The sequence below is a fragment of the Bidens hawaiensis genome, unplaced genomic scaffold (genome assembly GCF_021521415.1).
Source record: "Bidens hawaiensis isolate Kalapana, Puna unplaced genomic scaffold, B.hawaiensis_p1.1 tig00030762_1, whole genome shotgun sequence".
NCBI lineage: Eukaryota > Viridiplantae > Streptophyta > Magnoliopsida > Asterales > Asteraceae > Bidens > Bidens hawaiensis.
Window position 1 is genome coordinate 180,908 of NW_027495131.1, and position 72,089 is coordinate 252,996.

Sequence of the window (72,089 nt, forward strand, 5' to 3'; positions counted from 1 at the left end):
CAGTTAGTTGGTTGTTGTTTGTTGTTTATGTAGTGGAGTTCTAAGAAGTAGTGTTTGCACACTTTGTCTCCATAGTGTCGTTTGTATTATGATTTTTGTACTAAACATTCGTTACTTATTAAACCCGAAGACCGACCCATTTTAAATTTTTAGTTTTGGTATATATATATGTATATATATATATATATATCAAGTTCGTTTCATGTATTTCATGTACTTGTTTTTGTATTCGTTAGACCGACATATTTTATCGTTTTAATGTATTCTTGTTCATCGTTCATCATTAATATTCCTGATGATTTAAGTTTATCGAACGTTCATTTTCTATTCGTGTTGAACCCGAGGATTTACGGATATCTTTTGATCATTTTCAATATGTTTTGTTCAATTACGAAACTCCGAGATTTACAATTTAATTAAGTTTAATCAATTTCCAAACTACAATAAAATGAAAAGCATCCAAGTAACTAAAATTTATTTCATTTTTAACGTTTTCCCAAAGTTCAGGGTTTAATTGATAATTTTATTTTAAAATAGAACTTCAAATTGCAGGGACCATTTGTCTAAATTATTTAAATTATATTACCAAAACATTAACCCAGCCTGTACCCCTTGCGCTTTTCCGGCGGCCGAAATTTGACTCCGGCTACATCAAAGACCCTTTCAAACGTGCGTTTTGACTCAATTAAACTTCACACAAATCATATAACATAACGACAAAATACAAATCCAGTCAAATAACGCGTCATAACAACCAATATTATACGAATCAATCCGGATAATCGCCGGATAATAATCAAAATACTAATAAAGATCATTACACGATATACGCTCCAATTGGTACTATAAATAGGACGTAAATCATCATCTAAACCCGTCCACAGCATCAGTTTACACTAATATACTCTCTAAAATCCCGTTTTTGATTATCCAAGTTCGTCTCCGGCCACACCGCTGTTCACCATCAATCCGTAATCATTCCAGGTAATCCAATATATGTTATAACCCTTTAAAGACATAATTTTGAGTTCACTGTATCTTATGGGTCTTAAGAGCATATGCTATGAGTGAGTGATGTTTTTATAATATAAATAATAGTTTAGGGTATTGTGAGTGAAAGAGAGAGAAATACAATGATTTTTCTGTAAATTTAAGAATTATTGTTCACCCCTATAATATTTTAATATTTGTTGAAATATGTTATGAGTAAATTATAGAGAAAATGTAATGATAAAAGTATGAAAAAATATTATTTAATTAAAAAGAAGAGAAAAAATGTAGCATTTTTAATATAATTTTGGATTGAGAAAATGACTGTTTGCGTCCCTGTGGTTTCAAGGCGGAGGCACAATGAGTCCTCAAAAGAAAATTTGAACTGGTTGAGTCCATGTGGTTTCAAAAATGAACCATTTGAGTCTCTGCCATATCTAAAATTACTAGTTTACCCTTTTTTATTATTCATATGAATTTTTGTGGTTAAGTAATTGCTCAGTTTTAGTCACTTTTTAAAAATTACCTCCAAATTACATAATTAACCTCAAAACTATAACCAATCAAGACATAATCAACTAACCAAACCATAATCAACCAAAAATAAATGAATCAAACTTTTTTTAACACAAATAAAAAAAACTTATAAAAAACGAACTAAACTAATTTTTTTAACAAAATTAGACGAACCAGACTTTTTTTAGCAGAAATACGAACCGAACTATTTTTTAACAGAAATACGAACCGAACTACATTTTAATAAAAATAAACGAACCAAACTGCTTTTTCAACAAAAATAAACGATCGAAGTACCTTTTTAGCGAATATAAACGAACAATTTTTTTACTAATTCTTACTAAACTAAACGAACGTAACTACTTCTAAAATAAGCAATCAAATCACACTCCCACTCCACCTTAGCACAAGCTACGATGATATTTTTGTTAAAAGAAGTTCGGTTAGCTTATTTTTGTTTTAAAAATTTTTGGTTCATTTATTTTTGGTAAAAAAAGGTAATCTTTTTTTTTTATTTTTGTTAAAAATAAGTTTGGTTCGTTTTTTTAAAGTAATTCTATGTTTGTTTTTGTTTAAGAGAATTGTGCAGTTCGTATAGTTTAGTAAAACAAGTATTTCGGTGTTTTCTTTTTGTTAAAAAACGTTTCAGTTAGTTTATTTTTGTCAAAAAAAGTAGTTCGGTTAGTTTATTTTTGTTCAAAAATAAGTTGGATTCGATTTTTTTGTTTAGTTCAAATGTAGTTGGATTCGTTTATTTTTATTAAATGAAATGAACTAAACTGCTTGTTAAATAAAGTGGCTAGGTTCGTTTAGTTTAGTAGAAAATAAACTAGTTCGATTCGTTTATTTTTGTTAAAAGATAAGTTTGGTTTGTTTGTTTTTTTGGTTAAAAAAACAAGTTTGGTTCATTTATTTTTGTTAGAAATATAGTTTGATTCATTTATTTTTGTTAAAGAAAACAAGTTTGGGTCGCTTATTTTTGTTAAAGAATAAGTTTGATTCGTTTATTTTTGTTAAACGAAATGAACTACTTGTTAAAAAAATGATTTGATTCGTTTAGTTTGCTTAAAAAGTTAGTTTGATCCGTTTATTTATATTAAAAAGTAGTTCGGTTCGTTAATTTTAGTTGTAAAGGTGGTTCGAGTTTTTTATTTTTGTTAAAAAAATTGGTCAAGTTTATTTATTTTTGTTAAAAGGTGAAAGGGACTCAAAGTGGCCAATCATGAAAGTTCAAGAACTTAGAGTTAATATATATATATAGAAGCGAAATGTCGAATTTACCCTTGAGGCTAACATAGTTAATTAACATCAAGGATTCAAATAGTACATTTTTGAAACCACAGGGACTCAACCAGTTCAAATTTTCTTTTGGAGACACATTGTGCCTCCTCCCTAAAACTACAGGAACACAAACAATAATTTTCTCTTTTGAATTTAAAAGTGTGTACCAAACAGAGATTTTTCTTATTTAATTGATTTTAACTTAAAAAATAATAAAAATAAAGAAAGGCCACTCTCTCCACGTTCCGCTCTTTCAAAGCTTCGTTCCAAGCCCTTTTCCCAATCCACTGTTCCAATCGCAAGAGGTTTCATTGATTTCCAAATGCAGATTCAAGATATTTGATATTAGTGTGACAAAATAAAGCTACACCACATTTGAAGTTAGATGTGATTAACAGTTAAAACCCAATAATATACAAAAAAACAACTAAGTTATTCTCGAGCCTAAGGTTGATTGCATGAGGTCCCTTCTTGCGGTGAGCTCATGGTTGGTGCTTCTTAATAGGTCCGTTCAAAGCTATCAAGCCCATGAGCCGTCTTACTATTCCCTGATTGTAATTTGTTGTAGCAGCAACAATAATTTAGAGTCAGCAGTTATTAATCCATTGTTAGGCATTGGTAATGATGGAAGCTTGTTTGTCCTTGACCCATAAACAGCCCTACTTTGAGAAAGCAAAAAAAATTTTGGGCTGAAGGCAAAAAAAATTTTAGGCCTTAATTATAAAGAAGTATTTTGTTGGTTTTTATAATTAAATTTTTATATAGGTTTACTTGGTTTAGGGCTGTCACTTTTACCCGAAACCCGAAACCTAACCCGAAAAAACCCGTACCCGAACCCGAACTAACCCGACTCGAAGAACCTGAACCCGAGAAAAGACTAACCCGAACCCGAACCGAAGTAATTCGGGTTGTTTCTCGGGTTTGATTTAGAAGATTTGGGTCAACCTGAAAAACCCGAATAAACTTTTAGTTTTGAAATTAAATATATTTTTATGTATAATAGGCCAAGTCTTAGTCACTGAAGTTATCAAAATCTGGCTCTAATCGACTGTTATCATTCTAACTATTATGGATCGATTGCTTATTAATAATTTATGAATTCCGTTTATTACTAATAGCAACCATAATCGAACAACCAAATCACGCTCGATTGAATACGATTATGGTTCGAGTTAGTTTTACCCTTCTTTTGAATTGTTTTATCAAGTTAGGTTAATTTATTATTTGATTATATGTGTTACAAGCAAAGAAGAATATTTTGTTTTAATTCTAGCATTATCGTTTTAAAAACTTTTTTGGTTTTGTGTTTTTTTCTAGGATACACGAAACCCGATTAACCCAACCCGATTAACCCAACCCGAAAAAACCCGAACCCGAATTACCCGAACCCGAAAAACCCGTGAGAGATTTGGGTCGGGTTTCGGATCAAGATTTAAAACTTTGAAACCCGAATAACCCGACCCGAAAAACCCGAAACCCGAAAAACAAACCTTAAGAACACCCCTAACTTGGTTATAATTTGGGTTGTGTAAAATTTTTTTGTATAAAAATAAGAATGAATATGTCTCAAATGAGACTTGAACCCACAACCTTTTGGTTTAAAGTAATACCCCTTTACCACTAGACCAAGCTAGTTGGAATGTAAATAGGTTTAAATATTAAATATACATATTGTTTTTAATAAAAATAAATATAATTTTTTTTTAAAAAAAATTCCCGGCCTAACGGGGTGTCGGGCATGTGGCCGTCGACCACCCCGCCACCCCTATGGGCCGGCCCTGCCCACAAATTTAGTAGCGTTGCAAACAAACCGACGGGAAGTTGGTTTTGTTCATTTTTTAATAAATAAATGAACATGACAAAGGTTGTGTTTGTACGTTTGATAATATGTTCATATTTATGTTCATTCATTAAAAGGATTATATATTTACTCTGTTGATTTTAATATTAAAAATATGAAACCCTACTTATGATATGTTCGGATAATTATGTCAAGTACTTGTTTATTTTTGGTGGATTATGCATAATGTTTGTGATGAAAAACGTAGATTTTGTTCTAAAATAAATACATGATCGTTTGTACTGGTTTGTGTAAATGAATGTTTATTTGTGTTTGATGCTTGATTGAACCATATTTGTTGGACGGATTAGTATATGAACTACCATTTGCTTGATTCGATCGTTTTATCTTGAAATTTGACATAAGCAAACACATCTAGCTCGTAGGTAGCACTGGCAAGCAAGTCTTATCGTGTTCACCAGTAAGAGACGACGCGATTAACACAATTATCAAAACATAAATATGACTCGTTTAATGTACTACATTGTGTCTATAAAACAATTGTATGTTTCATGTACCAGTTAGAAGGATAAATGATGAACATGGCCTACTAATTTTAATTAATTAAAAATATATAATATTACATAAATGTATTTTTGTTAAACATGTTTATCGTGTTTTAAACACGTACCTATTTTGCTGGTTTAGACGTCCGTCTTCACTGTCCATTTAATTTCATTTTTTTACATCTAAGAAAATACGCATCGTATATATGTTTAGTTTATGTTACTTAATTATATAAATTATAAACCTTTCTAAATAAATCCAAGATTATGACATTTATTGAAAATTAAGTGATATTAATAAAATAAAATTAAAGCTAGTTTAATTTATTAGTATACACCATCATTACCATGTCGGGACCTACCCACAACCTACAATATTTTTGAAAGATGGCCTTTGATTATTGATTTTCTAGATGGTATATCTTGTTTGTGCATTTCACAGTTATTACATCAAATCGTCAACTTTACTTTTTGAAGTCTTTTTTTATTCGTTAATAACAATAGTCTTTTTATATAATTTTTAGCCATTACAAAAACCACCTATGTGACCCCTGTCCTTTTTTTATTATTAACTTAAGAAAAAAGAGTATAATTAACTGTGCTTTATAACAGTACTTTTTTATACAAAATTCAGCAAATAGAAAACCCATGCCACTATCACCACCACTTTCTTTTCTTTTTGTTAAAAAAATTTGTAGGGGTGTGTACGATTCGGTTCGGTTAATTTCGGTTAATAATCAATATCAAACTTGGGCTAAAATTTTGCTTAAAAATACATAAAATGAAGGTATAAATATATGAAATTAAGATATTAGTACATGAAATGGAGATATAAATACATGAAAATGATAGTATTAAACAATTAATACATATAATACATGAAATAAGCTTGAGAATATGAAAATAATGAAGAGTTGGTGCGGTTTGGTTAATTTCGGTTTTTCGGTTTTTTTGGTTCGGTTCGTCGATTTTCGGTACGGTTTCGGTTAACGATTCGGTTATTGCTCACCCATAATTGAGTGTGCTTTCTAAGAGTCCTTTCTTATACAAAATTAGTAGAGTTAATTGCAAATATTGTCCCTGTGATAAGACCCAAAGGCTTCCAACCCCATGGTGGCTATTTCGCATATACGGACCTTGTGGTGGTCATTTTTTTTGCAATTTTGGTCCATCGTCAAGTATTGGCGTTAACCAAAGTGTGCAATTACTATGTTGCCCCTGCTCGACGAATTTAATTGTTTTCAACCTAACAGTCGGTTCATTTCCCCGTCTACAATCCTCACAACGTCGTCGTTGTCGTCTTCGATCTTCACACTGGCGATGTCTCAGTCGTCTTCTTCTTCATCGAAATCGTACTCCAAGTATGATGTGTCGGATGTCATCTGATCATGTGGTGCTGCTACATGCTATCGATTTTCCAAGATTGAAGCTAACCCATGTCGTCGGTTCTTGTGTTGTGTAAGTGTTGCAATTAAGTTCGATTTTTGTTACTTTGATTAGGTTATTCTGGTCAATTATGTTAATTTGACCAATCTGGTTAGTACAAGGATAATCAAGTAACTAAACTTTGTATGTGAGGTAGGATTCTTGAATATGTAATCGAAGTAATAAGTAAATGTTGAACGTGACACAACAATTTAGCGAGGAAAAAGCCGTGATCTTGTTGGAAGTGCTTGATCGCTGCTATAAGTACAAAAAATTGTATACGGGTGTTTGTCAGTGTCTTATGCGATCTATACAACTTCTATATATAGTTACAATAAGGATAACATGTGACAATTGTCATATTTATTTGTATTCGTATTTGTATTCGTTAAACCGACCCATTTTGTCATTTCGATGTATTTGTATTTGTCATTAATCATTTAATATTAAATATGATGATTTAAAGTTATTATTCATTAATTTCTATTCGTTTCGTTCAAATAACGAATCTCCAGGATTTAAAGTTTATTAAAATAATCAAGTTCCAAGCTATGCGAGTATATTATGAAAATAATCCTAAGATACTAAATTATACCAAGTTTATATAACATTATAAGTTCAAGGTTCAGTGCGTAAATATATTCTAAATCAATATATATATATATATAAAGGTCAGGGGCCAAATAGTAACATATAATTTATATTATAATATTAAAAAATCCCAACCTAGCACCCCCTCCTCTCTTCCCGTTGTTTTTTCGGCGACGATACCCAGAGGCCGGAAAACGGCTCCGGTGAACCCCAAACACTTTCAAAATTCATTTATAACGCGATTGAATACTCTTAGTACCCGTAGACCATAACGTAAACCCATAATCAACAATAATAATACGTTATAACGGCTTGGAATCATCGAATTGAAACCGTAACCCGCCAGATAACAATCCAATAATGAGAATTAAACACCATACGCTCCAATTAAAACTATAAATAGAACCCTAACCATCATCTAAACTTGTTCACAACATCAATTTACACAAATAAATTCTCTAAAATACGTAATCAATCCTCAAAGTTCGTATTCCAGCCAAACTTTGTTCACCCTCTTTCCGGCATCGTTCGAGGTAATAGTTATATGGTTTTCAATTATTTTAAGCCATCTCACAAAACACCTAACATAAAATGATCAAATGTTGAACATATTAATCAACGTGAAATTCTAGGGTTTGGGGAAGAAGATGAATATGGAAATTATTATATATATACATATATATATATATATATATATATATATATATATATATATATATATATATATATATTCTTTTTCTAATCTTTTAATAAACAAATGAAGTGGTCCAGTGGCTAAGTCACACTAGTGTGGACCAAGGGACCCGGGTTACCTCATTTTTTATGTTATTAATTTTTAAAATAATTTTTCTTTTATTGTTTAAATACAAATAAATTATTAAAAATCAAATAAAATTATTTTAAGATAAATAAAAATTGTTATAAATTATTTTTAGCCTTTTCACCCAAAAACCAATCTTCCAAAACCCGACGACACACGTTAAAACTCGTAATTTATATATATATATATATATATATATATATATATATATATTCTCGTTGTAAACTTTAAAAATTCGTTAACCAATTCGTTGTTTCAAAATAAAATATACCGTTAACACCAAAATTCTGTAAACATCATAATATTCAAACTTAGTATTAGTCTCGTAATCAAAATAATATATAATAATAAACCATTGCATTTTCGTAAAGTTAAATACTAAAATATCATAAATTAATAAAAGTGTATATTTAAATAATAAAATATATAAACAATAAAACCAACATTATAATCTTGTTAATTAGTTAGTAATTCTAGTATTTCTTATTTTATCTCGCAAGATTCGATTGTTCGGATTTATTTAACGTGCTTTCGGTTTTTCTTTCTAAGTGTAACATCCCGAAATCTCAAAAAAAAAATATTTAATATATTATTTAATTATGATGGAAAAGTTTACTTAAGTTAGTATAAGGAATAATAAATTAATAAATATGGAAGGTTAACTAGGCTTAAATGGTGGAATTAAGTATGGACTAAAAAGAAAAGATTTGCCTAAGTTTCATGGGCTTAATTGAGTATAAATACCCCTTACACCCTAATTCTTTCCATTTCCATCAATCTCTACACCATAACATACACTTTTAAAAACACACACTTAAGCCAAACACTCTCTACACCACTCATCCATCTTCATAATTTCGGACCATATAAAAGAAAGATCAAGTTTGTTTATTATCTACAATAACAAGAGATCATCAAGTTTAACTCGAGCAAAATCTAAACCGAGATTCGGTTCGTTTAAGGTACGCGTCATTTTAAAAATCGTTCATTTGATTTTGGTTTTCTATGAAAATTTGTAGAACCTTAGATCGGGGTCAAAGGCTTAATAAAAATATAAACTTGACCTTAAAATATGAACTTATGGGTTGGATTCATTCGACTCGTTAGTTAAGTTGAGCTTGTTTAAGTATTCTAGATCTAGCTAAATCGAACTTTAAAATCGATAAAGGTTTGAACTTTATCATAAACGAGCTAGATCTTGAATAAGTGTTATGACGGAAATGGTAATACTTTGAATATAAGTAGTAGTAGTAGTAATAATAATAATAATAATAATAATAATAATAATAATAATAATAATAATCGTAAGCAGCAGCTTACATACTCATAACAATAATAGTATCAATAATAAATGATTGAAACTCATGTAATATCTATATAATGATGATTGAGATGAGTGGCAACACTTTCCGAACAATAATAACATGGGTGCACGGCAGCAGGGTGAATAAAAAGAATAATCATGAGGAAAGCAATGGGAATTGCAATATAAGAAATCAAAATGGAAATGGAAGCATACAACTAGTGCAGCGTAGTGGTTAACGGTCGTGGGTTCGAGTCCCGGCCCTTGCAATATATTTTTGATTTAAGGGAAAACCATTAGACCTGGTTCAACTCAATTTGGCATGGTTCGATTCGAATAGAGGGTTCATTCGAATCATTTGAATATAGGGTTCGATTCGAATAGAGGGTTCGATTCGAATACCCAGTTCAATGCAATTGGGCCTGGTTTAAGCAAGTTCTAAACTGATTGGGCCTAGTCCATAGTAACTAAGGCTAATCCAGTATGACAAATAAATCAAATAAATCAACCTCATCAACTCCGTTAAATGCAATTAAATTTTTATGGACAAGTTCGATAACAAATGGAATATATATATACACATAATATATATATATATATATATATATATATATATATATATATATATATATATATATATAAAATGTATTATAATAAAGATGAATATACTTAATAAATAAAAGAAGAGCATATTTTTGTTAAACAAAGTAACCTCGATAGATCCATTTAACTAAACAAGCGAGCATAGCTTAACAAAAACGTTAGTTAACAAAAATACCAACTTAATTAGTTACACGGTTAGTTAACAAATATATATGTTAATTAGTTAACCGTTCTCAACTAAGGAAAGAGATTACAGTTAACTCCGAACGTAACCGGATCCAGGTGAGTTTCTAGCCTCATTTACTTGTTTTGTTTTCGGGGCTGTGTGCATACTCAATGTGAAATGTTAATACACTTACCTTAAACGGTAAGTGTATGCCATAGATGATTTATGTTATAGATATTATATTGAGGTTATGGATGAATGATTGTCGGTGCGTGAACGATCTTCGGATATTGCACATATCGCCAAGGAAGGTGATTATAGTTGTATATGTGGTATGTGGAGGCAAATGTATGAACGGTATGTGGGGTCTACGTCTGATATTGTACGTTAAGATGGCAAATCCCTCTAACTTTATCGGACATAGACGTGGGAATTGATAGTGTAGATAAGGACTATGGGTCTTATTAGTGTTCCTTAAATGGATATTAAATAATAAAGTATATGTTCCTTCTATGGATAGTATAGTGTTCCTTCTATGAATAATACATAGATTGTTCATTCTATGGACAATATAGTGTTCCTTCTATGAATAATATATATATCGTTCCTTCTATGGATAATATAGTGTTCATTCTATGGATAATATATAGATGGTTCGTTATATGGAAAGTATATTGTGACACTCGTCAATTTCAGGTTAACTCCGTTAACTCAAACTCCGTCAATTCAAACTTAAGATCACTTGATCTATAACGCACATCTCATTACATTTAAACTAGGGTTTAAATGACGCTTGACAATTACTATATGTGTAGTCTTTCGGGATTGCACCGAAACGCAAACGAGTTGACGCAAACCATTGGTGAATAAACGAAAAACAACCAAACAATAATTATGTGATAATTATGTGTTAGGCTTATGTGCTATTTGATAATATTGTTTAAAACACTAACTCAAGATGCAAACAAGTTACTTTAGGCTAGAAAAGTAATACTTAAAAGTTGAGGGACCTATGTGTAACATGTTATTATTTAATAATAATACAAAACCCTAACTCTTTCTCTCCTCACTCTAACCTGATCGGCAGCCCCCTCTCCCCTCCTCTCTTTGCGACGGCAGCCACACCCACACCTATATCACACCCGTTTGATCTTGTTCTTCGTAATCGGAGCATCCCACACTCGTTTCTAAGCATCTCTCACCTTTCTCTTGGTTGTTTCTACGTTTTTAAGGTATAAACATGAAACCCTAATTATTGAATATCATGTATTAAGTGTTCTTATGCTTGATTTATGCTAGATGATGATTGTTTATGCGTTGGTTATTGATTTAGATGATCATATGTGATTTTGAACGGTGAAAGATTGTTAAATCATTGATTGTTTGTAAACCCTAGAGGGTTACTACTGATTTTGATGGATAATTATGTTTATTACATGTTTGGAGATAGGTCGTATGCTTAGGATGCATGTTAGACGATTGTTTGTGCTTGCTGAGTTTTGACAGCAGAGATTGTTAAACTTGAACGACATGTAACTTGTTAAATATAAAAGCAAACTAAGCTATTTATGAGTCTAAAAGGTAGTAATCTGAGTCTAGTTTCCAGAAAACCCAACCACGCCTAATTTGGAGGTGTTTTGGTTGTTCAAACGATTTAAATGTGATTAAAGGTCTAAACTGGTACTGGACAGATTGTAAGTTATGTTTAGACAACTGTAACTAAATGTTAATGTGGAAATTGGTCGAGGTTGTTAACACTGTAGGGTACTATGTTGAGTCTAGTTTCTATGAAGTCCAAAATTGTAATTTTTGGACGAGTAAAAGTTAACTTTTATTATTTTACAAAACTGAAGTGCAAATCTGAATTGTGAGACCTGCTGTTAGGTTGTTTTGTAATTATCATATCTCATAAACTACAAGACCAAATGGGTTGGTTCCACTTCTGGAAGTTAACTTGTTGAGTTAAGAACCTAACCCAATTGGTCTTGCATTAATTGGATTTGTCATTTAACAGGAATAACAAATAACATTCTGTTGCACATGATTTTGACTGCTGTGAGTTTGCAGTAATGTTTTGATCATTGTGAGAAATCTATGTGGAATAAAAATACAATAAAATATGTTCTGGAAACCTAACTCATGTATGCTTTTGTGAAGATTTTTGGTGAATTAATTGAGATGCTATGATCTGTTGAATAGAGTAATCTTTCAAGTAGAATTATGTCTTGATGAAACTAGCTGCTGAACTTTGTGAAAATACATGAAACGTGCTAATTGTTAAATAATTGTTATGTTTTGACCAAATTGCCCTTGCGGGGAATAATTGCTAGAAATGTACACTATTAATACTTGACACGTAAATAGTTGTTCACACATGTAACGTATCACCAATGTGCTTGTTGAGACACACACAATTCACAAACGAAACACGAAACGTATTTTATGCATAGGAATTATGTGCCGAGTCTAGAGACTCGATAATAGTTCCAACACTTAGAAAATCTCCTTGTTTTTTTAGAACGCTAGTGAGGGTTTTCTGTGACGCGCATCACTTGGGTGACTTGTTTTTGGAATTCTTCGCAAACAGTGAGTTTCACGTTCCCCTTTTAACTCTTTTAAACGCTTTTCACTTGGGGGAGAATACATACTCCGAAACGCTTTTAGATTTTGTTATTAGATTATATATCACTTGTAAAGGCTAAGTGGCAAACGAAACAACTGAAGTCCTACACATCGAACCGTTTAGTATTGGATAATAGCGAGTCACTGTTGAGTAGTACTACTGGGTTTGACAAACCCCACCCAACGCTAAGCTCGACTGGAGGTCGAGTGGGTGTAATTTTGGCTAACACATTACCATGGTCGGGATAGACCTGGTGGCAAGGCACATGATAAACAGTCAGCTTCGGTGTCGAACACTTAGTAATACTTGCTTTATAGGCTAGCTACCTATAGATATATAATTGATTTAACACTATCTGGTAACGCAAAACGCTAAACGCAAAACGCTAAACGCAAAATGCAAAACGCAAACGCTTTATTTTATATAAACTTGTGAACTCACCAACCCCGTGTTGACACTTTTAGTATGTTATTCTCAGGTAGCCGAGGCGGGCGCGCGGTATAGGATCATTCATTATTTTGAACGCTTTTGTTTATGCAAACTTGTTTTAAACTGTTATTATTAATTGGGTTTTTAAGTCGTCCTGCGTGACGCAACACTTGGTTTATGGTTTTACGCTTCCGCACTTATTTACACTTAAATGTTTTCGTGGTTTGAAAACTTTACTTATGGTTTGATTATAACTAATGATTCCGATCCTGTTAGTTCACACCCTCTGACGGTAAAACTCCGTTAGTGGATTTTGAGGGTGTGACATATATAGTGTTCCTCGTATGGACAATAGTAAATGTTCTCTTGATAGATATTATGTAACGTTCCTCTTATGGATAATTATAAAGATTGTTAAGTGCTAAGAAAGCCAGGACTCTGGTTAAGTATGAATATGTACGTACGTATGTATATATGAGGATGTATTGTATGTTATATGATTAACTAGAACTTACTCAGCGTAACTGACTTTTAGTATGCATGCAGATAAATAAATTGAGGCAGCTGGCTTGAGAGAGTGACACATGGCATGATTTGAAGGGACTGACATCCGAAGAAAATTGTTATGAACTTATGACAATTAAATACAATGTTTTATGTTATGTTTAAAGTTGAGAATTGAATGTTTTGTATTGATTCAATTGAAGCTATATTTTCCACGAAAGTTTTAAGAAACTCTGATTTGTAGAACTGTGTTTATGAGTAAATCCGACGCTAAAGTAGGAAACCGGGGACGGAGCCTTACACCAAGTTCGCTCCGATTTCAAAGGTGATTTTTTCACACCCCCTTTTAACGTGTTTACATATTTTGGGGATAATATATATATCGTATTCAAACTCATTTGCTTATTTATTCTTATTACAAACTACAATTTGCATCATGGACTTGTGAGTTTACTTGTTACTTGCTCAAAATTACGTGCATGGATTTATTCGATAATTATGATCCTACGCCCCCCTTTGCACTCAGGACCGTGTTTCGAGTGGAAAAAAGACCCCGATTCAAGTACGTTGGTTGTCACCAACTGGAAATGATCTTCAAGTATTCTTTACACTCATGACATTGATTCGAGTGTAAAGAACCCTTATTTGCTTTTCACAAGTTTTTATGGAATTGCATGGTTTTTATATAGTATTTAAACTGTGTGAACTAAATTGGTTTAATAAAAGAAGGTATATATGATTTCATTAAAGATATAAATATTTTTATTATACTGACAAAAATATATGTATATTTTGAATCTCTATAATTTATGAAATTTAGGTGATTAGTTATTTGATTAAATGATGGATTTATATGTTTTAATTACACTGAAATAAATAACTTTTCATTAAAAATAAGAAAATAATTTGAATGAGAAATTTTTGTTAAGAATAAATCTCTAAGTGACATGTGTTCACAATTATTTACTTTACTGGGATAGTACCCGTGTTACACAGGGTTGACATTAGATATGTAACACAATGTAGATAAACTACCATACAATATCATAAGATATAACCATATATAAACATTCATTGTCTTATCAAAACATCAAAAAAAAAAAACAGGAAATAACATTGTCTACATAATGACCTAATAGATACAAATACTTCATTGTCTTATCAAAAACATTAAACCACTAGATATTAACATGACTTTACCAGGATGACCTTGAAAATTTCCGTCCTAAAAGAAAATCATCAACCTTAACCACCTGAAAAATATAAATAAACCATGGAACATAGTTAAGTATTAAACCAAAAAGTTAACGTATATCATAATGAAGTGTGATAGTTAAATATATGTAGCTACTTATGTTGAAGTAAAAAGAAGATGACAAAATGTAACAATTAGCAATTGTTAGAGTGGCAATCATAACCTTTTACAAACAAACCTATCAAAAATAATAAAATACAACATAACTTTATAACCAGAGACAATACAAATTAATCAAATTGGTAATCAGAAATCAAAGTATACTGAAACTATCAAACCACTAATACCAAAAAATAAAAATTCTAATCCCGTTAATATAATCTTAATACTAACAAAAACTAAATATAAATATAAAATATATATTCTAAAAGAAGATATAAACATGTGGAAGTTAAGTTTACCAACAATCACCTTCAAGCACAATCCACCAAAAAAAGCAAACTGTCTTAACAACCTGAAAAAAGAAAAATAAACGATCGTACTTTTTTAGAAGCTCGTGTATATGAATTAAGCTAATAAGATACAACAACAAATAAAAAGTCAACAATAAAGTCAAAATTTATAGTTATCAAAAATTTAAGTAACATATTTCATTTGAGTTACCTTAAACTTCAGAATCATAACCAAAAGAGCTTTGTAGATCATCAAAATCGGATTCATAGTTTTGACACTCTAAAAGCCATTTAACCTTCTCAGCCACCTCATTCTCCAAATCAAAAAGTGCCCTTTCCTTAAACACGTTAGAAAGCTTCAAAAAATCCAAATCTCTTAAAAGATAAAGATTATTAGATTGCAAAATTGACTTAGGTTTAACAGTCTTTTAAAAGATAAAGATCTTAATATAAGCTTAATACTAAAAAAATCTAAATATAAACATAAAATTGAGATTTCAAAAGAAGATCTAAACATGTGAAAGTAAATTTAGCAACCATCACCTTCATCCATAATCCACCAAAAAACCAAACTTTTTTATAATGTGGAAGTAAATTTACCAACCATCCCCTCACTGATTCAAAAAATGAACTCTATCTAAGACATTTATTGCACATCAATAACTATAATGTTTATTACTCTAAGATAGTACCCATGTTATTTGCACATCAATTTAAACATTTATTACAAACAATGTTTAAATTAAATATTACCATCTTCAAAAACATTTATCACTAACTTTATTTTCCAAATCCAAATGTGCTCTTTCTTTTATAACATTAGCAAGCTTCAAATGATCCAAATCTCTTAAAAGAAACAGATAATTGGATTCCAATATTTATTTATGATAGTACCCGTGTTACACACGGTGGAACATATTTGTAACATCCTAAAAATTTTAATGATGAATAAAGGAAGTTATGTTTAGTGATTTCGCGTAATTAATTAATATCGGGTAGGGAGCGGGTCTTGGACGTGGATTAATTGAGATGGGTTAAATGAGAATGGGATTTCAGGGATATAAATACCCCCAAAATCCCAAAATATCTTCATTTTCACCAAACTCCCTAACACCCCAAAACACACACACACCACACGCATACCGCCGCCGGTCGGCCGAGCCAAGGGAAGAGTCGGGCAGGTCTGAGAGAGAGAGATTAGTGTACTAGCAAGTAAACGAGATCCAAACAAGCCCAAAAAGGTATGATTCTTGATCTTTGAAGTTTAAAGATCCAAGCTTTTTAGTGTATAAGCGACCGAAAATGGTCGGGAAGCGTAGTGGGTGATATTGAACCATAGCAAGGGTGTTAAAATCGCTCAAAATGCTGGAAAGAAACCGAACAGCGGCTGTCTGGGCAACTTCGCCTGTATCTGGGCAACTTCGCCTTCAAAGCGATGAACTTCGCCTGCAAGCTAAGTTCGCCTGATGAACTTCGCCTGCAAGCTAAGTTCGCCCGATGACAACTTCGCCTGAGGCCAAGTTCGCCTAATTGATAACTTCGCTTACGGCTAAGTTCGCCTAAGGTTTAACTTCGCCTAAAGCTAAGTTCGCCTAAGGTTTAACTTCGCCTAAAGCTAAGTTCGCCTAAGGTTTAACTTCGCCTAAAGCTAAGTTCGCCTAAGGTTTAACTTCGCCTAAAGCCAAGTTCGATTAGGAAGTAAACTAAAAATCTAATGAAAAATGTGTTAAGACAGTTAATGGAAATAAAATTTTTCCAAGCTGACCTGACAGCTCGACCCCAGCCAGGGGCTCTGCCCCTTGGACCCTGCTAGGGGCTTCCGCCCCTAGACCCTGCTGCCAGGGGCGCTGCCCCCGGACCCCCGTTCGTTGTGGGTCATATAAAGATAGAAATACATTATGAGAAGTGATAGTTAATTGATACGTATACTTGTTATACAGTCAGCCGTGCACAACTGAAGAAAGGAATTACGATTAACGGTGAACGTAACCGTGTTCAGGTGAGTTTCTAGCCCCATTCCTTGTTATGTTTTCGGGGCTGTGTGCATACTTGATGTGTTGTTAATACATTTATCCTAAGTGATAAGTGTATGCCCTATGTGATATATGTGTTATGTAAGAATGATTGCTTGATGGTACGTGAATGATGTTCGGATATTGCACGTACTGTCAGGTTGTAATGCTATGTATAAGGTAAGTATAATATGAATGCTTATGCGTATGAACGTGATAGAGATAATAAAAGAATGAAATAATGATGTATGGTTGTATGGTTACGAAAAGGGTACCGAGCCCTAATAATACTCGAGGTATGATGTATGGTTGTATGGTTACGAAAAGGGTACCGAGCCCTAATAATACTCGAGGTATGATGTATGGTTGTATGGTTACGAAAAGGGTACCGAGCCCTAAAAATACTCGGGGTATAATGTATGGTAACGAAGAGGGAATCGAACCCTACTAATATTCGAAAACTATGGACCAGACCCTTATAATATCTGTGATGTTAGGGACCAGACCCTTATAATATCTGTGATGTTAGGGAATCGAACCCTTCTAATATTCGAAACTAGGGACCAGACCCTTATAATATCTGTGATGGTAGGGACCAGACCCTTATAATATCGGTGATGTTAGGGAATCGAACCCTTCTAATATTCTAAAACTAGGGACCAGACCCTTATAATATCTGTGAGGTTATAGGGCGAAAGGCTCTTTAAAACGTATGATTATGTATGTAAAGAAAGTATGAAGGTAAAAATGAAAGTAAAAGCACTTAAGTGTGTATGAAAGAAAGTTAGGAGAAGTATGAAATGTAAAGAATGTATTGTATGATTATGTGATTAACTAGAACTCACTCAGCGTAACTGACTTTTAGTATGCACGCAGGTGAGTAGGATGAGACAGCTGGCTTGAGCGGGGACACATGGTAGAAGAATAAGAGCCTGGCATCTGAAGACTTACGATGTTTTAATTTTAATGTTTTAATGTGAAAGACAAAGGATGTTTTGAGACAAGTTATGAAATATTGTAATGTTTTATGAAAGTTTTATATTCCGCATAAATGTTTTAATTAACTCTGATATTTAGAACTGTGTTTATGAGTAAATCCAACACGAAAGTAGGGTTACCGGTAACGGGGCCTTACAATATTTAAAAACATAATATATATGTAACATCATATAAATTTAATAAAATGCAAATGTTGTATTTATAAATAAATGATACTTTTACATGAATTATTAGACATAACTTATTTGAATCAAATACAAAGACTAACAAAGATAAATGAAAAGTTAAAATATTATATAAATTATATCATTAGTACAATAATAAGCAAACAAAGGAAATTGGTCTACAAATCAATAAAACAATTCAACAATGTCGATTCAGCAAAACTTTTATCTCAATGTTGATTTAAAAGATGAACTATATTTAAGACATTTATTACACATCAATAACTGTAATATTTATTACTCTAAGATAGTACACGTGTTTATTTTCACATCAATTTAAAACATTTATTACAAAACATGTTTGAATTAAATATTACCATCTTGAAAACATTTATCACTAACTTCATTTTCCAAATCCAAATGTGTCATTTCTTTTATAACATTAGCAAGCTTCAAGTGATCCAAATCTCTTAAAAGAAACAGATCATTGGATTTCAATATTGATTTAGGATAGTACCAGTGTTACACACGGTGGAACATATTTAAAAACATAATATATATGTAAACATCATATAAATTTAATGAAATGCAAATGTTGTACTTATAAATAAATGATACTTTTACATGAATTATAAGACATTATAACTTATTTGAATCAAATACAGAGACTAACAAAGATAAATAAAAATTTAAAATATTTTATAACTTATATCTTTAGTACAATAATAAGCAAACAAAGGAAATTGGTCTCCAAATCAATAAAATAATTCTACAATGTTGATTCAACAAAAATTTTATCTCAAAGTTGATTCAAAAGATGAACTATATTTAAGACATTTATTACACATCAATAACTGTAATATTTATTACTCTAAGATAGTACCCGTGTTTATTTGCACATCAATTTAAAACATTTTTTACAAACCATGTTTGAATTAAATATTACAATCTTGAAAAATTTATAGTTAGTAACCTACCATCTTGAAAAAAATTTAACAAACCATGTTTGAATTAAAAGGTCTAACTTTTAATTTTAAAATGTCATATTTTGAATTCAAAATGTCAACATAATATGTATGCATTTTTTTTAAAATCCAGAATGTGTCAACTGTCTTTTCTTTTGCTTGAAGCAAAGTTAATAAAATTAATACAAATTAATTATTTGATTTCGGTTAAAACATAATTAAATTCCAAATTATTATTATTGATAAATACACAATTATATGTATAAACATGCATAAACTATACTTCACAAATTTTGTTTATATTAGACGATAATTATGTTATCTAATAAACAAGCATAAATTGTCGTCTAATAAACAATAAAACATTTAATTATTTGTCTTTAATTCATCTAATTATTTATCTTAATATGAAACTAAAAATATACCATTTTAAACTTTGACAATTAATTTATTGTTAATATAAAAACAATTACCTTATTTATTTTAATATTAACTTCAATAGTTTCTTAAATCAATTTAGTCAATATATACCAAAAATATATGGATGCTTTAATATTCAAACGACTTACCTTAATTCGTTTAATTATCTACTGATTTCCGTATTTAATTATTTACTTTAATATATTGTAATATTTATAGAAATCATATCGTTTTATAATCAAAAAATGGTAATAATTTTTTTTAAAAATTTTAGTCAACTTATTATTATGTAAAATATGGATAATTATTTTTAGATTAACTTGTATAAAAAATATAACAAATTAACTTATTTACCTGATGGTCAAAAAACATTCAAACTAAGTTTAATATTAACTTTAATATTTTCGAATACCAAACAAAATTATTGACTTTGACTATCAAGTAATTATTTTAAAATAATTCAAATTAACTTTAAAATCTGTTTGTTTATAAATTAAGGAAAGTCAAAGTATATCAAATGTGTTAATGAGATAATTAAACTATGTATATATTACAATATTAATGTTAATTAAGATATTTAAACAAATAAGGAAAGTCAAACTAAATAAATTGTATTAATTGGATAATTCATGTCTAATATAATATAATATGGAAATGATTTGAAATTAATGTAAATTATAATATGAAATATGGATGAAGATGTAAATTTATAATTATTACCTATTTATAAAATTTTATGGTTGTCTATAAAGATTATCTATTTATGTAAATTATGAAACTGTAGAAATAAAATGGATACTTATTAATAGAAATGATAAATAAATAGAAATGATAAATAAATGTGTAATTTCAAATCATTGTTATATGCAAAAAATATATGGATACTGATTACAAATTTGTAATTTTCACCACGAAGTATTGTTACATACAAAAAACATATGGATAGTTATTTTTCTAATTAACTTTAATATTCAAATGAATTACCTTAATTCGTCTAATGATTTACATATTTCCTTATTTACTTATTTACTTTAATATTAATGTTTAAACTTTAAAATTTGAACTAACAATATAACATTTTAATTAATTTATTGTTATTATAAAAATAATTAATTAATATTTACATTGACTATAAAATAATTAATTCAAATTAACTTTAAAATCGGTTTGTTTATAAATTAAGGAAAGTCAAAGAATATAAAATATTTTAATGGGATAATTAAATTACAATATTTATGTTAATGAAGTTATTTAAAACATTAAGGAAAGTCAAACAAAATAAATGGTATTAATGAGATAATTCATATCGAATAGATTAAAACACGCCGGAAAAAGATATAGATAAACTTATCTCGGATCTCCGATATACAATCGTATTTTATTTTTTATAAACACAAGAAGATGAATATACATGAATATTAACAAATTAACAAAATAAAATATACATCAACATTAAAATTAAAATCTATACATACTATAAACTCATAATCATTCCGTGAAATTAAATTATATAAGTCGGCAATTACCTGAAATAATAAAAAAGAATATTAATATTGATATTATGGATTATTTTAATTATAACTAATAACCGGAAAATTTTAAAGGTGTTAACGGAAAAACGAAATTTAAAGATGTTACCGGAAAAAAGATTGTATAAGCCGTGACACTCACCGGAAAATGTTACCTAAAATAATAAAAAATAATATTAATATTGATACACGAAAAATGTTACCGAAAAAACTTACCGGAAATACTTACCGAAAAAATGTAAAAATGGAATATAAGATCTTGATTAACAAACTAAAATGAAATCTTCAGCAAATTAAACAGGTAAACAACCTGAAATAATGTAAAGTAACCATTGTTATAGGTATAAAACATAGCCGGAAAAACCTTAACGGAAAATCTTACCGGAAATACTTACCGGAAATACTTACCGGAAAAACGTAAAACGTCCACATATCACATTCATGCCCGTTTATGATTTACAACCTAAACTGATTTTCATAAAATCAGTTAACAATGAGAATAAACATAAAAAGGTTAGAAGAAACAATAACTGGAGAAAATAATAAGGTTGCCGGAAATAAATAGATAAACAATAGAAAGTTTATTATAAAATACAAACTTACCGGAAAATTGATACAAATGTTGAATAATATTCGCCGGAATATATTAAGAGATGAAAGAGAGAAAATGTTGAATAGGGTAAAAAAATAAGAAATGTTATGGTTTAAATATAGGTTAGTGGATGAGTTGACATGATTAAGAAAGGTAATGGTTGACATGACAATGATGTGGCATCCTATGTGGACACCCTAGAGTGGTGACATGTGGAAATTGCTCCTTGCTTTAATAGTATGTATAGATTAGAATAAGTAGATTAGTTAATCCATTACTCTATTAATACACATGATGTATAACCAGTTAATCCATTATTAAGTAAACAAATAGAAATTGTCGACTTATATGAACATTTTTATATATCTATCTATGTTGCAAACAAAATTTTAATGTAATTTATTTTATTTTATCCTTGATTATCTTTTAGTAGAAAGAGTGTGTTTGTTTGTAGTTAATTGATAATCAATAAAATAAAGAAAATATCCATTGGGTATGTAGATATTCATAGGATTCTATTTTTCAGGAAAGCAGTCATGTGACAAATACTATAAAAATGTACCATGTATGTATATGCATGGTCTTTTTCTTCTTGCACAATAACGACAACTCTTGCAACAACTTATAGCCCTTTGTCATATTTCCATTTCAAATACATACAAACACATGTTATGGATTCACATAGCTACAGACTTTTAAAAATTGGCGTAACTCGAATAAGGGCATTCAAGCGCAAACATGTTCGGCGAACATTAACCCTGGAAGGCCGAAGGCCACCTAATCTCGACGAGGCTAATGTTACACAACATCCATCCTTTGAAACACGTGGTTGCTAATGCTATTCATCCTCTACCCTTTTAAGTGAAGTGAATGCATTTGGAGACATGCTAAATCGTCAAAACTCATCAAGAGACCTACTGAATCAAGTTTACCCGTAAAGGCGTATTAAACACATTTGGAACAAGCCTTATCGGTGCAAATGTGGTTTGATCGAATTATTAAAGCAGATCATTATGAGCCCCAAGCAATGAGAATGAGAGCATTGTCTCTAAGATTTAGTTACCATAGATTTATTGAATGAAGCAATGATGCATGTGAGAGACATCTATGATGTGGTAGAGTATACATATATATATAGGGTGCAGTTATTGTACGCTAATGCTTAACGTACGGTATGTACGCGAGATGCTCAAAGGCAAAAAACAAAGACAAAAACCTAAAATGCTCACAAAACTTAAACGCTCAGCAAACGCTCAACAAACGCTCAAAAACGGTATTCATGAAAAAAGTGAAAAATTGATCGATTAACCATCCAAAACTGTTTTTTCGGTAAACAAATGATTGATTGGATATGTATTGACGATTCCGAGATGTTTGGATGTGATTTCATGGATCGATTAGTGAAATAATGGATTCGCGTACGTAATGTACGTTAAGGCATTAGTGTATTGGATCTTTTCAATATATATATATATATATATATTATGTGTGTGTGTGTGTAAAGGGTGTCACAATGGCATCACCGAGTGAGTTGATGGCAAGCTTTGTGTAAATATGAATGTGCATTTTATAGTGAATATGATCTAATCATTTGGAGACAAAAAACCATCATAAGTGAAGGTATGCTTTACAAGCGCAATGCTACAATGCTTTACATGCACTTACTTAGCCAACACAGGAACCTACCAATCAAATGTTGGATGTAGTCTATGATATGCTTGAAGCACGACTTCCTTTAGACTATGTGCTGGGGTTGAAGCTACCATCAAGATTCATCATATCATATTGTGTCACATGACGCTAACTGGACTTGATCCTTCACCCATACCCACTTTCAGCCCCCTTCACTGGAGCTTGTTGTGGTGAGTTAGCCGTTAGTGCCCCCTCGACTCACCTATAATGATCGTGAGTGGGCTAACGCCCAAATGCTCGTTCCCCTGTTTGCTAGAAAGGTGTTACGGTGTTCACGAGTGACGTGGCTAAAGCCCTCCGTTCGTGCCCCTCGTCACCCTTCCACAACACATAGTCTTACACACCTTGGTCTTATATGCGTATCTTGAGATGCATCGTGAAGGTGTTAGCTTATTCATCACCTTGTTGACGGGCTCATACTGACATACTCAAACCCTTGGTTAGCTTCGTACTTGCGCTTCGAAAGCTTTCGACTAACAATCCATTACACAAAAGACCCATACCGGGCCCAAACCACGTTTTCTGTAAAAACACTAGTTCCAAAACACCTCATAACCCATAATGTGAAAGCCCAAAATCAGCCCAATTAAGTATTAGCCCATTTAAGAGGCCTAGATGAAAGCCCATTTGAATAAAACTATCAAGCCCACAAGCCCAAAAGCCCAAACAAACAACTCTCAAAACCTCCTAGATGCTTGTAAATTAATCCAACCGTTACAATCCTACCCCTGACAACTTATTACACCTCTTTCCATGCGCCACAATCACATCCATATACATATATATATATATATATATGTATATATATATAATAAATAAAAACCAAACACAACCCATCTCATCAATCAAAATCCCATTTTTATTAATCTTTATTCATAATCTTGGCATACCCACATCACCACTAAATCAAAGGTACAATCATCACTTTTCTTGATTCTTGTTCTTGATTATACTCTTATTCATGTGTGCTTGAATAATAATAATACTCACATTTCTGCATTATTGATTTTTTTAATTATATTTATTTATTTATTTTTAAATTTATGGGCGATTGTTATTGATTAGCTGGATGTTGGTTTTGATTGTAAAGTTAGATCATTTGGATGTGTTTAAAAAATATTTTATGAAGCAAGTTTGTTTGTTTTTTTTGTTTAAATGATGAAATTAAGTTTGAATAAGTTATTATGCAGTTGGGGACCTGGGGTTTCTGATTATATGAAAATTGAGGTGTTTGCAGATTGATATCAGTTCTTGTTTGCATAAAAATTGTTACTTTAGGTTTCTGATATATGAAGCAAGTTTTTTTTTTAATTGTAAGGTTAGATCATTTGGGTGTGTTAAAAAAATACTAATGAAGCAAGTTTTTTTTTTTTGTTGAAATTAAGTTTGAATAAGTTAATATGCAGTTGGGGTTTCTAATTACATAAAAATTGAGGTGTTTGCAGATTGATATCAGTTCTTGTTTTGTTTAAAAATTGTTACTTTAGGTTTCTGATATATTTTTAATAAAAATAATAATAATCAGTTTTTATATTCCAGTTCAGGAATGATTATTTTGACCTTAGATGATAAGAAAAACATAATAGTCAGTTTATGCAGGCACTAAAGACTGATAATAATGCATTTAAAAATTAAAATTACTATAATCCAAGCACCCCTAAGCTTCATTTGAAGGATTTTAAATTTTCAAGATTTTAATTTCCTCTTATATGATAATAAAATTTGAGGTAAAATGTTATGTTGTAATTGGATAAATATGTTTTAATGATTTGATCAGTTTTCTTATATAAAATAGAGGTGTTTGTAGATTGATATTAACTCTTGTTTGTATGAATATGTTTTAATGATGTGATAAGTTTTCTTATATCAATCCAGAAATGATTATTTTGACCCTAGATTATAAGAAAATCATAATAATCAGTTTCAAAATAAGGTCTTCAATTTTTAAGATTTTCATTTCCTTTTGTATGAAAAAAAATGGAAAGTGAAGGTAAAATGGTAAATTAAGTAATCGGATAAACCGTAGTATCGAAACTATTTATGGATACAAACTATTATTACTTGATTTTACATCTTGTGAAAATATGTGTTCTTGAAGTGCGTACTGCCCGTGTTCTTAAATTTTGTATCTGTATAGTTGTATGGTAATTACACGTGCGTCTCAATAGTTAGATTTTAGTCGCTTAATAAATGTTTCTTTAACTTTCTTTTTTGTTGAGAAGTAGAATTAAAGTTAAGGATTTTTAGAGAGAATTGAATACCTTAGGGCTTAGACTTAACTTATTTAGGTCACATACCATAATGGTATTTCCCTTAAATATTTTATTATTATTATTAGCTTTTATATTGCGGTTAAACTGTGACCTTTTTATTAATATTATTATAATTAGTAGTAGTTTTTTATATAACTGTTAAACTTTGATTTCCTTTTTTGCTTCATACACATGTTCTTAGAGCCGAGGGTCTCTCTGGAAGCCACCTCTTTATTCCTTTGGATAGAGGTACGGTGTGCCTACATCCCACCCTCCCCAGACCCTACCTATAGCTCTGCTGTCGGTGGGATTTTACTGGGTATGATTGATTGATTGATTGATATGTTGTCTGAAGCCTTTTGAGAATTGAGATTAAGAAATACTTGATTTTGATTCACGGTTGCGTATACCTAGGGGTATTTTGGTAATTTCACATTTATCTTAAAGTTTCTTTATTTTTCTTGCTTTTTATTTCTTGCCTGATATAAAAAAATCATTAATGCTAATAATAATGTCGATGATGTCGTTGTAGCTCCTACTTCTCGTCGTGGGGCCCATAGAAGTAAAGCTCAGACACCAATGCCGAGGCCAGCTGGTAGAGGTCAGGGTCGAGGCCGAGGTCGAGGTGGAAGAGCAACGGGTCAAGATAAAAATGCTGACTTATTTGGCGGACGTGATCCTCAGTTGAATTTGGACGTGGCAATTCGTGATCAATTGATTGTCGGTAAAAGTGCAGAAAAAAATGTTGCTAATGGTGAAGAGGAAGGAAGCACGAGCCCGGTTCCTGAAAGGGTATTATTGTCTTTTTCTGTTTTTGTTTTGTATGATTATATAAAATAGAAGTGGTAAATTATGCAGGGCAAGTAACGGGTCAAATTGACAGGCAATTTTTTGTTGTTCTTTTGCTAGTTGTTTTTTATATATAACTAATGTGTTAAAGATGATAACAGAAACTGTATTATTACAATAAAAATCAAATATTTTTGAATTTGTATGCATAAAACTTTTGGCTGCCTTCTCTGCATTTTTTTATTTGACCCGTTTAACAAGCCAAATCGCCCGCTCATAAGTAAATGGGTTAAAGTTTCCACCTTTATTATAAAAAACATTATGGGTTCTGGGTTGCTTCCATCTTATATACAGCTAATTCTTGATTTTATAAAGTTTTTGTTGTTTCTTGCTTTAGTGACGTACTTGAGTATTCGAGAAATATTATCTTTCTTTATATAAAGTTACTCTTTTTGACTTGTTAACCCGCGAACCTATTTTGCCATCTTGCTATTTTGTGCGATTTTTGCCAAGTAAAATAAAATAAGTTTATTTATTGTTTCAGGTGCAGGTTGGTAATTCTCCTGCATACAAGTTAGAAAAAAAGTTGGGTAAAGGAGGGTTTGGTCAAGTTTATGTTGGTAGAAGGGTGACAGGCGGGTTCGGGATCACCGGGCCAGACGCTCTTGAGGTACACGATATCTTCTTTTTTTGCTTCTCACAAACAATTTTTTTTTGTGTAAAATGTTTATTTTAATGTTATCGTGATTTATTTATACGGTGTAGGTTGCTTTGAAGTTAGAGCTCCGGAATGGTAAGGGATGTAATTACAGTCCTCCTTATGAATGGCAAGTTTATAGGTAAGTAACGTTTTTTTAGAAGTGTCAAATTGGGCGGGCGGGTTCAGTAAGGGTTAAAACGGTAATTTTTGGTTGGTGTGATCTGAATGCACTGTCTTAAACGTTAATAAATACGGAGTAATTAATTTGCCATATATGATTACAAAAACTATTATATTTAGCAATAGAATAATCTTTTATATATAATGTACACTTTGGACGACTTACGAGCTGTAATCGTTTTCTTTTTTTGGCTATATTTTTTTTTAATAAAAACGTGCAAATAAAATGTCATTTTGTTATATGTTTCTTTAAACACCATCTAGTAAAACAAAAACTAATTTATTTTACTGTTTTTATGTTGTGAAGTGCTCTTAATGGTTGTTATGGACTTCCAATGGTCCATCACAAAGGCCGCCAAGGCGACTATTACATCCTCGTGAGTTTTCACTTCTTTAATATATTATTCTTTTCGGATTCTTTGAAAACCTCTAAATTTTATTCTTATTTTTGTTTTAGGTTATGGACAAGCTCGGCCCGAGTTTGTGGGATGTTTGGAACTCTAGCAACCAGGCGTACGATATCAAATATCACATATTTTTACATAGTTTTCATGACGTTTTTCGTTGTCTTTTTAAAGTTATATATTTGTTGTTTTGGCAGTCTTTCAGAAGAAATGGTTGCTTGTATAGCGGTGGAGTCTCTATCAATATTGGAGCAACTTCATTTAAAAGGGTACTCCATATTATACAAATGCATTATTTTTCGTATCATATTTACCCTTTCAAAACACAATATATCATATCAACTCATTTCACGGTAAATAAAAATAGGTTCGGTTACTTGTAACGAGCTGTTTCACAAACATATTAAGTAAGCATTATGTGTTAAGATGATTCACAATAATAACATTTTCCCTTATTATTGTATTCCGCGATAACTATTATATGTAACTGGTTTTTATTATATCACTGTGGAATTGATAATGCTTCATAAGGGTAAATATGATATTCTAAATTTAGAAGCAGGGGTGTAAACAAGCCGAACAGAACCTGATCTTGGCTTGTTTCGAGGTGTATTTTCGGTTTCAGCTCGGCTTGTTTGTTATCCATTAGTTAATTATATACATTTATAGTTCTCTTTTAGTTATAATATTTTAAATAACATAACTATTATACGGAATAATAGTTTTTATATAATTCTATATTTAACATATAGAATAAATTTATATAAATAAATAATAGGCCCATGAGCCAACTCGAGTTCGATAACCGAAGCTCAAGCTCAGATTCGGGCTTGAGCTCGAGCTCCCTTAAGCTAGGATTGAGTGGAGCTTTTAGTGAGTCGATCTCGAGTAGCTCACGAGCGGCCTAGCTCATTTACACCCTATTTAGAAGGATATGCTTACGAGTATTTGAACTTTTAGAAGGATATGTATGAAGTTAAATCTAGTAAATATTATGGATATGTGACAATATGCTCATTAATTTTTTTCAGTTTTGTTCATGGAGATGTGAAGCCAGAAAACTTCTTACTTGGTCAGCCCGGGACACTCAATGAGAAAAAGTTATATTTAGTTGATCTTGGTTTAGGTATTGTATTTAGTTTTAGGGTTGGTTCTTGTTTATACATATATTCTGGATGAGGATTATTATAACGAGTCCTTGTTTTTATAAAACATTTCAGCTTCCAAATGGCGGGATATGCCTTCGGGCAAACATGTTGATTATGACCAAAAGCCGGACGTGTTCAGGTACTTTTATCAAAGTATTTCATGTTAATAGAGTAGGAAAAATGTTTGTGTTTTTCTGTTAATTAATTTTAAATGTTTTTCCATAAATGTTGAACTTTTTTATGCAGGGGGACGGTACGTTACGCAAGTGTACATGCTCATTTAGGAAGAACAGGGAGCCGAAGAGACGATCTCGAATCTTTGGCTTATACATTAATATTTCTCCTTAAAGGGAAACTTCCATGGCAAGGTTTCACTGTAAGTTCATTTTTAAACTTTATAAAATCATGCAAGTTTTTAACTTTTTTTCCAAACCCAGAAATTGTGTCAAACATGTGAACTTGAACACGGCACGCGTATTCGCGGGTTGACCCGAGTTTTTTTTAATTGTTTTAACATATTAGTACTTGATTTACATTTTTACAACAAAAGATAAAAATTTATATAAAAAATTGCATTTTTATTATAAAATCTTATATCAATTTTCTTTTTAGTTTCAATATCAATTTTCTTGTTAGTTTCAAAATTTGGTATAAGGTATCCCAACCAATCTAATTTATTAAATAAAATACATTTCAAGAAAATAAAATAAAAAAATAAACGGGTTTAATGGGTCAACCCGCGAGCCCACCAGGTTGACCTGAACACGACCCGTTTAGCATTTTAGCTAAACAGGTTCGACCCAAAATGACTGGAACCTGTTTATACCAAACCCACGAATTTCGTGTTAGCTTCTTGTCATGTCCGAAGTTCAGACCCTTAATCAAGATAAACCAGACAGAGAATAATATTACACTTGAATCAACAGAATGGTATTGGATTTATGACATCATGTTTTGATTATGTGACAGGGCGATAACAAAGGGTTCCTTGTTTGTAGAAAGAAGATGGCAACGTCTCCCGATCTTCTTTGTTATTTTTGTCCTTCACCATTTAAACAATTTCTTGAAGCGGTAACAAGTTTGAAATTTGATGAAGAACCTAATTACTCAAAGCTTATTGCATTGTTTGAAAATTGCCTTGTTTCTACTGCATCTTTACGCCCATTGAGAATTGATGGTGCCATAAAGGTTTGTTCTTTATGATCCTTTTGCATTTTAATAATTAATAGTTCTAGTTAGAGTGATGTTTAATTCTAAAGTACGGGTCGAAACAAGTCATATTGGGCTCACAAGTAAGTTTTTGTTAATAAGTAGCGTGTCAATTTGATTACACTTATTATTTATTTCAATAAGGTATGTTGGTTTTTATTAATCCCAACTATTGTCTTTTGGTCACTGTCGGTCCCAACTAACGAATTGGTTACTGACGGTCCCAACTTTTAACGTATTTGTTCCTAACGGTCCGCAACTAACAGAATCTTAACGCCGTTAGTTTCAGGTCACCGTAAAAACGTTTTTGGCCAGAAAAGTCAATTTTTTTGCTGGAAAACTCAACATTTTCGTCCCAAACATCTTGGTAACTTTGTATTGGACCTTTAGGAACACTTTTCTAGTAAAAGCTCCATTATTGAGGTCGTCGGAACCCTAGAACCATCGTCGGAATCGGTTGATGGTGCTCAAGTGGTGGTGGTTGGTTGGCGGTGAGTCAATTGGTGGTGGTGGCAGTGTTCAGGTGGTGTTTTCCGGAAAAAAATTGATTTTTTTAACCAAAAACGTTTTTCCGACGACCTGAAACTAATGACGTGAGGATTCTGTTAGTCGTGGGCCGTTAGGCACAAATACGTTAAAAGTTGGGACCGTCAGTAGCCAATTCGTTAGTTGGGACCGGCGTGACCAAAAGACAATAGTTGGGATTAATAAAAACCAATATACCTTTCAATAAAAATATAATTTTTTGAATAGTATGATTTGCGAGGCCTTTGACGATTTTCGACCCATTTCACTGTTTTTTTGGTTTTTTATTATTTTTTTGTTAAAAAGTTGTCTTTTTATGAATAATGGATGTGCCAAATAGTACTATTTTATTAATATAATGGTGGTCTGTTTTTTAGTTTGTTACGAGGTGTTTATAAAAACACAGCTTAAGCAACCTTCGACTATTTGACCCTTTTCTTTTATATATTTTATAACCTTTACCTCTGTCAAATATGACTGCAGTTTCTCTTTTTTTTGTAAACTGATTTATGATTTGTATAACTGCATAAGAATAAAGTTTGTTTGAGTTTCGACCGGTTTGACTGTTTTTAGCTAAATATTTAATTTTATCTTTTGGATGAAATTATGTTATTTGTTTGTGTGTGTTTTAGGTGGGACAAAAGAGGGGAAGGTTGCTTAGTAATTTGGAAGACACTGAACCTAGGAAGAAGATTAGGCTCGGGGCTCCGGCTAATCAGTGGATTTCCGTTTATTCATCAAGAACACCAATGAAACAAAGGTATAACGTCACTTATGCCAGTGTGAAATATATTTATTCCAATTAAAGTTTCAACTTTTTTTGAATTAGTTTGATTATTATTAAACAAAGTGTTAAATTTATTTTCGGCAACTTGCTTTTTTGAAATTTTCGCGGAAAAGTAAAATACTTAAGTTTCTTTTCTTTATGACGACTTTTTGTATTTTAATTGTTGTGACGCAACATGTAACACGATTTAATAGTTTGATTTTCATTATATTGACTTTGTCGTATAAAGGACGAAAACTTGGACCTTAAATGTATAAAAAAATTACGTATGCTACTATTTTATTTTTATGAAAAAGGTATATTGCCTGACATGGGAATTGATCTAAAGTACAATTCATTTGTGTGCATTTTACCAAATTAATTAAACCTATTTTGTAATTAACTAAGTTTTCATTTATGTTATAATGATTGGTATTAATTGTTTGATTTTCTCACGGTTATACAAAAATAAATATAGTAATATACAAGACCAAATTAGAAAACTTTTTACTTAATTGTCAGTTCTGTTTGTCTAAGAACTAGGGGTGTAAACGAGCCGAGCTTGAGTTCGACTTGTTTCGAGCTCTATATCTAAAGACCTAGTTCGGCTCGTGAGTAGTTTTTCAAGCTTGAGTTTGTTTCGTGTATTATTAATTAATTAAATGGCTTATATATACATTGATAATGCTTATATATTTTTAATTATAATGTTTTTATATAAATATTATTTAGTTATTTAATTATTTTTATCATATTTTGTATGTAATAATGATAATAATAATATTTATACAAGTCTAAGCTTATATATTACGTAAAAAAATTTATATAATAGCCTCATTGAGGCTCGCAAGGCAACTTGAGCTCACTTATTAAAGAAGCTTATATTTTTAGGCGAGTTGATCTTGAGTAGCTCATGAACGCCTTGGCTCGTTTACACTCGTATTCGTATATCATTTTCATCCAAGTTTAATTTATTTCTTTTATTGGTAGGTATTATTACAATGTAAAGGATTTAAGACTACACCATCATATGGAACAAGGGAAAAACGATGGGCTTTATGTTAGTTGTGTAGCATCATCCGAAAATCTTTGGGCTATCATCATGGATGCCGGGACAGGCTTCACTTCACAAGTTTACGAAATCGCCCCTATCTTTTTACGCAAGGTAATAAATATAACTTTCACGATCCTCTCTTGTATGCATTAAAGAAACACCTTTGAAATACAACAAGTGAAGTTTTTTTTTAAAATGTCTTTTTTTGTGTATTTAAGGAGTGGATAATGGAACAATGGGAGAAGGGCTATTACATTACGTCACTTGCGGGTGCATCAAATGGTAGTGCCTTGGTTGTAATGTCCAAGGGTAAGTTATATTTCTTATATGTATATGTGTGTGTGTGTGTGTGTATGTATGCACACACACAAGGGATGGATCAAATGAGGAGGTTTTAGTGTGAGAAGAGAGAACAAAAAGAATTTTTTTTTAATTTTAGAAAATTTTAAAGTACAAAAAAATGGTTAAAATACAAAGTTTTTTCATCTATTTTAGCATTATAAAAAAATACATTAAAAACTTGTTTATTTACTGTATCTACACATGTGTAGGTTATGCGTATCACGTGTATGTATATTTCCTACACATAGTTTTTAAGTAAAAAAAATATATGAGAAAATAGTTATTTATTTATTTATTTTTGTATATAACATAACATTTGTATATATAAGAAGTAAAAGTTTTTAAAAATATTAAACATTGATAGAAAAAAATAAACGATTTAGGTATCTTCTTTTTCTTCTCGCAATAATTTAGTCTTTTGTAATGAACCTCTCCCTATATGTGTGTGTGTGTTAAATAAGAAACTATAGGTAAAAGGTGTAGGAAGAAGCCACCATGAAACGCCACGTGTCCAAGAAAATCTTGGAGCAATATATATATATATATATAGAAAAGGGTTCAATTAAAAACCAATTGTTTTGTGAGAAGTGTGAGAAGACTTTAAAATAAACTATACCACCTAAATAGGAACCATACCATGTAAATAGAAAACTATACAACTTTTAGAAACTACCAATCTCAACCACTAGATCCTAGATCCTAGATCCAAGGGTCTACATCTATTCTTATGCTTCTCACAAAACTATTGTTTTTTACGTTAACCCTATATATATATATATATATATATGTTTTAGGTGACGTCTCCTTTTTAAACTTCACTATATGTATGTCTTGTATATATAACTAAGAGTCAAGAATGATTTTTTTTAATGGTCATTAGGAACATCATATACACAACAATCATATAAAGTAAGTGAAGTTTTTCCGTTCAAATGGATCAACAAGAAATGGAAGGAAGGCTTTGTGGTCACTTCAATGACCACTTCAGGGAATAAATGGGGCGTCGTGATGTCCCGTGATGCAAATTATTCTAATCAGGTATTTTTTCGATGTTGATTATTAGTTTTATATTTTCTTGTCAAATGTCTAAAATACCCTTTAGTTACAACATGCACATAAGTAACTTGACTTTTCGTCAAATAATAATCATTTGTCAGTTGGATATGGCTAACAATAGTTTGGTAAATTTTTCATTTGATTAAAATCTTGACTATTTTGACCCTAGGCAATAAGAATTTTTTATTAATGATAATTAGTTTTCGCCAAAAATAAAACCGACCATGTTGCAATAGTTAACAATGCCTAGGGGCGTTTTGGTAATTATGACATCAAATATTTTCAAGAATTTAAAAACTTTGTGACCTCAAATTACAACCCTATTAAGGGTGCATTTCTAAAATAATATTAGAAATTTGAAAATTTATAATAAAAAATTAAGGTTTTACATTTATTCAAATCTGAATATTTTGACCCTAAGTAATAAAATTTTCTTATCAATGTAAAACCTCATGATTACATTTCAATAATTACTCTTTTGACACAGGTCCTTTAATAACTTGTAATGCTGCCAATGGGCATCTGGTAATTATAGCATGAATTTTTTCTCAAAAAATTTAAAATTTGCAGGTGGTTGAACTTGATTTTCTATACCCTAGTGAAGGGATTCATAGAAGATGGGAAAACGGATACCGAATCACATCGATTGCTGCAACTGACGATCAAGCCGCCTTTATTCTTAGCACCTCCAAAAGGAGATTTCAAGATGTTACTCAAGAAACACTTAGGACCACTACTTTTCCTTGTACCCATGTTAAGGTATTATTATTTTCATGTTTTCTTATATTTTAAATAGAAAATGTCAAAAGTAGCCCTAAGGATTTTGGCTGAATTTACACATAAAACATATGAAATATCAATGAAACGGTGCTTTATATAAAGGCTAGGGGGCATTGGCTTGTAACGAACAAAACGAACATGAACGGGGCATGTTCGTGTTCGCTCATTTAACTTTAACCGAACAAATGATTGAATACGAACAATTAAATGAAAGAGGTTTTCGTGTGTTTGTGTGTTTAACTGTTTGTTAAGAAAATGAACGTGTTCATGTTTGTTCATTAATAGTATAAACGAACTGTTTACGAACATAAATGAATGAACATGGATGCACGATATAACTGAGCTAATACCAATTATGAATTACAATATGCTGTATTGCTGTGACTAAAAAAATAATTACAGTGTACTAAATTTTAATTGGTGATATTATAATTTCTAAAACTACTCCAAATTGTAAAGAGCCTGACAAATTTAAATAAATATTTATTAGCAAACGTAAACAAACATGTTTACGAACATAAACGAATGAACATGGATGCACGATATAACTGAGCTAATACCAATTATGAATTTCAATATGCTGTATTGCTGTGACTAAAAAAATAATTACAGTGTACTAAATTTTAATTGGTGATATTATAATTTCTAAAACTACTCCAAATTGTAAAGAGCCTGACAAATTTAAATAAATATTTATTAGCAAACGTAAACAAACAACATAAATGAACATAAACTATTTTACTTGAACCAACATAAACGAACGTTCGATGAACGAACAAGACATGTGTTCATGTTCGCTCATTTAGAGAAAGAGAATCTTGCTAGTATGTATCAATAAATAAACAAAAAATTTAAATGTTGGAAGTTATAAGATAGGCGTGTTCGGTGGATTGTATATTGAGTCAAAACACGTTTGTGTCTAAAACGGTTAATATTAGTGTTTACCCAATTTATAAGCACAATATTTTATTATTTAAATAAATAACTAATGTTTATGTAGATTTTAAGCAGGTTAGATTTTAAGTCAAAACAGGTGAGTTAATGGTTTGTTTTTTGGTGCGGGTCAAAATAGGTCATGTTGGGTTGACCAGTTTGACCCATTTCACTTTGTGTCACTTTTAGCTGTAATCTTGTTTATTTTACCTATTTGAGTCGTTAAGAGTCAAAATAACCCAAATTGATCAATGCATATATGGTATTTGGTGAACGAGTCAAACAACGCAAACTCGCAAAGTTACATTTTGAGTGGCTTTCAACCCGTTTGAGTCGCTTCACTTGTTTATGTTTCTAGAAACTTCACTTTTCTTCACATGACCCTTAAAGAGAAAAAATCACCGAATTTGACCCGTTTACTAGTAAGCGGGTCAAAGTTGCTACCTTTAGTTAATATTAACCTTTTGTTTATATAAACTCTTGATTATTATGATAAATAAACTGATTAACTTCTTTTATTATTTTTTGGCATATTAACAGAAAAAGTGGTCAAAGAATTTGTACATTGCATCCATCTGTTACGGGAGAACCATATCTTGAATTCACAACAATTTTCTATCGGTACGTATAATGTTTGGTTTTTGGATAAAGTGATTTTGATCATTTAGAAGCTAAATAAGCAGATTCTGATGAGGAGTTTTAGACAAGTCACACAATATACTGTTAAAGAATATCTCATCCCAAATTATATATGACAAGAAGAAACAATTTAAAATCATACAGATGAAATATTTTATCAGTTAATTGAAATTAAAGTTTCTTGTTTTAATTTAAATACTTTTTAACACTATATAAGAATGTGTCCCCATTTTATCAATTAATAAAAAAGTTAACAAACACTCGAATAATTGTGATATTTTTGTTGTTATATTATGATTTAGGTTCGTTTAATATCTTCCTTATATTTTCCACAGGGCCATCGTTGGCTATCATACAAACTGATATACGCAAAGAAATCCTCGTGCGCTGCCCGTTGTCCGGAAAAAGTGGTCGAGTAGAAATGCTGGCTTAAAGTCAAGATTTCTGAACCACTTTTTTTTATCAGAAAAATTGAAGACCTATAACTTATACTTGGTTATTATTGTGAAGAAGAAAGGGGTTTCTTTCGGCGCCCCTATCTCTTTCGGTTTTGGTGGTGTGTACTGTGTAGTAAATGGTGTATAGTTGCTAAACTTTTGAAGTATAAAGTGGTGGTAAACTATAATGTGTGATGTTTATTGGCGATAAACGGTGAAGATATTTATTGGTACTATTTTCGTTTGAATGGTCTTTTTGTAGTCTTGTGTTTGTGAGTTTGCGGGTCAAACTTGACACGAACTTGGAAGTTGTGTCAGACAAACCCAAACAAGAAACAAGATTTTACAGGTTGATACGATGGTACGAATAGGACACGTTCAATCTGAACATAAAACCCTGTATGTGTTTGATTTTACACGGGGCGTTTAAAAGATGGTCCGTCTAATTGTCTGCACATACCTGTTTTTTTTTGTTTTAAACCTTTTGTAACTCCATTTTAACAAGGTTTGATAGATGTAGCTTAGATCTTGGTTTAAACGTATGGAATGAACTGTAAATGAGTCTTAAACGTGGTTACATTACTTCCAAACTAATTAGCGACCTAACCCCAACATATCCAAATATGGGTATGGGTACCAAAAGTGCTGTGTAAGGTACTGATGCGATATGGTACTGTATTTGAAGGGGAAAACCCGGTAAAATACTGACACCATACCAAACTTTCCTTGTACCGAAAGAACCAATTCCAAAAACCTCAAAAAGTGGGGTCCGAAATTGGTACTGAGAATACCTGGTACTAAAGGGTTGTGATATTAGCATACCCGTCTATCTATTTAGACACCCTCAATATGCTCCATATTTATCAATATGGAGCACATTGGTCCATATCGACAAAACTGGCAAATGTCAGAGTTGGTATGGCGGGCTTAGGCTATATGGTCCATATTGGTCAAATGGGCCATATTGTCATCATTTAGCCAATGTTTGAGTTTACCAAATGACGAGACAATATGATGCATATAAACCTTAAATGAGCTCTTGATATGCATCATATTGGGCAATATGATGCAAATGTTGGAATATCAAGGATTGAACACAAGAACAATTGAGAACTCAAGGAATTTTGATTACTTTGAATTAATCGTACAATGAAACTGTTCACCCATTAACATATAAATGGTAAAAGGAAAACAACCCAATTATTTCTTAACCAATATGATAGATAATAAAGGAAAACATGAAATCACGTGGGTGACGTGGACTTAATTAAAAACAACTTCTTGCAACTTGAGTTCAAACATGTGACAGCTTTGTCAAATTTCTTCATCCCCTCTTGAGTCAAGCTGTCGCATTCCAAGCCATCCGAAATAAACAAACTTTTATTTTGTCAGAGACTTGGTAAGTACATATGCAGCTTGATCATGAGTTCCACAGAATTCCAAGGACACCACTTGCTCTTCTACCATTTCCCTAATGAAATGATACCTCAATTCAATTTGATCGACTATGATGAACAGGATTTTTTGACAAACTGATAACCGACTTGTTATCACAGTTGATGGTTGTAGGTTCGGCAAGCATCAGTCCTATATCTTCAAGAATACGACGCAGCCAGATGGCTTGACATGTACCTGCAACAACGATATACTCCGCTTCTGTGCTTGATAGAGCTACCGTGGGTAATCTATACATATGCTGAAAGGCTTTTCAGTAATCTATACAGCCGACCCAATCACTGTCACTAGAGCCAATTAGTGATATATTAGCTCCTTTTGAGTACCATATACCATACCCAATGGTTCCAGCAACATATTTTAGAATTCTTCGAGCTGCACCCATGTGAACCTTGGAGGGGTTATGCATAAATCTTGCTACCATGCTCACTGCATAGGCCAAGCCTGGTATAGAGTGAGTAAGGTAGATGATTCCACCAACCATGCTTCTAAATATCTCACCATTTGCTTTCTTTGCCCCATCATTTACATATAGTTTTTCATTGTAGTTCATAGGTGTGTCCTCAACTTTGTCAACCGAAGAGCCAAACTTTCCTAGAAGGTTTTGAGCATAGGTATTTTGGTGTAGTAGGATGCCATCCATGGTTTGCTCAAATTCTAGGCCAAGGAACAACTTAAGCAGGCCAAGGTCTCCTTCATACCTTTCTTAAATTCTTTAATCAGAGTATTACACGAGGCATTGCAGATAATATCATCGACATAAAGACAAACGTAGATGATGTTACCTGATTCGGTTTGCTTGACATAGAGTGTTGGTCCACTTGGGCCTCGATAGTATCCATGATCTTCAAAGTACTTATCAATTTTGAGTACCACAGGTGCTTGTTTTAAGCCATACAGAGCCTTGTGTAACCGATATACCATCTCCGGGTGTTCCTTGGAAACAAATCCTTCTAGATGATCAATATATATTTCCTCTGTGAGATCACCATTGAGGAATGCTGACTTAACATCGAGCTGGTGAATCTTCCATCCCCTCTGAGCTGCAACCGAGATAACCAGTCGAATAGTTTCAAATCGGGCCATCGGTGCAAACATCTCTTGAAAATCTACACCAGCTTGCTATGAATTCCCTTTCGCTATCAGCCGGGCCTTATGCTTCAAAACACTCCCATCAGTTCCAATCTTCGTTTTGAACAACCACTTGACCCCAACCGTACTTCGCTCAGGAGGGAGAGTGACTAACTCCCATGTATGATTTTTGTTGATGGCTTCAATCTCCTTGATCATTGCATTCACCCATGTTTTGGACTTGGCAGCTTGTGGATACGTTATGGGGTCGGAAGCAATTAGAGAAATTGGCAAGTAAGGAGTTCATTATCACTGTCTGAGAGGCCTTCTCCACCGGTGTCATCTTGGAGCCAAAGTGGAGCTTTTGTACTCCTCTTTGTGGGAACGGTTTGAGTTAGTGAGATATCGGAAGAGGGTGTTGCATGATTTTGTACGTGGGTAATATTTTGAGTGGGTATAGCCGTATAGGTGAGCTAGGTGTAGGGCTTTGTCAAATAGTAGTTTGAGTGGGTATAGGTGAGTTTGGTGTGGCTTGGGATGATGGTACAAGGGTACTGTTGGTGTTTGCATGAGAAGAGTTGTTTTCATTAGATTGTACAGTAGGTGTAGGACTAGAATTAGGTGTAGTCACTTCAATGGGAAATGGGTCAATGAATTGGTAAGTAGGGTCAAAGCTAGTACTTGCCTTTCTTGCACTCCAATCCCATTTTGCATCCTCGAAGACTTTCACATCTCTCTTCATACCAAACTTCTTTGTGGTTGGACAGTAGACCCGATAGATCCCATCAAAATTGATAGAATGATTGGCAAACGTCCTTCCTGATTCTCATAACTTACCCCCTTAAATAGGCATATACATATACGAAAATTATCTCTATTTTGAGATTAGATTATCTCAAATCATGCAAATATTATCTATACATAATATTATGTTATTACACCCCCGCAGTCGAAGCGGGAGGTTCTCTGATGCTGAGACTGGATCTAAAATCTTCAAATAAAATCTTCGGTAGCCCCTTGGTAAAAATGTCAGCGATCTGGTACCGCGCAGGTAAATGTAGGATACAAACCTTCCCCCTTTGCACCTGTTCTCGCACAAAGTGTATATCAAGTTCGATTTGTTTCGTTCTTTGATGCTAAGATAAGTAGATTGCATTGATGTTATCACAGTAGACCAAAGTGGCTGAAGATAACTGACATTGAAGTTCAAGTAAAAGATTCCGGAGCCAACAAATATCGGCAACGACGTTAGCTACGCCCCGGTACTCAGCCTTGGCGCTTGAACGTGAGGCCGTTGACCGGCGTTTCGATGACCACGAGAGAAGGTTGTAACCAAAATAAACGCAGTACCCGAAAGTCGATCTACGGGTATCCAGACATCCTACCCAGTCGTCGTCCGTGTATGCTCGTAACTACTGAGTACCTTTTTTGCCAAGAGTGAGGCCGAGATGTTGAGTACCTCGTAAGTACTTAAGAATGCGAAGCATGCCGTTCCAGTGAGAGAGATAAGGAACATGATATGTCGGGGCGGGTGAACGTTAAATACTGTAGCGCCCCGGCGAGGCTTCGAAATAAGGTCGGGTTATCGAATGGAGAACTAGCCTCGGCGCTTAGCTTCGATTTTGTGTCAACCGGGGTTGGAACGGATTTGCAAGAGGACATGCCTGCTCTCGTCAAAATATCGGCCACATAATTGCTTTGGGACAAAACATACAATCACTATTCCTTTAATCGAGATTCCCAAGAAGAAGCTGAGGGGGCCGAGGTCCTTCCTGGCAAATTCCGATGCCAGTTTAGCATGAGCTTTTGACGAAGCGTGTCAGAGGAGGTTGTGAGAATAATTTCATCAACATATATTAATAAATATGCCATGTCGTTTCCATGATTAAAAACAAACAAAGAGTTATCACATCTGCCTTGACAAAACCCCAGAGTGGTCACAAAATCCGTGAACCGTTGGTACCACGCACGCGGTGCATGTTTGAGGCCGCATAATGATTTCTCTGGTCGAAAAATATGATTAGGATAATCCCGATGTCTGAACCCCATTGGCTAATACATGTACACGGTTTCGTTGAGATTGCCGTATAGAAATGCATTAGTGACGTCTAACTGATGAATCAACCAATATTGTGTTAATGCTAAAGATAACACAGAGCGTATCATGGCCGGTTTAACCACTGGACTGAATATTTTCTCACAATCAATACCCATCTGTTGGTTCTGACCATCACAAACCAACCCTACTTTATACCGTTCCAATGGCCCATCCGATCTGAATTTGTTGCAAAATATCCACATGCTCCGCATAACATTCATACCTGGTTGACGGGGAATTAATTCCCACGTCCTATTTTTAATAAGGGCATCAAACTCAATGTTCACCGCTTGGCGCCTTTCTGGTGTGGACAAAGCAATGTCGGGTTACGGGTATAGGAGCAATATAGGTAGAGGTTAGGTTAAAGGTTTGTTTGGGTTTGGTGATTCCATCCATTGATCGAGTACGGATGGTTCAGGTGGTGGTGTTTGGTGGGTTTAGAGTTGTAGTGGATGTAGTAGTATGGATAGGTGTAGGTTCGGAGGCAGAAATGAACACAGGCTGTGGGGGTGGTTGGTCTTTGGGCCGTTGAGAATAAACGAAGGGAATTGGGCTGTTTAATGGGTTGTTTAAGGTGTTTGTGGGCTGAAGGTTTGGGTTTTGTTGTAATGAGGAGGTCGTAGGTAACAGGGTGGTTGGGTGTTTAGTCAGTGACGTAGGATCAACCACATGTGACCATAAAGACGGGTTAAGGTCATTGGTAAGAAAGTTATGATTTTGAAGGGTCGGTTTCTTTATGGTTTTGAAGGGGAATGTGGATTCGTCGAACCGAACGTGTCGACATATGATAATTTTATGTGTGGCAATGTCTAGACATTTATATCCATGGTGTTAGTTTGGATAATCGAGAAAAATGCAAGGTTTGGATTGATGTTCCAATTTGTGGATTGTGGTGTGCGAGATTAAAGGATAGCACAAATAACCGAACACGCGGAGGTGTTCGTAGGTTGGCGCGCGGGTGTAGAGAAGGTGTGTGGGAGTTCTGTATTTTAGAGTTTTGTTGGGTAAAATACTGAGAAGATAGGTTACTACTTCTAATGTATGGTGCCAGAAAGTGTTGGAAAGGTTGGCTTGGGCTAGGAGGGTGCGAACAATATTGTTGATGGAGCGAATGGTGCGTTCCGCTTTCCCATTTTTGGCAGGAGGTGTGGGGGCACGAAAAACGGAATTGCATTCCGTTTTGATGACAAAAGGTTTGGAAAGAATTATTGGAATATTCCTTTCCGTTGTCACATTGAAACTGTTTGATTTTGCGTTCAAACTGAGTTTCGATAAGGGTGTAAAATTGTTTAAATACCGAAAAAACCTGAGATTTGTGAGATAGGGGGTATGTCCATAAAAAAATCGTGTAGTCATCGATAAAAAGGATGTAATATCGGTTACCACCCGTGCTAACAATGGGTGAGGTCCATAAGTTACTATGTAATAGATCAAAAGGCATGCAAGTAAAAGAATAAGAATCAATAACCGGTAGTCTAATAATTTTGCCAAAAATACAAGGTTCACAAACTTTAGAAGTAAATCTATTACATTTAATAAAATTAGTCTTATTTAAAGATTTTAATAAATCGGGACCCAGGTGGCCCAGACGTTGGCGCCACACATCTTGAGATAAGGCAGCAAAGGTGGATGGTGAGCAATCTTGGATAGGATCTCGAGAATGAGAGGATAGAGGTCCCCAATGCTATTGCCGCGTACGATGCGCGCCTTGGTCTTGAGATCCTTCACAAGAAAACCAAAAGGGTCAAATTTAATGGAAATTCGATTATCGGTTGTTAGGCGGCGGACAGAAAGTAAGTTTTTGATAATGTTGGGGGCAAGAAGTACATTATTTAATTTAAGGGGTGGGTAACATCATTTGAATATCCTATAAGAATAGCCTTTTCTGATCTGCTGTCTAATTTTCTTCTTTGTTGGGAAGGAACTGTACCAAAGACAATAGACCCAAAAATTCTCATATGGTTAACAAAAGGTTTCATACCTGACCAAGCATGGAGAGGATTTTGATTAACTATCGCCTTGGTAGGGGAATTGTTCATCGTATAGACTGCAGTTGAGACTACTTCAGCCCATAGATAATTTGGTAGCTCTTTTTCTCTAAGCATGCTCCTTGCAAGATTCATAACTATCCAGTTTTTCTTCCAGCACCCTATTATGGGAGGGGTTGTATGGCACATTAACTTCTCTTTTGATGCTAGCAAGTTCACAAAAATTATTAAATTCTTGTGAGCAAAATTCTCCGCCTCTGTTAGAACAAAGAACCTTGATGGTTTTGTTACATTCGTTTTCAATCATTGCCTTGAAGCATTTAAATTTCTCAAAGGCCTCACTTTTCTTATTCAAGAAGTACACCCAACACACACGTGTGAGGTCATCAACCAAGAGAGATAATACAAGCTGTTTCCCAAGCTAGGTGTTTGCATTGGCCCACACAAATCAGTGTGAACAAGTCCTAGTTAAATGGTTTCCTAGCTTGCTTCCTAAGTAGACAAGCCTCATAATGTGGCTGGACTTGATTTTATGAAGACCCTCTACCATCTCTTTGTTATGTAACTGTTTCAAACTTTTATAGTTTAGATGACCATATCTGCGATGCCATGTTAGAGCTTCTGCATCGTGTGCTGGCTTGGTGCTTTCAATTACAGTGAGCTGGTTCATAGCATTTACCACAAACATATTATTAGTAGCAACAACAATCTCCATAACAGTACTCCCAGTAGCCTTATTCCTCACAGTGCACTTACCATCATCAAAGAGAAGTGAGTAACCCTTTCGCATAAGTTGCCCCATACTCAATAAGTTGTACTCCAACTTGGGTGCATAGTAGACATTCTCAAGCTTGTTGTACATATTATGGCCAACATGCATCTTGACGGTCCCCTTGCCTTCAACATATAGCCTTTTTCGGTCACCGAGTTTCACACCAACCTTGAAGCTTGCATCCAACATCATGAAGCTCGATCGTAACCCGTCATGTGGTTCGAACATCCTGAATCGATGATCCATAGGTGTGCCTTGTTTCTAGATTGCTCAACTACAGTCATTAAGGCTAATTGATCGCGTGGTTCTTCTTCATGGAGAGTAAACAATAGGTGTGGTCTTTCTTCATCTTGCACTTCTGGGTTTTCATCATTTTCGGCTATGTTGACTTGTGGTTCTTCTGTATTGTACCAGCAATCCTTTTTAAAGTGACCATATTTCTTACACACATGATAGAGAGGTACTTTACTCCGGTCTAAAGTGTCACGACTGCTGCCAGTTCCTCGTCTACATGGAGTTCCATGACCCCGACCTCGACCATGAATGGCTTTGGCCTAATCATGGGCAACATGGAGAGCCTGGGAGTTTAGTTTTTTTTGGTGTAGCATCAGTAGTGATCCGACCGTTGAGTCTTTCCTACCGGGACTCATAAGTTTTACCGGAGAGACCTCGGCTAAGTCATACACCACTTCGATGGAAGGTATGACATAGTCATATTTTGTGGAAAGGCTTCACAATAATTTTTCAACGACTTTCTGATCTGTGAGCTCTTCACCGTACGGTCTCTAGCGACCTACGTTATCCATAACGCGAGAAAAATAGTCACCCACAACCTCATCATTATCCATTGCGAGATTCTAGAAATCTCGCCAGAGCCCTTGAAGTTTCACCAACTGAACTTGTGAATCTCCCTGAAACTCGACCCCCAACGTATCCCAGGTATCATTGGCCGATTCTAATGCAACAATTCTGGAAAAAAGATGATCATGGACTCCTTGTTGAATGATTTACATAGCCATGGCATCTCTTTTCTTAGTTTCTCTACGATCAGGAGTGGCATCAGTGATGGCCATGACACCAAGATAGACCACGTCCCATAATTCACGAGACTTGAGAATGGTCTTCATCCTGATGCTCCAATGTTCGTAGCCATCCCCTTTTGAGAATGGTCTTCATCGAAACAACAGACGGAGGGGTTGGGAGGGAACATTTATCAGCCATGATAGAGAAGGTTTTTTTTTTAATGGAAGTAACATGATCGATCAAGAGCCGGTGCTGGCTCTGATACCAAATCTGTTGGAATATCAAGGATTGAAAACAAGAGCATTTGAGAACTCAAGGAATTTTGATTACTTTGAATTGATCGTACAATGAAAATGTTCACCCATTAACATATAAATAGTAAAAGAAAGCCATAAAAAACTCAACAACCTACTAACTACTTGGGTATTGGGGACACCACTTGATCATTATTTCTTAACTACCATGATAGATAATAAAGGAAAACATGCAATCACGTGGGTGATATGGACTTATTAAAAAAACAGCTTCATGCACCTTGAGTTCAAACATGTGACAACTGAGTCAAATTTCTTCAGCATATAGGGCCTTTTTTATAACTGTCAATTATATATATATATATATATATATATATATATATATAAAGAATAGTTCATGCGAGAAGCCGATCTCAATCAATGATTATCTCCCAGTTGTTCAAAGCATTAATTCCCCTAGTTACTCATAAATTATTCTCCACATTAATTCTTGTAGAAAGTTACAAATTTTAAAAAAGGTAAATTGACTTTTAAATAAAACATCCTCTAGAATAGATTTAATAAAATATCATTGAGAGAAATGTTTTTTACATTCATGGTTTCATAAGATTTATGTGAATTATCTTTTATCTACATATGAAAAAAATATCTATGTAGGTGAATTGTAATTATCTGATCACGTACACGAATAACATAATAATATACAGATAGCTCATATTCAATTATACAAATTGCTAATTATTTTTATTTTTTATCAAAATGTAACTTGTATTTACAAACACAATATTTTCACCAACACTAATTTTGTTTCTTTTGTTTTCACCAACACATAACTAATATTTACCTACAAATAGCTCGTATTCACCTACACAGATTGCTAGTTCATTTTATTTTCACCTCCATATAAATAATATTCACATCGTATTGTCCACACATAAAAGATAGATTATAGAATAATTACAATTAAAAAAAATGATGTGTTCCTATATTGCAAATATTTTACAAGTTTAGGTTAATACAATTGATTGTGTAGGTTAACATTGTGATCTGTGTAGGTAAATACAAATTGGTAGGCTATAACATGAAGTAAATTTGTATATGTAGGTTAATATTGTGATTTTTGTAGGTTACCATGAACTGGTTATGTGCATGTATATTAATATTGTGATCTGTGTAGGTTATAATATGAACTAGTTTTTATACGTGTACGTTAATATTATGGTTTGTTAAAATAAAACCACTATATGCATCATATTAACTAATATGATGCATATGAAGGGTCCGTATAAGGATGAGATGCATCATATTGCCTCTTATATGAAACCAAATATATATAAAATTGATATTTGTTAATAAAAACCTATATTTATCATATTGTCCAATATGATGCGTATCAAGAGCCCATATAATGTTGATGTGCATCATATTGTCTTCTCATACAATCCCAAAATTCATATAAAGTTGATTTTAAAAAATTCATATATGTGTCATATTGACCAATATGATGCATATCGGGTCTCCATCATGTGCACCAAAATAGGGATGCATCATTTTTCCAATTCACACAGCTCCAAAGTTCAAATAAAGTTGATATTTAGTAAAGAGGGGGGGGGGGGTTCTATATGCATCTTATTGAGCAATATGATGCATATCAAGGTCCATATAAGGATCAAATGCATCATATTGCATCTTCCCTATAGGCACCCAAACACACATTACTACATCCATTGCACCATGGGACATTACTACATCTATTGCACCACGGGACTTTAGTCGCTAGTTATGCACGACTAGTGATGTATTTTTCTTAAACTGTCTACTCTACCGGAGGTCGTGCATCTTCTCGATGTGTTTGGTACAATACTTCACGAGCGGGGTGTATGGCGGGGTGTACGTTACCATTATCGCCCGTTCTTTGGGTCTCTTTATGTAGGGGGCTCAAAGTTGTCGTCGCAGATCAAGGTGAAGAGGTTTGATCGAAAATCGGTGGTGAGCATGCTTTGTACGTTAATGTTCAGTGGCCCCCTAGATTTAAGTTCCCGTGCCATTGCTGGCGGTGATCTTGGTTAATCACAAAGTACTTCTGGGTGCAGGCAGGGCTCATGCTAACATTTCGATTGATCATGATATACACCACCACCGCAGCCTCACCCACACCCGCATCTGTAGTTGCCTCAGTACCCTTAACACGTTAATGTGTTGTGTGGTGGTATGAAAAGTTGTCGCTCATGTGTTTGTTTTAAAAGAAAAGGAAGAAAACTACATATGGGTCTTGGAGATGATCAAGTATATGTTGGAACTTGGAAGAGTGTATGGATCCGCATGTCATTATAACATACATGGACCTAATACTCACGAACGTGTGTGATAAAGTTATCCTGAACGCGTACAATTATCTTTGCAGATTCCACATAGAACAAAACATTCTAAGGAGCAACAAGAAGCGCTTTCCTGAAAAGGAGTGGGTAAATTAATATTTGTTAATGGATAAATATGAGGCTGATATGTAGCACCCTCTTCTTTTTAATGAAATTGGTATTAAAAAAAACTATATATGGTTCGTATTGGCCAATATGATGCATATCAAGTCTCCATATAAGGATCATATGCATTATATAGCCTATTCCATATCGTTAAAATAAATTAGATATTTAAAATTGAAATTAAAATAAAAAACTGTATGGATCATATTGGGCAATATGATTGTAGGTTCCCTGGACGGATCGCACGAGATATCGCGGTCTACTCAGGTGCGGAATCCCTGCGTAGATCGTTACGAGTATAGAACACAAACACACGAATAACCGAAACACGTTATATATTAATAACCGGACACACGTGATGTAAATATCACTGTTATAGAACACACGTTCAACTATACGAACAACTGATTCACTGATTAACCAACACAAATGAAGCCGTAACCTAGGACTTAAATACACGACAACTTCGCTCGTTCAACAAGTTCGCCTAGGCGAACTTGTGAACAACTTCGCTTATAACAAAAACATAAATAACATTACAGACTCGATTACAGACACTAGACTATGAACTACTGACATTCATGCACCAACAGACTCCCCCTTGGCAGTAGCTTCATATCTTGATCTTAAAGCTCTTGTCTTGTAATCCTGTATCTTCACGCATGCACTCCTTCTCTAACACATACCGTGACTACTCGCTGATATTTCCTTGCTTCATCCTTCCAAGCAGGAATATAGAATATATTCTTTTCATTCAACACTTGCAAATCAGCTTTCGATAAGTTAACAAGATGCATCAGATCATACACCCTCAGCACTTCTTGTTCGTCTTCGTCTTCCATCACGGCTTCAGCAGTCTGGCAATCAACATACCACCATTTTAGATTCTTCAACACATCTTGAGGCATAGTCTTCATTGGAACCTTCTTGATGCATCGGATCGGTTTGTACTTCATCACCATCCATGGCTTGCCATCTGCTCTCATTCCCCTTTCTGTATCCTCCACGAGCTTTCCCTTCTGTGGCTTTAATAATTCAAACTTCTTCTCTTTTATGCTTTCTTTCCACACGATCTTCCCAATCACTCTTGCCATGTTGTCGTCACTTCTATTTATCAGGCCCAACCTAGCCAAATCTTTCACCTCACATTCCGGCAACGTATTAAGAGATCTCAAGGTTCTTTTGAAGTATTGAATACCATCATAACGCTTCACCACAAACAACTTTATCTGTTCATCATATATCCAACAGATAATTCCCTTCTTCGACTCAGCATAGCCTTTGATGTTATAACTCTTCTTGAACATGGCTGGAACAGCAGGCTTCTTGGTCTTAATAAACCAATGAGCACAGCCTTCCTTCCACCTAGGCTGCTCCTCCCACTCAGTCTCATCCATCTCAGTACCCATGTCGGCTTTCTCAACATCTGGGATCTCGTGTTCAACATCTTCTTCTACTATCTCCCCCTCTTCTATCCAATCTTCAATCACAATCTGTGCGCCAATCTTCTCAATCTCCTCACACGGCAGCACATCATCATCAAACACATCATCCTCTAGCATATCATCATCTAACTCTCTCAACGCATCAATCACATCATCTTCATCATCAACCATCACCACCTCATCACCACCAACTGCACCTGCAGACTCCCCCTGAGCTGTGGAAGTCCCAAGAGCTTGAGAAGTTCTTGGCAACTCACCACCTGCACCTTTCGGTGCATTGGGATCATCGTCTCTGTCGTTTCTCTTCTTCGTCCTTAACTCGTCGCCTCTGCAGCCTGTCTCCCCCTGAGATGCCAAGAACGCATTCATAGCATCTATAATTCTCCCATGCTCAACCAGGAGGGACGACTGTAGTTGATTTTCTGCTACAAGGCACTGAATAGCCTGGGTCTGGATAAAGTTGATCCTTGATTGCTCTGCCACGACCCGCTCAAGTGCAGCTATTCTCTCCGAGTCTGAGATGGTTGCATCGAAATCAAATCTCATATTAGATGTATCTGGAGTATACTCAGCAGGGATTTCGAATGCAACTGGGACTTCAGAAGCAGTTGTGGACGTAACCGCAGGTGGTATCGTGACCGACAACCCTGCAGTTGCGACGACAGTCGACTCTACAAATTGTGCCACCACCTCTGAAGGAATAAGCGTTGGAGGTGGTAACGACACAATCTCCGGAGTCGTCATCGGTAGTGTAGTGGATGGGATGCCAACAGCTGATGTAGCCACCACAGGAACTTCTGCGGCGCTTGTACCCTGTACAGAAGTAGGAACAATTGACATACCTGACAGTGCGGATGGAGCAAAACGTATGACTCGTGAAGTCTCTCCAGCTCCCATACCAGCACCTGTCCTCTCCCGTCGTGAACGTCTGATCAATTTTTGTATATCCTCTTCTTCTTCTTCAGACTCAGTATCATCAACTGTCCTCTTCCTCTTCCCCAACGTCCTCTCACGAGTCACCAACATTCTCCTCGCCTCATTCATAACATCGTCAAGATCGGAGTCAGCCACTGTCGTAGCTGCTCTAGTCACAATCACTTCCCTCACCTGTGCAGCAGAGACCCGCACTTCTTCATGTGGATCAAAACGATCCATGTCGAAGAAACCTTGGCCGCCAAATGCAGCATCAAGGTCAACATCCTCCTCAGCCGATACAACAGGCACAGTAGGTACATCTCGAGTTGCTCCTGCCTGTTGTGGTTGAGGGTCTCTGAACTCGTCCCCCCGAGCTGGCACATACCCCGGGTTTATTAAGAACCCAAAGAGTGGAGTATGCCTTGGACGAAGTTCAGGCTTGCTCCTCGCACTGGATGTGCGACATTGAGCAAAGATACGTTTGCTCACACTCTCCACGTATCTTATCGGGCGTCGTTGAGGCAAATTCGGAGCCACATGGTTCAAGATCATCTGGATGAATCTTGGATACATTATGAACCGCTCACGAGCTATGGCCCTCCTTTGCCTGTCAATCTCATAAAAGACCATCTGACTAAAACTATAACGTTTGTTATAAGTCAGAGCAGTCATTGCTGACTGCATGGTCGCACCCATACCATCAGTGCCCGCCTTCCTCCCAGACATGCATACTATCATAACGTGCATGAGGAAGCGCCACTGATCGAGCAGGAACCCCTTCCGTCTCTGGGTATCGCCCAATGGACCAGAATAGCCCATTCGTAGAAACGCACTATCACGAAACAGAGCCACAAAGTCAGTCGGGTCGTCCCGAGTCTCCTCTCCAAAGCGTAACGCCACCCGAATTTGTTCAGATGAGAACTGAACTTGTTGGTTGTTGACGGTTGCTCGCATAACCGGGGGCTCAACACGACAATCGTACTCCACCGTCTGCCAGAAATCCTCGATATTTGGTAAGGATATTGGCAGAGTCGTCGTGATCGCGTGAAATATCCTCGAGCGAATGAGGAAAGAAATGATCTCACGGTAGTCCTCAACGCCGCTCGCTTCCGGGTCTAAGGTAATGTACATATTGTGACCCGGGAAAAATTGTCGCTGGTTATCACCGTCATCGCCTCCAGCACCTCCAGCACCGGCAACAGCAGCCATATCTGCAACAAACGAACCAAGTTAGATAAATATTAAGACGTAACACAAGTTCGCTTGTTACCATGAGCGAAGTTGTGATAAAAACTGTATAGGCGAAGTTAAAGTTGGGGCGAAGTTGGGAACAACTTCGCTTCATCTTTAAGTTCGTCTAATAACTGTTAAGTTAAAAGGATCCAGGCGAAGTTAAAGTTGGGGCGAAGTTGGGAACAACTTCACTTCATTTTTAAGTTCGCCTCACCACAACATCGCCTCAGGCGAATTTAAGCTTCAGGCGAAGTTACGGATAACTTCGCCTCAGGCGAATTTAAGCTTCAGGCGAAGTTACGGATAACTTCGCCTAAACCTTAACTTCGCCTGAATCTGAAACGGCGACAGTAAGATTGATTCAAACATGAAGATTTGAGGTTCTCTGGGTATTTTGACGATTTAGGACTATTAAACTCAAGCTTTTAAGGATAGGTTGACGATCAGTTTATACATGACCACGTGAAAGTAAGTTTCGAACTCGGGTTTAAAGATCGGTTGTTCGAGGTTTTTAACCGGTTGTCGAAACAACCTTAGATTAACATCAATGAACATATACTACAACGTAATAACCTAACCAACCTTTAAATCGGTTTGAGATCGACGAAATAAACAAGTATGGATCTGAAAATATAAGTTCGCTGTGTGATACGGAAGATATAAGTTCGCTGAATAATGAACAATTTGACTTTAAAACTCCTTTATATAGGGGCGCAGTTATACAGGCGAAGTTACGGATAACTTCGCCTAGGCGAAGTTATCCACAACTTCGCCTGTTCAACAACATCGCCTATATATTTACAAAATTTAACCTTATAATTTTAACATTTTTCCAATTAAGTTATAAAACTTTCCTTTAAGAACTAAACGACACGATCAAGTCCAAGTAACCTGTTTAAAAAATACAACTACAGAAAAAGAAAACTTTAAACAATTTAAGTATAAGGGATCAAATTTCAGTCTCGATAGGGACTGTCAAGTTTTAGAAAATATCCGAACAGGAATCATACTAAGTATGCGACTGTCACATAGATCCGTGTTTAGCTGTATTATGACATAAAGAGACAGGTTGTAAGCATGTAAATAACTTAAGATGGTTTTCATCGTTTCTGTGATACGAGTTAGGTTCAATTATGCCTCAAAATTTAAGTGGGCAACAACTCAGAAATATTGATGCCTCCTATCTATCCTCGAAGCGTATTTGGCTTTCCCCAAGTCACCCCGAATTGACCTCGACCCATAGTGTCTGATTTTGTAAGTACTCTTCATCCGGTTCCCGTTCTCCTTCTTACTCTATGATTGAGAAGTCTTGACATTTCAGCTCTAGAATGTTTCAATACTCACAAATTTATTAGTATATATATATATATATATATTTTTATTATTTTATTTTTATTTTTATTTTTTTTATTTATTTTAACTCACAAATTTACATAGACTTCAGAGTAGTAAATAACTGCAAGTCCCGAATCTGGATCACTGCAGTTTCTTGAAACGTTATCTTCACGGTAATCAGACCACACATGGGCTCGTGTATGACTGGGTAATCGCTTTTCTGCCTATCACTCGGAAAGATAAAAATGAAGACAAACAAAACTCTTAAGGAGTTTCCACGTAAAATCAAGTAAATTTAGTTTGTATCACGTCTACTTTTACGCACCATAACAAGTTACTATGACATACAATGACTGTCCTAAAGCCTTTTAAGCCTAATAACTTCACTAGTTAAGCACACAAAGTTAGTATATCTATCATTTTCCAAAGTTAGATCAATTTTCCGTTTAACATAGCAAACGTACTTCTTACGAAGTAGTAGACTTGAAAAATAATTTCATTTCCCAATTTTTTTTCAAAATTTTAACATTAATCGCCCCGACCAAAACAAAGTCTTCAGGTAAACGGCTATCCCGAAGATCCAATGGATCAGCTGGACCGACCACATACTAGTATGTGTCCTTCTAACTAAATATGATCGACTAATTTTAAGCGAAAGAAAGAAAAACTCATCATAAACCACCCCGGTCACAATCAGTAATCTGGTTAATGGCTATCCTCAAAATCTACAAGTAGAAAATGAGGACCAAAACATATCCGAAGACAAGTCCTTCAAACTGATGTAACCGACATATTTTTAAGCGATTAGTGACGTTTTTTTTTTTTTTTTTTTTTTTTTTAAACACAAGAAAAGCATGGTTACTCGGGATTGATCATCCCATTAAGCTCGATAAGGTTTTGAAATCTTGTTTTATCAAACGCTTTAGTATAAAGATCAGCGAAATTATCAAGCGTATCCACCTTTTCAAGCACTATCAGTTTCTTCTCAGCACAATCCCGTATAAAATGATGACGTATGTCAATATGTTTAGTTTTACTATGTTTCACGGGATTGTTAGTTACTGAGATAGCAGCTGTGTTATCAATGCAAATAGGAGTAAGTAAGAAATTCAGACCATAGTCGCGCAACTGTTGTTGAATCCAAAGAACCTGAGAGCAGCAGTTGGATGCTGCCATGTATTCTGCCTCACAGGTTGAAATTGCGACTGAAGTCTGTTTCTTGCATTGCCACGACACCAATCTGCCACCAAGAAACTGACATCCTCCTGTTGTTGACTTCCGACTCTGATTGCACTCACCATAATCAGAATCTGTGTAGGCGACTAGCTCCAAGTCTCCTCCTCTCGGGTACCACAACCCCAGCTTCGGTTTGCCCTTGAGATACCGCAAGATCCTCTTCACACCTTTCATGTGAGATTCCTTTGGGTTTGCCTGAAAACGAGCACAAAGACAAACAGCAAACATTATATCAGGCCTAGAAGCAGTTAAGTACATTAAAGAGCCTATAATAGCCCGATACTGAGTTGGGTCCACATCTGCATCACCGTCTGACTCAGCACCCAATTTGTGATTGACGCAGATTGGAGTGTCGAATGGAGTGCTGTCCTCCATCTTGAATCGTTTGGGCACATCATGGACATACTTGGTCTGGTGAATGAACATCCCATCCTTCTTTTGATCAACCTGCAATCCTAAAAAGAAAGTTAGTTCACCCATAGCACTCATTTCAAACCTTTTCTTCATGACGGCCTCAAAATCTTGACACATGGAGACTTTTGATGCGGCAAAAATAATGTCATCCACGTAGACTTGCACTAGCAGGAAGTCGCTTCCTTGTTTCTTCACAAACAGTGTGCTATCAATCTGACCTCTTTCAAACCCATTTTCAAGCAAGTAGTCTGATAAAGTTGAGTACCAGGCACGAGGTGCCTGATGTAATCCATACAATGCCTTGCTTAACTTGTACACATGGTCTGGAAAATCTGGGTCAGGAAAGCCCGGAGGTTGCTCAACATACACAACCTCATCAACTTTTCCATTCAAAAAAGCACTCTTCACGTCCAACTGAAATACCTTCATCTTTTTATATGCAGCAAACGCCAAAAACAATCTTATGGCTTCCAACCTTGCGACAGGAGCGAACACTTCATTATAATCAATCCCCTCTTGTTGATTGAATCCTTTCACAACTAGCCTCGCCTTGTTTCTTATGATAATCCCTTTCTCATCTCTCTTGCACTTAAACACCCATTTTGTGCCAATCGCATGCACATGCTTTGGTTTTTCAACCAAATCCCAAACCTCCATTTTCTTGAACTGAGCCAACTCTTCTTGCATGGCTTCGACCCACGAGCTGTCCTTTAAAGCCATTTGATAATTTTTCGGCTCAATCTGGCTGATAAAGCAGGTGTACAAGCATTCGTTGATTATCCCTGTCTCCTTGATGCTTGTGTAAACACAGGTGTGCTCATCCAAGCTACGTCTTGTTTGTACACCGGAGGACACATCACCAATCACATTCTCCAAAGGGTGATATTTATGAATTCTCATGGTCGGAACAGAACCGACATGCAAATTGTCTTCCAAGTTAGAAGAGAGCTCGTCAATGGTTGTTTCATGCTGAGAGTGAAATGGATTGAAAAATTCTTCTTCAGTCGAGGCAGCAGGGGTATCGATAGAATTTGATGAGGAAGGTTGACATTTATCAATCAGCTGTCTTTGCAATAGATTTTCTTCCTCATCAAGGATCATCTTCGTAGCAACTCTCTCTTCTTCTTCAGAAATATCTAAATCCGGTATGTTAAAAGACTTAAAAAGTTTAACATAGTCGAAAAACTCCGCAGGTCCGTTGCTTGGTTTTGGCGGTTGATAACTTGTGATATCTGTGTTACACACCACCTCAATCTTGCTTGTCGATGTATTGAAGACACGTCTGTTGGGAGTCCCAACAACATAACCGACTAAGATTCCTTCATCGGCTATTTCACCAAATTTAGAATTTGTCTTCAAAATCGAACAAGGGGACCCAAATGGTTCTAGACCACTCAAGTTGGGCTTTCTCCCATGCATAAGCTCATAACACGTCTTAGCCAGTCTTTTAACAGTTAAGACTCTATTCAGAACATAACAGCTGTAGCAACAGCTTCAGCCCAAAACACCACAGGAAGCTTCGAATCCGCCAGCATAGTTCTGGCTCCTTCAATTAACGTTCGGTTCTTCCTTTCAGCCACTCCATTCTGTTGCGGTGTATACGGAGCGCTGTATTGGTGTTCAATCCCTCTCTGAAGACAGAAGATCTCCATCTCAAAATTCTTGAACTCTGTTCCATTGTCACTTCTGATGAACTTAACCCTTTTATCCATAACGTTCTCAACTTTGGTAATCAAATTCTTCACCATCTGAGCCGTTTCATCTTTTGATTTCAGGAAATATACCCACGAGTATCGTGAGTAGTCATCAGTGATCACCAAGCAGTATGAAGTACCTCCTAGACTTTTTGCATACACGGGACTGAAGAGATCCATGTGAAGCAATTCTAGAGTACTGGCAATTGAATTTACTTTCTTGGTGAGATGGGATTTCTTGTGCTGCTTTCCTTTCTTGCATGCTATACATTTATCTTCAAAATTGAAATTTTTCAAGGGAACGCCCAGCACAAGCCCATTCTTGACAATGTGGTTCATCTTCCGAAGATGAATGTGTCCCATTCTCCTATGCCACAATTCGGACTCTGTTTCACTCGCTTTTGTCAAAAGGCATGATTCTGCCGTGGCCATTTCAGTTGATCTCATATCCATTATGTACGTATTCCTATCACGAGGAGCCTTCATCAAAATCCACTCCTCTGGTATCTGAAAACCCGGTTTCAGCACGATCGCCTCGTTCTTCGTAAAATGAACGGTGTACTCCTTATCACAAATCTGCGACACACTCAGCAGATTGTGCTTCAATTCTTCTACAAAGTTGACATTCTCCAACGTCATCTTTCCGTTCGACACCGTTCCCTTTCCAGTAAAATTGCCTCCACTTTCTCCGGCAAAACTTACTCTCCCTCCTTGAACAGGTTTCAAATCGTGTAACAAGTATTTGTTACCCGTCATGTGCCGGGAACAGCCGCTATCCACAACCCAAAGATTATTGGCAGCCCTGTTCAACTGTTCCTGCACAATAAAGCAAAAGATTAGAATTTAGGGACCCAAGACCAATTGGTCTTGGATCTATACATCCCAAACTTTGGCTTTCCAAAGTTAGTACTTTGATAAATCCTGTCAGTCCTACTAGGATACCTCCTTGAAGATTGATAGTGAGGCCTTCCAAACCTTAGTGAATTGAAAGAATTATAACTTGTGGTTTGGTTATTGGAAGAGTGAAACTGAGATTTATTTCTATGAAAACCTGAATTAGTCACGTTTTTGAATTTTGAATGGTTTTCATTTTTAGCAGTATGATAATTACCATTAGGCTTATTCTCAGTTTTAGTAGGCCTTACACCTCTGAATCGCTGCTTCAGAGGGCAATCTGCAACTAGGTGTCCCATTTGATTACACCTAAAACAACACCTATGTTCAACCTTTTTATCAACAGGTGTTTTAGATGTCGAGGCTTGATTACCTCCCATTCGTCTCACATATGGTGGGACGTATGGGTTTAGTGGAGTACTCCTTTTATTTGTTTTATCTTTTTCTCCACTCTTAGGTAACACAACCTCCTCTTTTGCCTTACCAGACTCGGATGACTTATCCGAATCTGACGAGACTGGACTTTGATCAGAAACTTCAATACTTGAAACAGGCGAACTTGTTTCGCCTTCACTAACATTTGGTTTTTTAACAGTTACTTTAATTGGCACTGTCTGAGCAACCTCAAAATCAATAGATTTCTGAACACTAGGGTTAAAAGTGTAATTGTGATTGTACGGTGGTGGAACCTCATGATAACCGATTCCTCCTCTCTTGGTAGAGGAACCTTGATCACTAACAAGGTAATCAAGAATAGCAGAGGAATTTCTGAACTGCTCCAGTTTTCGATTCAGTTCCACCACTTTCACCTGGTGGTCAGCAATCTGTTTTTCTCTCTCAGCAATTAGTTTGGTCTTTTCTTCCAAAACCTCATAACTTAAATCAATCACTTCAATTTTTTCAGCAAGTTTAGTTTTTAGACTTTTAACATCTTTTTCACAAGCTTTTATTTTAATTTTATAATTATTTTCTCTTGATTTAATAAAGTGATGATCTTCTTTTAAGGTTTTAAATTCAGCATCCAACCTAACATACTGATCAGTTATGGTTGCTAGTTGCTCAGACAAGTTCTCACATTTTGAACAAGTAGGTTTAGAGCATACCTCGGAGCGCTTATCATTAACATCTGCCGTAAGAGCTTTTTCTTCTCCGGCAACCATCTCATTTTTCTCTGTTTCAACCTTTGCCAAATTTGCCTGCTCAAAAGATTCTTTAGAAAGCAGGTTCCAGTTATATTCACCATCTCCTCTAGAAATCATGGCACTGTAATCTCTTCTACCCTCATTTTGCTGTGTAGACTTTCCTTGACCACGTTCTACACGCTCATTCCTACATTCCTTTGCGAAGTGACCGTTTTGTTGACAATTGTAGCACCTTACCTTTGACTTGTCGAACCCTGGTCTTCCTCCGACAAACTTTCTACCGATCTTATTCATGAACCTTTTCACCCTCCTCACAATCATGGCCATCTGCCATTGTAGATCCATTTCTTCCATATCGTCAGCATCAATCTGATCGTAATCTTCATCCAACATCGCTGGATCTACAATCTTCCCTTGAATATAGTTCTCATAGGAAGCGATAAAAGAAGCATAGAGACCAAACTGCTCTTCAGCAGACTTGACACTCATAGGCATCTTGGAGTAGTTGTTGCTGGGAACACTTGAAGAGCAACTACTCTTGCTTACCTGTGGTTGAGAACCATTAGATCCAGCTGCTACGTAGCAAACATCACCATTGGTGTTAACTGACACATGTCCCTCATGTGATGAGTTGGGGCCCGACTCTCCCTTCGAGTAGTAGGCAGCCGATTCAGTCTTTGATCCTGAGCTAGTGTTGACTTTAGCTCCATACATGCTTGGATCTTGAACCTGATCCATAGAAGTCTCCTTTCTTACCATGTTAAGCTCAAAGGTCCTGAGCTTGTTGACTGTCGTTTCGAGATCATAAGTGGGAAAGTCCTTGTCTTCCCTCATCAGCACCGTGTACATCTCCCATTTTGGTGGGAGAGCATCCAGAAGCTTCTCAACTATCTCTTCTTCTCTGTAGGAAATGGAATAGTTGCTCAACTCAGTCATCAGATGATAATATCGAGTGATAATATCATCTAAAGATTCATTCTTCAAATATTTGAAGACTGAGAACTGGGTTTTGAGCAATTTTATCTTTGAAGCCCGGATTCCTACATTCCCTTCAAATCTGCTCTCAAGAGCTTCCCAAAGCTCTCTTGCTGATGTGTACTTTCTAAACGTATGAAGGATCTCTTGTGGGAGAGCCATAGTAATAGCAGCATGAGCCTTGCTCTCGGCCTCATACATCTTTTTCTCTTCTTCTTCCATTTTACTATACTTCTTGATTTGATCACGACCTTCATACTCCATAATTGGTGGAATATAACCATCCTGGATGCATACCCACATCTTCGCATCCTGGTATTTGACGTACTGTATGAACCGATCCTTCCATGCAACGAAATCGGTTCCCTTCAGCAATCTTGGGGCCTTGGTAGCTGACCCTGCTTCAACTTCCATCTTCACTAACTCAGAGATGTTGATCGACGACATCTTTCCCGAAAAGTAAGAAACCTGAAAAATTAAATTTTTTTTTTTAAAGTACTGTAGGCGAAGTTACGGATAACTTCGCTTGAAGTAGGCGAAGTTGTAGAGAACTTCGCTGAAGAACTTCGCTGATAACACTGCTGATTAACTTCGCTGATTCTTAACTTCGCTTGAGGTAAGCAAACTTAAGAGGTAGGCGAAGTTGTAGAGAACTTCGCTTGAGTTAAGCGAACTTGAGAAGGTAGGCGAAGTTGTGGATAACTTCGCTTAACCTTATATCTTCGCCGAAACCCTACGCACAGTGACGGCAACTTCGCCTGATGAACACGAAGTTTCTGCAGATCTGTAAATCGGATTTTAACGAGGTTTTTGACGGTGTAAAGGCTTGAACACGATGGTAGGAGGTAAGATTGACTTAGAAACACGAAAACACGTCCCGCAAATAGTCGAAACGGAACGAAATCTATACCCGCGTGAATATCCCGAACCTCACAATCGAGCAAATGCTCTGATACCAATTGTAGGTTCCCTGGACGGATCGCACGAGATATCACGGTCTACTCAGGTGCGGAATCCCTGCGTAGATCGTTACGAGTATAGAACACAAAAACACGAATAACCGAAACACGTTATATATTAATAACCGAACACACGTGATGTAAATATCACTGTTACAGAACACACGTTCAACTATACGAACAACTGATTCACTGATTAACCAACACAAATGAAGCCGTAACCTAGGACTTAAATACACGACAACTTCGCCTGATATGTTCAGGCGAAGTTGTCCATAACTTCGCTCGTTCAACAAGTTCGCCTAGGCGAACTTGTGAACAACTTCGCTTATAACAAAAACATAAATAACATTACAGACTCGATTACAGACACTAGACTATGAACTACTGACATTCATGCACCAACAATGATGCATATCGGTTGTCCATATAAGGATCATATGCATCATATTTTCTCTTCCCTTCAAATAAAATTGATATTTAAAAAACATAAAAATAAAAAACTATATAGATCATATGCATATAAGGATTACCCTTTTCATATTTCACATTCCCCGTCGTTCATTAGTACGCAACCCAAACAAGAATGGGACACGTTGCTAAAGACAACGAAATCCTCGGTACCTTCTTGCAAGGCTAGTATAGGTGCATTGGTGAGTTTTTGTTTAAGCAAATCGAACGATTCTTGTTGTTTGGTTCCCCTTCATACTTGATATTCTTACGGGTTAACGAGGTTAGAGGAACGACAATTCGGGAGAAATATTCATTGAATCTTCGGTAGTGATGCGTGCGTGCGTATGGTATAAAATATAAAAGGATGGAATGAGTTGCTTTTGCACAAGATCGTGTTTTAAATTTATAAAAGTGATTTCTACAAAGACTAAACACACACAAAATAGGCAAGTGTACCTATCGTATATGTAGAATAGTATTGGTAAGAACCAAGTATCGATCCGTGGACACAAAGGTTTCTAATAATAAATTGTTGTTTTGCTTTGATTGGAGGTTTTAATCATTTTGGGGTAAAGTTTGAACTTTTTATAAAATGTAAATACTTATATATAATATATAGGTGACCGAGACGAGATATTCTAAAACAGTTTTTCAAATATGCAAAGGTTACCATCTAAGATCAAGAATCCACTCTATTTTAGCATTGATAATTAATATTCAAACATGTGATAAACTTGCCATAGCAATATATGATAGATAGCTCCTTAAACCTTAAGTGAGCATCTTTGGCACTAAGGAGATAACATGCGCATTTTAAAGTCCATCCTTTACTAATGTCATGCCATCTCAATGATGTCAATTTAAGTTAGCAAGTAGTTTCGTCAAGTAGAAAGATTAGGATTGACTTCGATTTCTCAAATACCAATTCTAACAACTTCGGGTGGTTGTATTTAACTCACACAACCTCCCCTTGGTTGATTTATGTAGGTTATAATTACACATTCCATTAACATATGATTTCTTTAACTAGCATGATATCCTAAGCAAAGCCATTTTCGGATTACCAAGACTTAGAGAAATACATCATAACTTATATCTCATCATTTCTAAGTACAATATAAGGATCCGTGTTTCGATAATGTATCAAAGTATTTCTATCTTTCAAGAACATGAATCGATCATGAACGATTGCCAATAGAATTGACAACCACCAACTTGGAATTAGTGATTTAAGATGGTGAAACATTTCTTATCAAAAGATAATTGTAATATAACCATGTACTTTACCAGACTACACCACATGTTGTGTATAATTATCAAGTAAAACAAAGCTTCTTCATAGATTTTAGATGGTAAATGGAGTGTAGCTCATAATGAGCATGATGATAAACATTAAGATGGATGATAATAACAAATACATGATTAAACTTGGAACAATCTAACCAAATGTAGATGAAGCTTCCTTCTTAATGATGATGATGATGATCCTTAATGGTGATGACCTCCAAGCCTTCAAAGTCTTCACTAAACCTTCTATGTGAGTGTTAGTGTGTGTTTTTATAAGAGAGAACCGGATAGAAATCTTTTCAAGGCACACCAAATGAGTGCAACATGAGCCACTATTTATAGGCAATCTGGAGTGTGAGGCACGGCCCCGTGGTTGGTGGGCACGCCCCTGTGTATTTTTATGACATGTGCCAGATTTATTTTGTCTTTTCTGGAAGGTGGCAACGGCCCCGTGGTTGGTGGGCATGGCCCCGTGGTTTTTAGTGACATGTGCCAGATTTATTTTGTCTTTTTCTGGAAGGTGGCCACAGCCCCGTGGTTTTTAGTGACATGTGCTAAATCTTCTTTGTCTTTTCTGAGTTCACGTCCACGGCCCCGTGTTTGGTAGGCACGGCCCCGTGCTTTTGCTTCCATATTTTGTCTTTTATTGTGTTCAGAAGCATGTGGGCTTGTTTCTTGAGGCATGGGGGCGTGTTTCTTTGTTTTTCTTGTGTTTTCTTCCGTTTTTCTTCTTCTTTTTGCTTGTTTCTTTGTTTTGGGCTTGGTTTCTCCTGAAATTATGTTTTATTATGATAAGTAGCCTCTTGTGCTATGTTATTAGATAGAAATTGTAGTTTTTAGAGATTATTTGATGCCGAAAAGATGTATATTTCTATGTACATCAAACATCCCCACACTTATAAATATTCTCTAAAAATAGCAAATCAGGACTATAACTTAAACATCCCCAAAAGAGTTCCAAGAAAATGGGAACAAAATAACCAACCTTAAATCATAGGAATATATGTAGTGATATATAAAATGGGAGCAAAACGTCACGTTCTCACAATGTTCACTCACACTCGGTTTTATATCTGATCATACCTGTGATGTATGTATGTGAACACTCTTAGTCAAAATGCAACCTGTGAAAAATAAGCTTGTAGCAATTTCAAATCTCTACCTTTGTGAAGGGTTGCATAGATTAGAAGGTAATATGGGTTGGTTTTGAGTAGGGATTTGGTATTTGGTGGTGGTTCAAGGGTTTTAGGTTAGTGAGGATGGTAAATACAACTCTGCTGATTGTCGGGAGTCATAAGATGTCTTCAATGGTTAGCTCCTTTCTCCCAATTGCTTTTTTTAACTAGTGACTCTTTTAAGGTCAGATCGTCAAGACCAGTTTTGTCGAGGATGTGGATCAGTTCTTTCTCAATCTTGCTGTGAACATAACTCCCAACTCTAATGGATCGTTCGGCTTGAGCCTAATAGACCCACCCTCATTAGTTCGGTATATTCATGTGAGACTGAGTTTGACTTTTCTACATCTTTCTTCGTGGGATCAGTTTCCGTATCCCAAGCATCGTTCATATATTTTTGCTCTTCTTTTCATTGCGCTTTTGGAAACTCCACAAAATGGGGGCCTTTGTTCGTCTTGGTGCCACTTTTTCTTCACCTAATTTCTAAAGAGAAAGATTCTCTCCCTAAGTTCTGGAGGCAACCTAGGTTTTTGCGAAATGTATGTAGCAAAGGAAATTGAAATCGAAAGAATGCATTTCCAGTTCTTTAGGGTCTGTCGGTAAAAGACCAGTGTTGTATTTTACTGGTGAGATGGATAAAGTGGTATGGTAAGGTTTTGTAAGGTTTTTGGGTTTTGTGATTTGAAGAATGGTTTGATGGGATTGTGACAATATTACCATCTTCCTTATACAACGCTTCGTGCGGTCTTGAAATGAATAATTCCGACAAGTTCTAATTCACAAGAAACATATGACTCACTCAAAGCTTCCGAAAAAATATTTATATGGCATGAGGTTTATCTCACAGTAACGGAGGATTGGGTATAAACGCCATATTTTGCATAAATTTCTTCTCAATATTAAAAACTTCTTTTTACTTTTTCACTTTTTTGGTTATAATAGATTTGCAGTTGGTTATTTGCAAAAAAATTTCTTGGATATGCTTTTGGTTTTGTTATAAAAATAGTCTTTGTTTGCTACAAAAATTTAGTTTATTCTAGAATCTTTATAATTAGTTGATCAAGCAATTGGTCAAGTAATTCCCCTCCCCACACTTGAATCTCACATTGTCCTCAATGTGAAAAGATTCATAAAAAGATTCATGATAAAATTCATATGAAGTATGGTGGGTAAAATGGCAAGGAACTTCCCTACGGGATAACAAAATTACGACAGAGCGTCCCCTGTTTTTCGTCCGTTTTCCTGTAGTGTACCTAAATAATAAAATTGTAAACAACCAACAAACATTCAAAGCATAATAATACTGAAAATTATTATTGTTATTATTATTTATTTTTATTTTTATTTACAATGCTGAGTTTAATTAGGGTCTTGGCCAGACCCTACTTCCAATTTGTTCATTAGTTCAAGTGGAGGATTAATACCTTCGAGACGGTCTCGAATGGTCCATCGATGTATGGTTTTAATCGATGTCCATTAACTTTGAACTTGTGACCATCAGAATTTGAAATCTCAACTGCCCCATAGTCAAAAACTGATTCAACTATGTGTGGACATGTCCAACGAGATTTCAATTTTCCTGGGAAAAGACGTAAATGTGTGTTATATAATAGTACACGGTCGCCAACTTGAAATTTCTTGTTTCCTTTTAAATGGGCGTCGTGTAAACGTTTAGTCTTTTCTTTGTAAGACCAGGAATTTTCATATGCCAGTGCTCTTAGTTCTTCGAGCTCGTGAATTTGATCTTCTCGGTTTGTACCGGCGGACATTAGATCAAAATTCACTACTCTCAGAGCCCAATACGCTTTGTGTTTTAGTTCTACGGGTATATGACATGCCTTCCCATAAACAAGCTTGAATGGAATTATTCCTATGGGGGGTTTTGTACGCCGTCCTGAGGGCCCACAAAGCGTCATCTAACTTTTCTGCCCAATTTTTGCGATTCATTCCTACAGTTCTTTCTAAAATCCTTTTAATTCCTCGAGTCGAGACCTCCACCTGCCCACTAGTCTGAGGGTGATATGGTGTTGCCAGTCGGTGGTGAACCCCATATCGTGCTAAGACTTTGTCCATCAGAGCGTTACAGAAGTGGGTACCTCTGTCGCTGATTAGGGCTTTCGGAGTACCGAATCGTGAAAATAACTTTTTCAGAAATCGTACAACTACTCGAGCATCGTTAGTGGGAAGAGCTTGTGCTTCTACCCATTTAGACACGTAGTTTACTGCTACAAGGATGTACTTATTTCCGAATGAGTTAAAAAATGGGCCCGTAAAATCTATTCCCCATACATCAAAGACCTCACAAAATTGAATGCCTTTTTGAGCCATATCATTTTTGGCTGAGATGTTTCCGTCTCTTTGACAAGCATCGCATGATTGGATCAAAGCATGTGTGTCTTTATATAAGGTGGGCCAGAAAAATCTTGCATCAAACACTTTTCTGACCGTGATGGGTCCCCCAGTAGGTCCTTCATGGCAGTGTTTGAGAATATCTAAGGCTTTCTTTCCTGATACACACCTACGAACTACCTGATCGGCACCTATCCTAAACAAGTAAGGGTCTTCCCAGAAGTAGAACTTAAGGTCGGAGAAGAATTTCTTCCGCTGTTGATGAGTGAGCCCTTTCCTTAAGATTCTACATGCTAAATAGTTTGCGAAATCAGCAAACCAAGGACTTTCATCTTCCTCCTGCATGATTGCTTGGATATGCATGAGAACATCATGTGGAAAATTATCATTGATAATTTCCTCATGGTGTCCTTTTGAAGCTGGGCATTCTAAGCGCGAAAGATGGTCTGCGGCTACATTTTCTGCTCCTTTTTTGTCCTTAACTTCAATGTCGAATTCTTGGAGTAGTAGAATCCATCGGATGAGTCTAGGTTTTGCATCTTGTTTGTTGAAGAGGTATCTTATGGCAGAATGGTCGGTGTAAACTATGGTTTTGGAAATAACTAGGTAGGATCTAAATTTTTCAAAGGAAAAAACTACTTCTAGTAACTCTTTTTCTGTTGTGGTGTAATTCTCTTGTGCATCGTTAAGAGTTTTACTGGCATAGTAAATTGGGTCAAAGTGTTTTTCTTTGTGTTGTCCGAGTACGGCTCCAACTGCAAAGTCACTTGCATCGCACATGATTTTGAATGGATGGGTCCAATCGGGTGTAGTCATGATTGGTGCGTTGACAAGTTTGTATTTTAATATGTTGAATGATTCAACACATTCTTCAGAGAAGACGAATGGTGCGTCTTTCTCCAGAAGTTTGGTCATAGGTCTAGCAGCTTTGGAGAAGTCTTTTATGAAGTGGCGGTAGAAGCCTGCGTGACCTAGAAAACTTCTAATGGCTCTGACCGAAGTTGGTGGTGGAAGTTTGGATATGGTTTCTATTTTGGCTCTATCAACTTCTAGTCCGTCTTGGGATATCTTGTGACCTAGAACGATGCCTTCTTTGACCATAAAATGATATTTTTCCCATTTGAGTACTAAGTTTACTTCTTCACACCTAGCCAACATTTTGTCTAGATTTTTCAGACAATGATCGAAGGAGTCTTCAAAGACTGAGAAGTCGTCCATGAAAACTTCCATAGAGTGCTCGATCATTTCATGAAAGATGGCCACCATGCAACGTTGGAAAGTGGCTGGAGCATTACATAGTCCAAATGGCATTCTTCGGTATGCGAAGGCTCCATACGGACATGTAAAGGTGGTTTTCTCCTGATCTTTCAGGAGCAATAGGAATTTGGAAATATCCGGAAAATCCATCAAGAAAACAGTAGAAAATTTTCCAGATAATCTTTCAAGCATTTGATCGATGAAAGGAAGTGGAAAATGATCTTTTCTTGTGGCGTCATTAAGTTTCCGGTAGTCAATGCAAACTCGCCAGCCTGTGATGGTCCTTATTGGTATTAGCTCGTCCTTCTCGTTCATTACAACTGTAATTCCTCCCTTCTTGGGTACTACTTGAACGGGACTAACCCAAGGTGAATCTGAGATTGGGTAGATTAATCCGGCATCAAGGAGTTTGATTAATTCCTTCTTCACCACGTCTTGCATGTTGGGATTGATACGTCTTTGATGTTGGATCACGGGTTTGTATTCTTCTTCCATGAGAAGTTTGTGAGTACAAAAGGAGGGACTGATGCCCTTGATATCCATGATCTTCCATGCGATAGCCTTCTTATGGTTTTTGAGAACCTTAAGAAGTTCGTTTTTCTCTTCTTTAGAAAGGTGAGATGAAATAATTACCGGGAGTTGAGAGTCTTTTTCCAGAAAGGCGTATTCGAGATGGTTTGGTAGTTCTTTTAATTCTAAGGCTGGTGGTTCTTCGATTGATGGTTTTGATTTTTCATTGCATTCAGTGATCTCATATACTATTTCTGATGTTTCCTGATAGTTATTCACAGTATTGAGATTATCGTCTTCTAAAATGGGTTTGGTAATAGTGTCAGTTATTATTTGTGTTTCTAATGAGGTATTAAGGGAAGATTTCCGCATATAGCAACTCACGATAGAATCGATGATGTCAACACAGTATAATGTGTCATCGTGATGTTGCGGATATTGCATAGATTTTCCTATGTCAAAAGTGATTGCCTCATCATTGACCCTGAGAGTGCGTTTGCCGGTGCAAACATCAATAATAGCCTTTGCGGTGGCTAAAAAGGGTCTTCCTAAAATCAGAGGTACACTTTTGTCTTCCTCCATGTCTAGAATCACAAAATTTACTGGGAAAACAAACTTGTCAATTTTGACAAGCATGTTTTCAACAATGCCCCGAGGGTATTTAACGGATCGGTCAGCTAACTGATTGAATGCTCATGCATGTGGGCTTTGGTTCTCCTATCCCTAGTTTTGCAAAAACCGCATAAGGCATTAAATTAATACTAGCTCCTAGGTCAGTCAGGGCATTGCTAACAGACAAATTTCCTATGAGACAAGGGATAGTAAAACTCCCTGGATCGGTCATTTTTGGCGGCAGCTTGCTTTAAAGGACAGCTGAACATTCTTTACTCAAGGTGACATGCGAGAGCTCCTACAGCTTCCTTTAGTTGGTCAACACTTCTTTGAGAAACTTTGCATAGTTCGGCATTTGAGCAATGGCTTCGACGAAAGGGATGTTGATATGGAGTTGTTTGAAGAGTTCTAAAAACTTCCCGTACTGAGCTTCCAATCTCTCATGTTTCATCCGTCCAGGGTATGGAATAGGTGGAACATAAGTTAGCACTGGTTCCTTGGGTTGTACGGTGCCCGTTGGAATAAGTGTTTCTTGTGGCTTGTTAGCGGCTTCCTTTTCCGTAACTGGTTCTGAAGTTGGTGAGGCAACAGTCGTTGTACCACTTCCGAGTGTAACAGCGTTAGATGCTGCATTCGGTTTAGTGTTTGTGTTGCTTGGAAGAGCGTCGGGCGGTCTTTCTGATAATTGTCGGACAATCTGTCTGATCTGAGTTTCTAGATACCGCAATGATGCTTGTTGACTTTTGAGGTCGGCTTCATGTTTTAACAATACTCCGCTGATATCAACAGCTCTTGAGTCGGCCTTCTTCTCTGCTTCATTTGTTTTGGTTAGAAGTTGGATTAACATCTCTTCGATCTTTGAGTAGCTCGGGTTTTGATGGCTACTAGAACTTTGATCTTGGAATTGAGGTTTAGGCTGGAAGGATTGATTCATCGGTCTTTTATCGAATCCGTGTAGGGGTTGAGTGTTACCTCCATCTTTCCAGCTGAAATTCAGGTGGTTCCTCTATCCTGGATTGTAGTTATTGCTGAAGGCGTTGTTCTGTCGAGCGATGAAATCGACTTCTTCCATGGCCATGATGACTTGTTTACAGTCACTCGTCTTATGATTTCCTCCACAAGTGTTGCATGTGAGTCTGGTTTTTGATAGCTCGGCTTGAAGTTGTTCGAATTATTTTGAAAGGGCTTCAAGCTGTGCTGTGACAAGAGTGTTGGAATCAATGTGGTGTATTCCTTTATGGGTAGGTGTAGATCTTGGAGGGTTGTAAGCGAAACTCTTCTTTGCCGACTTCTCCAGGACTTCAAATGCTTCGTTAGGTGATTTGGATCCCAAGTCTCCACCAGCGATCTGGTCGATGGCCTGTTTGTTTTGACTGGATTGTGCGTCAAAGAAAGTTTGGACTTGTAACCATACGCTCAGTCCATGGTGTGGACATCTTCTTAGAAGACTTTTGTATCTTTCCCATGCTGCGTGTAATGATTCATCATCATCGGTCCAAAATCCGGTAATGTTGGCTCGGTATTTGGCAGTTTTATCAGGCGTAAAATATTTGAGGAGAAACTGTTCAACCATCTGGTCCCAAGTGGTGATGGAACCAGATGAAATAGATTCTATCCATTCCAGGGCTTGGCCCCTGAGAGAGAAAGTAAAGAGTTTGAGTTTAATTTGATCGTCTGAACAGTTTTGGATTTTAAAGGTTCCGCAGATTCGTAAGAATCGAGATATGTGAGAAAGATGGTCTTCGTCGAGGAGACCATGAAATTGAACTGAATTTTCCACCATATGAATGGTGCTTGATTTGATTTCAAAATTTTCGGTGATTTCAGGTGGAGCCACTCCATTGCCATAGCCTTCGAGAGATGGCTTGGCATACTTGCTCATGTTCGGCTCATTGTTCTGGGCCGCCATCATTTCTTCGGTTTGATTTTCTCCTGATGTGGTGGCGTCTACTGATTCGTCTTTGATTGCTTCGGCGGTTTCTGCTGTCCGTTTACGTGCTTGTCGACGAAAGAGTCGTTCCGGTCCAGAAATTGGAGAAACAAGCTCAGGCTCAAAAGTAGAGGACATACATAGGACTAAATCAAAATTAAACACTAAAGTAAAAGTTAGCCAAAGTTAGTCTAAATTAAACTATGAGTTAGGCTAAGCTATTTTAAAACTAAACTATGGTTTAAATTAATTAAGCTAAAGTAAAGTAAAGCAATTAAAGGTTAAAGTTAGGCTAGCCGTAAAATTATATATTTTAATATTTAGTAAAAGTAAGGATAAAATAAAATAGAAGTTAAAAATTTGTACAATTATAGACAATGATTGAATTAAAACTTGGATTGTTCTTAGAAACGTACCGTGTCCCCGGCAACGGCGCCAAAAACTTGATGCGTGCGTGCGTATGGTATAAAATATAAAAGGATGGAATGAGTTGCTTTTGCACAAGATCGAGTTTTAAATTTATAAAAGTGATTTCTACAAAGACTAAAGACACACAAATAGGCAAGTGTACCTATCGTATATGTAGAATAGTATTGGTAAGAACCAAGTATCGATCCGTGGACACAAAAGTTTCTAATAATAAATCGTTGTTTTGCTTTAATCGGGGGTTTTAATCATTTTGGGGTAAATTTTGAACTTTTTATAAAATGTAAATATTTATATATAATATATAGATGACCGAGACGAGATATTCTAAACCAGTTGTTCAATTATGCGAAGGTTACCATCTAAGATCAAGAATCCACTCTATTTTAGCATTGATAATTAATATTCAAACATGTGATAAACTTTCCATAGCAATATATGATAGATAGCTCCTTAAACCTTAAGTGAGCATCTTTGGCACTAAGGAGATAACATGCTAAAGTCCATCCTTTACTAATGTCATGCCATCTCAATGATGTCAATTTAAGTTGGCAAGTAGTTTCGTAAAGTAGAAAGATTAGGATTGACTTTGATTTCTCAAATACCAATTCTAACAACTTCGGGTGGTTGTAGTTGACTCACACAACCTCCCCTTGGTTTATTTATGTAGGTTATAATTACACATTCCATTAACATATGATTTCTTTAACTAGCATGATATCCTAAGCAAATCCATTTTCAGATTACCAAGACTTAGAGAAATACATCATAACTTATATCTCATCATTTCTAAGTACAATATAAGGATCCGTGTTTCGATAATGTATCAAAGTATTTCTATCTTTCAAGAACACGAATCGATCATGAACGATTGCCAATAGAATTGACAACCACCAACTTTGAATTAGTGATTTAAGATGGTGAAACATTTCTCATCAAAAGATAATTCTAATATAACCATGTACTTTACTAGACTACACCACATGTTGTGTATAATTATCAAGTAAAACAAAGCTTCTTCATAGATTTTAGATGGTAAATGGAGTGTAGCTCATAATGAGCATGATGATAAACATTAAGATGGATGATAATAACAAATACATGATTAAACTTGGAACAATCTAACCAAATGTAGATGAAGCTTCCTTCTTAATGATGATGATGATGGATGATGATGATCCTTAATGGTGATGACCTCCAAGCCTTCAAAGTCTTCACTAAACCTTCTATGTGAGTGTTAGTGTGTGTTTTTATAAGAGAGAACCGGATAGAAATCTTTTCAAGGCACACCAAATGAGTGCAACATGAGCCACTATTTATAGGCAATCTGGAGTGTGAGGCACGGCCCCGTGGTTGGTGGGCACGCCCCTGTGTATTTTTATGACATGTGCCAGATTTATTTTGTCTTTTCTGGAAGGTGGCAACGGCCCCGTGGTTGGTGGGCATGGCCCCGTGGTTTTTAGTGACATGTGCCAGATTTATTTTGTCTTTTTCTGGAAGGTGGCCACAGCCCCGTGGTTTTTAGTGACATGTGCTAAATCTTCTTTGTCTTTTCTGAGTTCACGTCCACGGCCCCGTGTTTGGTAGGCACGGCCCCGTGCTTTTGCTTCCATATTTTGTCTTTTATTGTGTTCAGAAGCATGTGGGCTTGTTTCTTGAGGCATGGGGGCGTGTTTCTTTGTTTTTCTTGTGTTTTCTTCCGTTTTTCTTCGTCTTTTTGCTTGTTTCTTTGTTTTGGGCTTGGTTTCTCCTGAAATTATGTTTTATTATGATAAGTAGCCTCTTGTGCTATGTTATTAGATAGAAATTGTAGTTTTTAGAGATTATTTGATGCCGAAAAGATGTATATTTCTATGTACATCAAACATCCCCA

General features: G+C 35.3%; 1 protein-coding gene across 1 annotated transcript; it reads left to right on the plus strand.

The window, feature by feature from the left end:
- Nucleotides 1–27,269: 27,269 nt before the first annotated feature.
- LOC143580900 (casein kinase 1-like protein HD16) lies at nt 27,270–37,031 on the plus strand. The gene is made up of 16 exons (XM_077063812.1): nt 27,270–27,328; nt 27,424–27,497; nt 27,846–27,915; nt 27,996–28,051; nt 28,140–28,211; nt 28,974–29,068; nt 29,163–29,229; nt 29,337–29,466; nt 30,060–30,278; nt 31,457–31,584; nt 32,581–32,755; nt 32,863–32,953; nt 33,867–34,024; nt 34,613–34,801; nt 36,296–36,376; nt 36,730–37,031. The coding sequence occupies exons 3-15, from the start codon at nt 27,874–27,876 to the stop codon at nt 36,353–36,355; spliced, it is 1,482 nt and encodes a 493-aa protein (XP_076919927.1). The 5' UTR covers nt 27,270–27,328; nt 27,424–27,497; nt 27,846–27,873; the 3' UTR covers nt 36,356–36,376; nt 36,730–37,031.
- The last annotated feature ends 35,058 nt before the right edge of the window (nt 37,032–72,089 follow it).

What these genes read in the sequence shown, in the direction of transcription:
- LOC143580900 (XM_077063812.1), top strand. Translation starts at nt 27,874, where the DNA reads ATGGTCCATCACAAAGGCCGCCAAGGCGACTATTACATCCTC. An exon ending in TTTAGTTGATCTTGGTTTAG is followed by an intron (nt 29,069 to 29,162) that starts GTATTGTATTTA and finishes AAAACATTTCAG; the next exon opens with CTTCCAAATGGCGGGATATG. An exon ending in TTCCTTGTACCCATGTTAAG is followed by an intron (nt 34,802 to 36,295) that starts GTATTATTATTT and finishes GCATATTAACAG; the next exon opens with AAAAAGTGGTCAAAGAATTT.